The sequence below is a fragment of the Hyaena hyaena genome, unplaced genomic scaffold, assembly GCF_003009895.1.
Source record: "Hyaena hyaena isolate Hyena2069 unplaced genomic scaffold, ASM300989v1 scaffold_16, whole genome shotgun sequence".
Classification (NCBI taxonomy): Eukaryota; Metazoa; Chordata; class Mammalia; order Carnivora; family Hyaenidae; genus Hyaena; species Hyaena hyaena.
The window spans coordinates 4,416,786-4,477,733 of NW_024080650.1; the positions used below are offsets into that span (position 1 = coordinate 4,416,786).

General features: G+C 37.1%; 2 long non-coding RNA genes across 3 annotated transcripts; one reads left to right on the forward strand and one right to left on the reverse strand.

The window, feature by feature from the left end:
* Positions 1-32,571: 32,571 nt before the first annotated feature.
* Positions 32,572-42,313, reverse strand: LOC120226583. 2 transcript variants are annotated; one of them, XR_005527059.1, is made up of 4 exons: positions 42,187-42,313; positions 33,767-33,823; positions 32,835-32,895; positions 32,572-32,706 (listed from the first exon to the last, which is right to left on the reverse strand). It is a non-coding gene; the product is annotated as an uncharacterized LOC120226583 (long non-coding RNA). The 2 variants fall into 2 exon arrangements; XR_005527057.1 differs by having other exon boundaries at positions 32,572-32,895.
* Positions 35,103-58,803, forward strand: LOC120226593. The gene is made up of 3 exons (XR_005527060.1): positions 35,103-35,162; positions 55,321-55,562; positions 58,569-58,803. It is a non-coding gene; the product is annotated as an uncharacterized LOC120226593 (long non-coding RNA).
* The last annotated feature ends 2,145 nt before the right edge of the window (positions 58,804-60,948 follow it).

Genomic DNA, 60,948 nt, shown 5'->3' on the forward strand with positions numbered 1-60,948 from the left:
GGTACTCCCTGTTATTTTTACTCTTGTGTAAATAGTACTTCTAGAGTAAGTACTTGCTTCATGGTCTTCCATTATTTGGTAAAGTTTAATTAAATTAATATGTTTTTGCTTTATTCGAGCCTCTTGTAGAGATTTAACACATTCTTAGAAAAATATAAAGAAGTAAAGTGGGTTCTTATTATAGATTTACTATGTCTTTCTATCTTTATCAATTGTTTTCAGAGATTGGTGAGCCCAGACATGATTAGGCATATTAACAAACCAGTTCCCAACAGCTCTGGCAGATTTCTAACCAACCTTGCGTGGAAAACACCTGGTAAAACATATTTTTATTCAACTTCAGGCAATTTCAAAGCAGCTGAAAGTCACTTAAGTGGAAACCCAACTATGATGCTGCTTTTCAAATCAAAAGAAAGACCTCAGCTCCACAGGATGTGGCGGATTGCCAGGTGTTTAATAATCGAGGGGCAAGTACACTGTTGGGAGCATCTTTACATAATTGACAAACCAAACCCAAAGTACCAAGGTTAACAATTCACTTCTCTTTGACCACAGAGCTAGTATTGTGATATTCCTTTACTGCATATAAATCATTTTCATAGAGCCATTAAAGGCTTGTTTTGAGTTTCTAGAAGACCATCAGCAAGCCTCTGGGTAGCTGAGCAATGTTAGAACACGGCACATAGTGGGTTTAGGGTCACTTTGGAGCCACCAATTTTTTCTTCTTCCTTGCTCTTAAATCTGCCAGATTATTTTGCTGTGAGTGCTGTGTATTTGAATTCTAGGCAGACGATAGTACAGACACGTGGTTTTCTCCACAAGGTCTTTGATGGATTGGATCAAGACATCAAACATCAGCATATCTCCATATGTCACAAAAGCCTTTCACAGAGGGTTTGCAGATTATGTTTTGCCAACCACCTGGGCTGTGAAACAGACACATCAGGCAGAGGATGTCACATGAGCTGACCAGCATTTTCACAAATCATTGGCAGTCAGATGCCAGGGTGCCTAATTTCTCCCTGTGTGTGCACCACAAGGCACACAAGTGATCTGTTATCAGGGGAGTGACAGAATAGGAGTAATTCAAAAATGAATAATACAAACAACAGGAAATCTCTCAAGGAAAGATTAAATTATAAGTTATTTTTTTCTTGTTTATTTATTTTTGAGAGAGATAGAGAAGGGGGGGCAGAGAGAGAGGTTGACACAGAATTCCAAGCAGGCCTCGCACTGTCAGCACAGAGTCTGACATGGGGCTCGAACTCACAAACCACAAGATCATGACCTGAGATGAAATCAAGAGTCGAACACCTAACCGACCTAGCCACCCTGGTGCCTTGATAAGTTGTTTTATAGGTTTTGAAAGATTTAGAAAAGAATTTGTAATGATGTGCCAGTTGCCTTACATAATTTATACACTTTATTTAATTTTTCCAATACATTATGAAAGGATAAGGAAGTGAAATTCTCAGAAAGTGTATAACCTGCCTAAATCTCTACAAAGAGTAAGGTTAAAATATGAGGATTTGAACACAGGTTGTAGTAGCCTCAGAATGTAGGCTATTCCCATTCTAACATCAATCCCTATATTAGTTCTGATCCAAGCTCTAACTAAAGATTCAAATTTGTTCCTTTTTGATGATTTGTTAATTTTTTTAAACTCATGAAACAAGTGAAATTTGTCCTATACAGTTCACATTGTTAATACTTTTCCATCAGAGATGAACCTCTTGGCGCAGGGCCTTTTATTCATAAACTTGCCCATGCTATTCTCTAGATTCTATTTGTCCAAAGCATGGTTGGTCATACTACAATCAAACAGACATTGACTCTGCCTCTTACTGGTTTAGCATGAGGCATCACCCACAAATATCTGTCACACAGAGGGAAAGCCTCACGTACATTTCAGCTAGATGTTATAGGATTAATGTAGAGAGGGAAAAGACCCTCAGCAGAGGGACAGTGAGGGTGGGCATACAGGAATAGAAGATGATGCCATATTTCCAGGACAAAGGCTGCCTGGGGTGAATCATAAAAAAAAGAAAAAAGGTAAGAAATTGTGACATTATCACAGTAATTCATAAAGGTTAAAACACAAGTCTGCGAAAAAGAAGTGTTGAAGATTGCAAAGATTATCTCAGGTCTTCATCCCTCTTGTATCCATACCCTTTGCCATGTACCCTTGCTGGATCTTCCACCTGGGGCTAGGGGGATCTGCTCTACCCCTTGACTTTGGCTCAGTCATGTAACTTGCCTAGGACAATGGGATGTTAGCAGCTGTGACACAAATTGGTGGCTTGCTTTATTATGCCTCTGCCATTAGCAGGATAAAATGCCTTGAGATAGCTTCTTGGAGGACTGAAGACACATGAAGCAGAACCATGTGGCTCCAGATGCCATAAATGCCCAGACAAAACAGCCAAAACAGTCTAGATCAGATGACCACCAGGCAACTCTAGACACATAAGTCCAGCACAGTTCAGTAGGGCCACCCAGTCAACACCCAGATGACTCTAGACATGTGAGCAATAAACTTTTTGTATGACACTGAATTCCTGTTGTTTATTATATAATAATGGAAAATAAGAAATACTAACATAAGAAATGACAGGAAAAAAAAAACAGACAAGTAAGTGATACAAGGGAGTGTTGAGAATGTGTGACAAAATGTACCATGCATACAGGTGGTATAGAATTTTCAAAGAAACCATCTCAAAAGGCAACCCCTCAAATCTCTGTGGGGAATTCAAACAATTCAGGTCCTGAGAAGGAATTCGTCAGCACTCCCTCCACACCATAAAAGCTCTCTCAATCAAATCCTGATGCTCGGTAGACTTTTACTAAGCCTGCAGTATGAGGAACTCATCCCTCTGTGCCCTTCCTTCATTTTGTCCCTTAAGTTATTTCTCTTCATGTCCATTTCATCCTAAGAAAAATGAACACCTTCAAAGGAAAGCATTTTGGTTTTCTCCTCTTTGCATCTCCTGGAGTGTCTAGCATAGATTTTGCAAATGGAAAATAACTATATAACAACTTTCTAAAACAGAAAGAGGAATTGGAGGCAAGTAACAAGGCCATTTATGTAACAATCTCTTACCTATAATTCCCAAATCCCAATTCATTAGCAACTCATTCATGGCAAAAGTTGACCTAAACTGACAGGAGGCTTTTTATAATATATACTCAGTTTCACTGCAGAAATATCAATGTCTGAATATGGAGTACTGACTCAAATCCTACTAATAATATGTGTGTGGCTCATATGTATAAAACACAAAAAATATATGAAATAAATCTGAGCCCAAGGGTTTCAGATACAGTTTTATGGATTGTATTCCAAAATCCAGATGAAATATGGGGAGTAATTGGAGACTGAATTGAAAACACCTCAGTGGGAAGAGAGGAGAGAGAGTACAGAGGACTGCTGAAGTAGATAGAATTAGAGAACTCTTGGTCAATAAATAAATGGAGTCATGAGAAAAGGAAGATTTAAAAAAGAGAAAACATAGTTAGATCCACTTTAGTAAAAGTACTGCAACTGAGGTACCAGAGAATATGGAAGCAAAATTGCATCCCCTATCTGTGAAGAACTAGGGAACCATATTCATTCCGGCTTCATCACCAGATAGCTGAACTTTTCTTGTTTAACTTATTCCCTTTTAATCTCACAAACACTTTTGCATGGAAACATTTTAAATGGTGGTTTCCAAACTTAACAGGGTTTTACAACTATCAGAAGGACTAATTTAATATTCAGATTCCTGATCCCTGTCACAGAAATTCCGAATTTGTAGGTAAGGTATTAAATCAAGTCATCAGTCTTTCATAACAAGCTTTTCAGTGATTCTGATGCAAATGCTCCATATGCCATATTTTTGAGAAACACTGACCTAAAACCGAATCAAGGACTTCTAAATATGCACTGCTACAATAAACTTTTACCAAGCTACAGGTTATCTAATTATTTTCTCTAATCCTGTAAATTTGTTATGTAATTTTTTCCCTACCCAGGAAGCTTCCTTTCTTCTGGGAATAACACTCCTAGGGAATATTTTCTCCCATCTTTTTCAGTTTGGAGTTCTACTAGAGACTTTCAATCATAATGCACCACTTCAAGGCAGAGTTAATTAGCCTGAAGTAGGGCATATGACATCAGGTGGTCCAATCAAGAGTCCTTAACTGGGAATTTTCTATCTGGAAACAAATATGAGGAAGTCTCTCCCTGGTTGCAATGCTTTAATATATGCTCTGAGAGGCTACTCAAGGCCTTGTAGGTGGTGCACAGTAAGAGAAAAGGAAGTTAAGATGCAGTAAAGGAAAGCAGAGGCAGAAGTCTGAGCAGAAGTATTCTAGTACAGTTTGAGCTTCTGGTTCTAGTTGTTCAAGACAACCTTATGTCTCTTTGCTCCTCAAAAGTTATATGAGACCCCATATTCTCCAAATCGTTTTTCCTGTGGCCTAAATGGTTTGGCTGAGTTTTTTGCAACCCAATTTGTTTTACTTCTTAATCTATGTATTCATATTTTATTTTTATTATTTTAGAAAATTCATTCTGAATCAACAACCATATATGTTATTATGTTTCCAATCTTTGTTTTTCTTAATACATTTTTTCTTGGCTTGCTTATTCTTGAAATTGTATATTTTTAAATATAATTTATTGTCAAATTGGCTTACATACAGCATCTTTGAAGTTGCCAGAAGGCAGAACAACTCTACTTCTATTCAATGTAAAATTATTCATTGGTGCAAAGAAAACTAAAAAATATTCTTGTGCAAAGAACAGTCTTAATTACAAATTTTATCATAGATAAATGATTTTTGAAAATTAGTACCAAAGTTCTAGGTACATTACTAAATATTTGCTGCAGTAATAAACTATTAATTTGAGCAGTTTGCAACAGCAAACATCTCCTTCTTGCTAATGGATCAGTAGATTAGCTGCAGTATCGCTGCTCTAAAAGTAAGTCAAGTTTAGAACATATATACCCCTATCTGGAAAAGAAAAACACAAATCTTTCTTAGGCTCTCTGTTGGAGGTGTCATCCTTGCAAACATTTCGTTGGATAATGCAAGTCACATGACGACCAAGCACCAAATTAATATGACAGGCCTGTGTTCTCCACCCACTATGAAACACACAAAGACAGAAGAGAATGGATAACTGTGACCAAATAATATAAGCTACCACACAAGATTTGAAAATAAAAACCTCTCACTTTTTAAATATGTTAGCCAATTAGTCAATTTAATCTTTATCTTTTAATCACACACACACACATATTATAAAATGAAAGACCTCTTGAGCCTCAATAGATGTTATTTGTATATTGTGTACTCATAGAGGCATACACACACATAATCTTATAAAGATTTTAATGAAATTTTGCTTTCAGTTTGACATTGAGGATTTTTCTCAGTTCATCAAATAAAATGCTTTCCTAGCAACTCTCCAGTCTTAAAAACTATATGAAGAAGATCACAGCCATATTTTGTCTTGTTTTTAAATAAGATCACTCACGACTGATTATATCTAGCAAAATATTTGATATGTATAAAATATTTTTAAAATCTAAGAAGTATTGGTTCTTTATTCTATCCAAGTCTTTGTTATAAGGCACATTAATATGATCTTGCTAAAATCATTCACACATTATCTCACAGCTAATTTTTACGTTAACCCTGCCAAAGTCTCTTTGGTTCACAGAAGATCTGTTCACTACCTACTCATTCCTTTTCTTCACCTTTCTCACATATGTCTACTCTGAAAATACATATGGCATAACACTGGAGACAGGTTCTGGATCCAGCTCACCTGACAGCAGCAATAGTTAGCTATTCTCATAACCTCCTTTGCAAAGAGACTATTATCTTAAGACCAAATCAGGTTAGCTTTAATCCCATCGTCATAACAAATTATAACTCTACCCTGATTTCAAGTCAATTACTGTAGTCACAAGTTTTACTTATAAAATTGACTCATACAGAGGTATATGCTTTTAGACATGGTTCTAATTTTAAGAAAGAATAAGAGTTGATAATAATCCTAGGCACCCAATTATCACCAAGCTTGGTGTGGAAAACTCTATATCCCATATAGAGTTTGCAACTTTAAGGAAATAAACATAAATTTTACAACCAACATCCTGACAAATATGGTTTGCTCAAATAAACATATCCTAGTCTTAACTTTAAAACTCAATCATCTTTAGGGGTGCCTGGTGGCTCAGTTGGTTAAATATCCAACTTCAGCTCAGGTCACCATCTCACAGTTCATGAATTTGAGCCCTGTGTCCCGCTCTGTGCTGATAGCTCAGAGCCCCAGCTTGCTTCAGATTCTGTGTCTCCCTGCCCCTCCCCCACTCATGATCTTTCTCATATCCGTGCTTGCGCTCTCTCCCTCCCAAAATAAACACTAAAAAAAGTCAATCATCTTTCAAACTACAATAAAAAATTCTCAACGTTAAGAAAATTGTCATTTTAGCAAATAAACTCAGAAACTCAACTTTATGTTGGCAATATACATAACCAGTACACATCTAATTTTAATGTTATAGTACCAAGAAAATGACTAGTTGCTAAACTTTCTTTAATTCTTCAACATAATGTAACAGGAACTCAAGTTCTTACTTAGATTATTTCAGATTTTCTTATTAAAGTACTGATTGAGGTTCATGGCTTTCCTGCAGTTACATCTGACATTCTAATCAAAACTGAATTAAAGAAATTACTGTTTATATTTTTCACATATTTTATCTTTGATAAACCGGTATCTACAACAAAGGTCCCATGCTTTTGGTAACTATAACATATTTTTACATATTGAATCTTTGGGCAACGTGCTTAAAGAGGTTAAAAGACCAAAAATCATAGAAAAAAGCTAGCAATAAACATAACCTAATCATGGTTTCTAGGAAGAAATGCCTATTGAAGTCTATAAAAGCACTGATTAACCACATTCTAGTATATTCCAGTAAAAAAACAACCATTAGCAACTTCATATTAGGTTTCTTACCTCTTATTGATAGAGATTGCCATTTTTATTTTCATTCTATCATACAATCCACTCACCTACAAATTTCATCTAACAGGTGTTGTCCTAATTGTATGTATACTAAACTATCATGAAAATAATGTTTATTCATTGCCCAAGATTTGGAACCTACTTCTGAATAATTCTCTGTACACTAGAACACATGAATAAATAGTGAATCAGTCATAAACAGAGTTCATTGCATAATACAGTGCTCAGCCAATATCTCCTAGGCTTGGCTGGGAAAATCTAGACTCATACACAGTAAACTGTCTTGTACTAAAACCCATTCTCTTTGGAATCGTGATAACCTACTCTTGGACACAAGATATACTTCGATAAGCATATGTTGAGAGCCTATTTCTAATAATGAGGTGCTACGGTATATATGAGGAAGTCCCTGACATGATGACCATCACAAGCTGTTTAGAGAAAGTAAGGCATAGAATAAGAGAAGACAATATATGATCAAACATTAGGTTGTCTTATTTAAGAAGATATAACATAAAATAAAAGGACTATGTTGGAAATTCTAGTCCTGAAAGCCAATCAATCTTTAGTTCTATGACAACATCATTGGGCTTCAGCTTCCTAAGTTGAAAAATGAGGAAGTTCAGAGAGGTCATCTCACAGATTCCTTCAAGTTCTCCGGTCCACAGAAGGTCAGAAAACAGGGTTATAATTGTGACTGAGAGGAAGTGAAGAATCCCCCAAAAGGAAAAGCAAGCACACGCACACGCGTGCGCGTGCACACACACACACACACACTAGGAGTTAGCAGATGATTTGGCATGAAATGTTTAAAGAGGAAGGAGACAGTTTCAAATGGGCCAAACTTGATGTTTGGCAAAAAGATGTTGCTCCTTTTAATAGCCCCCTGCAGATGCTGTGTAACAACTTGCAGGGATGTCCCAGCTCAACCAATGTGATCATGTAGGCCACATGGAAAGTACACAGGTTTTAAAGCATATGAAAGTTTGGCCTGAATCTCAGCTCAGGATGTTAATGCTGCCTAAATTTGGAAATATCAAGTTCTCAATGTCTTTTTTTATTTAAAAAATTTTCTTTTATTTAAAAAGGAGATAATAATAAATGTTTAATATGGTTTCTTTGAAAATATAATGGGCTGATGCATTTAAAACTCTTAGCATGTCACCTAGGGCATAGAGGTTTTCAGTAAGAATTTTCTAATAATTGTGGTTTGAGTAGCAGTAACAGTCATAGCTGAAATACTTCAGCTGCTTATGAGTATAGATTTTGGCTCCCTCTAGGTCTCTCACATTTAGTATCTCCTGAAAACACAAATTTGAGACAGTGTAAAAAAGTAATTATTGCCTTCTCAATACACAATCACAACCAAAACCCCACTTTTCCTTAGATAAAAATCAGAGTAGTAGAAAGAAAGGATAAAGAAAGTTCTTTTCCTTGATCCTTTGACCACGCATCTATATATATATATATATATATATATATATAGTGACTAAAATTTGTTAAGACACTAGTCCCCAGCCTCCAGATTTGTAGGTATAAATAAAGAATAAGCCTTACAGCATTTTTTAGTGATTTCAAAATTGAGGCTCAGAAAGCCTAAATACATAACCAAAATCGTACAGGTGCATAAAGAAATACATGGAAATACATCTGCATTTATGGATGGGAAGACTTAATACCATTATTATGGTGTCTTTATTCAGGCTTATATAATAGAATACTATAGAAAGGGTGGCTTACACACAACAGAAATTTATTTCTCACAGTTTTGAAGACTGGGAACTAAACTTAAGGCACCATCTCTTTACAGTGAAAGTTTCCTGACCCCTATCCTAAAAGAATGACCCTGAAGAAGTTACCAATCGATTTCGGCCCATGTTCATTTTGTTATAAAGTAAGTAGGTAGAGAAGTCTTCGAACATATATTCATATGCATTCTCTGTCATTTACTTTGTGATCTTATGAACATTTCTAAATATATCTGAATCTTTTCTTAATCTTTAACCATAAGTCTTTCATGGCAAATAATTAAGTGGCTTAATTAAGGAAATAAAAAGTAGACTAACTAGAAAGAAATAAAACTGTTTTTGTTCATAGATGGCATAAGTGTCTATCTAGAAAATCTAAAAAAAATGACACACACAAAAAACCTCGTGGAAGTGATTATAGTAAGACTGCAGGACAAAGTTAACATATACCTTTCTTATATACTAACAATCAACAATTTAATTTGAAATTAAAAATATAATACCATTTATATTTACATATTTTCACCCACAAAAATGAAATACTTAGGTATAAGTCTAAAATCATAAACAATATCTGCATAAGAAAAACTACAAAACTCTGATAAAAGAAATCAAAGAGAAACTAAATAAAAAAGATATTCCATGTTCATGGATAAGATTAAATTTTCAAGATGTCAGTTCTTCCCAACTTGAACTACAGATTCAGTGCAATCCATCAAAATCCCACCAAGTTGTTTTGTGGATACTGACAGACTATAAATCTAAAATTAATATGGAGAGGCAAAAGATCCAGAGTAACCAACATAATACTGAGGAGAACAAAGTCAGAAGACGGAAACTACTCAGCTTCAATAATTACTATGAAACTACAATAATCACAGCAGAGTGGTATTGGTGAAACAATAGACAAATAGACCAAAGGAACAGAACAGAGAGCCCAGAAACAGGTCCACATACATATAGTCAACTGAATCTTTGACAAAAGAGTAAAAGCAATAGAATGTAAAAATAACAACAATAAATGGTAATAAAACTGGACATATACACACACATACAAATAATGAATCTAGTCACACACCTTAAACCTTTATACACACACACACACACACACACACACACACACACACACCTACCTCTCAAAATGGATCACAGACTTTATTGTAAAATGCTAAACTATAAACATCCCAAAAGATATGAGCAATCCTAGATGTCTTTGAGTATGGTGATAACTTTTCAAAAACAACACCAAAAGCATAATTCATGAAAGAATTGATGAACTTCACTTCTATTTTGCAAATGATACTGTCAAGAGAAAAGCCACAGACTGGGGGAAAATACTTGCAAAAGACACATCTGATAAAGGATGGTTATCTAAAAAGGTAAAAAGAACTTTTAAAACTCAATAATAATAAAACTAACAACATTATTTTTTAAATGGGCAAAAACCTATTAGAATAGCCAAAATCCAAATCACTGGAAAAACCAAATGCCAAGGAGGATGTGGAGTGACAGGAGCTTTCCTTCTTTGCTGATGGGAATACAAAATGCTGGTGGGAATACAGCCACTTTGGAAGATAATTTAGCAGTTTCTTACAAAACTAAACATATCTGAACATGTAGTTTAGCATTCAACTCCTTAGTATTTGTCTAAATGATCTGAAAACATATCCACACAAAAGCTTGTACACAGGTGTTTAAAGCAACTTTATTCATAATTTCAAAAATATGAAAACCAAGATGTCTTTCAGTAGGTGAATTGATAGATAAACTGTAGTATACTCAGATATGGAATATTATTCAGTCCTAAGAACAAAAACACCCCCTGAATTATCAAATCATGAAAGACATAGAGGAACCCTAAATATTACTCTGTGCAAGAAGCCAATCTGAAAAGGCTACATAATGTATAATTATGAAAAAGTTAAAACTATGGAGACAGTAAAAGGATTGGCAGGTTGAAGGGATGGAGAGATGAATAAACAGAGCACAGAAGCTTTTTAGGGCAGTGAAACTACCTAGTATGATTCTATAATGGTAGATACAAGTCACCACACATTTGTCAAAACCCACAGAATATGCAATGCTAAGAGTGAACCCTAAAGGAAACCATGGACTTTGGGTGATAATGATGTATCTATGCAGACTCATCAACTATAACAAACATGACTCCTATAGAGGATTTTGATATGGAGAGCTGTGCATATAATATGGGGGCAGGGATATATGGGAAGTCTCTATACCTTCCGCTTAATTTTGCTGTGAATCTAAAACTACTCTAAGAAAATAATGTCTGTCTAAAACAACAACAACCAAAAAACCAGAAAGTTTAGACCAAGATGACTTCCTTTTAGTTAGAAAACAATTCTTCACTTTAAAAAATAATTTTCCACTAGATGAAATGAATGTGGTTGAATGTATACCTTGTCTTTTAGCTGGTTCCTCAAATAGTCAGACCCACCACCCCCAACATCCCCCTTCTCTTTCATTCAAATTTTGGCTCATTGATGCTGAGTGGGAAATGAATTTTACATTAACTGTATTGCTGGATTATGACTTAAAGCCTGAGTTTCCATGAGTTATCATGGACAGGATTAATCTGCTGAACGGAATGATTCAGTTAATCCTAAGTTTTACAGGAAACAATAATTGCAGCCACTTTTTCTTCCTTCTAAATGTTTTGCCAAAACTAACAACAAATCACAAGGATTCTATTGCTTTCTTGGTGAGATACTAGGGAACCTAGGTATCAGTTACCATAATTTCTGAAGTCCTATTTATGTCCATCTTCTAAAATAGAGGTAATAATTACTAACATTTGTTAGGAAATTCATATATACAAGATATATAATATGGTAAATTACATAGTGCAATAATTTCCTAACAACAGTGTGGAATTCATATTGATATTCCCATTTTATAAAAGAAGAAACTGAAAGTCAGATAAGTTATATAATTTTCCCCAGGTCACACTGCCTGATATTTCTGGTTTCTAAGTTCAAAATCCATTCTCCAGGTATGATGCACCAAGAGACGCTCAACATTTCTTCTGTGGATTCCTGTAAGGAATGCACAGCCAGTCTAATTGTGAGGAAATAGCATGCCTGAATCGAGGGCACATTACAAGGTGACTGTGTTGTATTCTCTAGGGATGTTGGGGTCATGGAAGACCAGGCAGGACCAGAAATAGTTCCAGAATAACTATTACCAGAGAGCATGACAGTGTTAGTGAAAACTAACATTGGGAGGGCAATTGACAGGATCTGAAGAGGTCTGAATATTAGATAGTATTACTGTTGCATATATTGATTTCCCAGGTATTGGTAACTATACCATGCTTATATCAGAGAATGTCCTTGCTTTTGGGAAACGCACAGTGAAATGATTAGCAGTAATAGAAAATCATGTCTGCAACTTATTCTCAAACATTTCAGAAAGTAAACATGAATACTAACCCACAGACACACACAGGCCAACACATGAAAAGACCCTGCATCTAACATCCCTGTCTTTGAAGGATCCTAAAACAATGAACAATACCAATTGAGTCTCCAACTTAGAGTCCTTTAAATGTGGCAAATGAAGAACAAAGCCAGGACAATCTTCCTAAAAGCAAGAAAAAAGATCTGTTTTGTGTGTTTCACATTTTCAGTGCCTTCATAGTATAATATTAAAGGCTAAAAAATTCAAATTCAGAACCCTTACCTTTGGGAATATATAGAATATTTTAATTTTAATTGAGTATGGCCTGAAATACGCTACATGATTTTATAAACCTCCACCAGAATCATTTTCATAAAAGATTAGAATAAGAAAATACCAAAGAATTCTAATTTAGACATTTTATTCATAATTGTATTTCCAAATTAACATTTAGAATGAAGTCAAATAAATCCTTAACACTTTACTAACTAATGCTAATAGTGTTATTTGTCATTAAGGCCAATTATCTGAGACAACTAACCTATAGGAACCACTTATTCAAGTAAAGACCATCTTACATATTTACTGCCATATACCCAATACTTCTATTAGAACCTGAGATATATGAGGTTTGATGGAAATGGAGTGAATGGATGGAGGTTGGGACAGGTGAGATCTTGTAAGAGCATTAAAACAGACACAAGGTTTAAATCTTCTGGTCATGAAAAGCCAATGTGCATTCATTACATTCCAGTGCCAGACAATCCTTATTTCCAGCCTTCTGAAGTCATCCTTGGGTAAGTGACATGTGACAATGCATTTCCCCATGTGACTTAATAGGACAAGCATAATTAGATAGAAATAACTTTCTCAAATAGCACCAGTCCCAACACTTGGCTCTACAGCTATCTGGTGACATGACACTCACATGGCACCATGGTTTTATTTGTTGAAACAAGACTGCATTCATTTTGACCCTGAATGAATGGCTTCCATTCCAGATATGAAGGTTGCCCTGACTATATTTTAGGATGGAATAGAAATTCCATTTTACATATTTCTGCTGTTTCTGAAATCCTTTTTTTCAACTAAATGAGTATGGCTAGACTGAGGTCTCATCAATCATCAGTCATCTGGACTTTGCGTGAATGTGTCTGGGCTGCTTGCAAAGTAACCCTGTTAAGAAATCACTCCAGCAGGTTGTTTCTCTATCTTTGTGTAAGTAAGATTTGCCATCACCTGGCATCTCAGATTATAAGTGTTATGTGACTCCCCTGGTGCTGGAAGGAGGTTTGGAAGCAACTGTGTAGATCCTGTTAGTCATATGTTTCTATGGTTATTTATAAATATTATGAAGAATCTTAGTCAATATATGATGATTACAAATTATTCTTTTTTAATTGCCAGGAGCTGTTTTCTTCCAGAGGTCATTTAGAAGGGTTTTCAAATTCAGTTGACTCTGATTAATGTAACTTACCAGACAGAAAATAGTAACAGGGCCAAGATTTGGGTAATTAGGTTAAGAGTCAGACTCCAGCTTACTGTGAAGAGTGAGAAAATGAGTAAGTGTAGAAAGGAGTCCTTGGTTGACTATGTCTTTGAGGAGGTACTTATTTACAAATATTGGAAAAATAACTCTCATGAGAAAACTATCTATGCCTTGTGGATCCAGGGGAAGTCTGTTGACTTTTCCAGATCTGAAGTTACACAAGATAGAATTAGAAAGTTTCTTGTATCCTCACAGACTACACTACCGGCAAAGACCATTATACTTGCTCAGTAGTAACACTGGGCAAAATGCAAACACTAGGATGGGAAGGAAATTAAGCAATGTGTGCTGAGAAATCCAGCTGATGCTTTATGTAGAATATGCAAACCACTGGCCAGACTCAAGTTAGCTCAAGGTTCTCATAACACATCTTGGAGAAACGGTGCTAACTGAATTACTAAGTAACAGAGGAAAAGAAAATCTTAGGAGGCAGGCTTGTTTGTACCATAAACATCAGGCAGTGAAAAATAATTCAGACACAATCAAATCATAGTAGTGAAAGACTCTGATGGCTATTCTGTTAAGCATCTATTTCTGTAAATATCCCTCTTGTTGCTAAATATAACATGTGCAACCACAGTAAGTATTAACAACTTTAATAAGCAGCTCTTATAAATAACTGCAATGACAATGCAACTTTTTAAGTTCACAATTGTTGCTTTTGCACATTGAGTTTGTGATGCATCTCTTAGCTCTTTAACATGTTTTCCAATAGGCATGACACGAGACAGAATTCCTCCTCCTTCTTTCCCTTCCTCCCCCCAATCTTTTTTCTCTCTTATTCTCTCCCCCCACCCATTAGGTTCTCTGACACAGCAAGAAAAACTACTCAAAACACACGATAAAGCAGTAATTAAGTCTGAATTCTCTTTTGTCAGTTAGCCCTTCTTCTGATCCTGTTTATCTATGTATATATCTGTACTTGGTTGCTGAAAAATCTAAGGCTCAAAAAGTGTGTTCCAGTTTCTCTCACTTTAATGTGAAAGAGCCAGGATTTTAATCCATCTTTTAACCTGAGATTAAATCCTGTCCTATCATACCAGAAGTTAAGGATAAAATTATTATTGCAGGGACACAAATAATCATTACATTTAATTTCAAAAATATATTTTTAAATTTAAATTCTAATTATGATCTCTGATTCTGTGTTTGCATATATGGCAGTGTAACCAAAACAAAACTGAATCAACTTAAAAATGCTGTATATCAGTAACTGTATAGGTAATAAACATACATGACAAAAAACAATCAGAGGAAGTACATAAGTGCAGTAAGGTTTGGAAACACCATACTAAGTGTCTACTACTTGTAGTTAAGAGGGAATCAATTTATTTGCAATCAGAAAAAAAAATGAAAGTACCTGAGGAAAAATAATTTCCAAACCTCTCTGCCTCTGTATTACTTTACAGATAAGAATATTGAGGACTGGAGAGTCACTAGATGCTGAAGTTGTACGAATACTTTTGGGCAAAGCTGAATTTAGAACCATGTTCCATATCCCACACAGGGGCTAGTAAAAGGGTTTATATTTGACACACAGAGTTCAGAAGCAAAATAGAGGGCCAAAAATTCCTATGAGAAAATACAGGTGTCATTATTGATCTGGATTTCATTCCAATCAGCAGACACTATGCAAAGGTCTGAAAATAAACTAATGACATTTTTTTTCTTCAGCTAAACTCTCTAAAGGTTATACATCCAACTGAAAATGACTTTCATATATTATTCTCCATCCTGTGATCGTGCCATGTTCAAAAATGTGTTTGGGTTTTCCACTGGTTGAGGCCCAAGACTGCATATCTATCCATGCATTTGGCAAAGACTTATCAGGTGCCTATTAGTAGCCAGGCACCACATACGCACTGAGGATCCCACAAAGAAGCAAAGGTCCTATCTGCTGAGAGCTCAGATACAAGAGGGTGAGACTGGCTATTCACAATTCAGTAAATCAATAAATGCTAATAACTGACTGATACTAATGATAAAAGGAAAATTAACAAGGTATCATAGTACAAAATGAGAGAAAGCTCTACTTTTCAATAGACTGGTCACAGTAAGACCATTTTGATAAAGTGAAATTTCATCTGAAAACTGAAAGACAAACCACAGTGAGATCTTATCCATGGGAAAAACAATATTCCAAGTAGAGGAAAAGTAGAGAAAGGTCTTGTGACCTAAATAAATGGATAAGTTTTAAAACTCAATAAGAAGCCAGATCTCTTGGATATTTCAAAGGAGAGAATAGTAGCTGGAGATGCAGAGTAGAATGAACAAGATCACATAGGCACTTGTAATCCACAGATAAGGACAGTTTTTATTCTAAGAACAACAAATTTAAGTAGACAAGGATCATATTTTTAAAAGATCCCTCTGGCTGTGATGTAGACAATAAATTGCAGGGGCAAGAGCATACAGGAAGAAACCAATCTGGAGGCTACTGCAGAGGTCTGGGTAAAACAGGATAGTGATTTTGATATAATGGGAGTTCTCAAAATGGAAAAAATTTATGGGAAAGGGTATATTTTGGAAAGAAAATGGACAGCATTCACTGATGAACTGGACGTGGGGATCAGGGAAATGGGGGGAGGAATCAAGAATGACTCTCAGGCTTCTGGCTTTGGTAACTGGGTCGATGGTGGTGCCATTTACAGAGATGGAAAAGGCTGAGGAGAGCCAGGTTTAAGGGGTAGATTAAGGGCTCTGTTTTGGCTATATTAATAATAGCTTGAGATGCCTATGAGACATCCAAACAGAAATGTCAGATGGATAATTGGATGTTTGAGTCTCAGGCTTATAGGAACCACGTGGACTGAACATAGAAAGTTGAACATTGTTGCCTATGGACAGGTTTAAGCTCTGGGAGATAATGTATGTATGTCTTCTCCAAACTATCTCCACACACAGAATCTGAAGATAAATGGAAAGCACTAAGAATTTGGATCACTAACCACTCAACTCTGGGTGTTCCCACACACACTTTACCTTCTTGGTTCCTCTCCGCTACAGAGCTGTGTCTTATAAAAATTTCCACTTGTCCTTTCAAGTGGACCAGAAAACAGTCATACGGTCCCTTCCCATTTAGGTGTTTTTAACTACAGTGGAAAAACCCACTGCAAACAACAATAAAAACACTAAGGATGGTTTTCAGTGGATACTGAAAAGTTTTTTTTCTTATTTTAAATGGAGCTAATCATGGGACTCTTTGTTGCTGATTTGTTTCTTGCTGCTTGAAAGAAGGTTCTATTTATCTTTCATCTATAATTCTATCATTCGTGAGAGTGTTTCAAGAGTCTTTTAATGGTGCAATTCATATCAAACCAGAATTCCAGACACTGAGATCTGGAAAAGTCTTCAAAGATTAATCCAACCTTTTCATATTACATAAAACCAAAACGTGACTAACATGGTGACTCTAATATATATTTTATATTATTTAAATTCTATAATTTACCTATAAATACAAATGAATATAATGAATATAAATATAAACATATTCTCACTGCTGAGTAGATTGTTCTTTCCTCTGACTCATTTCACCTGGTAGATTCCTGGACAAGGAACAGCTGCAATTTCACTTCTAATTACACTTTCCCTAAAACTATGAAGAGCTGCCTGCAAATTTACTTACTATCAGTACCAGAATTTTCTGATTGAACTTGGTACCTTCCATAAGTCAATAAGAGGGACAGGACAGGACAAGGGCTTCCAAATCTCACTCTCTTACTAAGGGGTCTTGTGACTCCAGTAAGACAATGCATGAGGTATGTATATAACAGACTTTAAAACCTTATAATGTACTTGGGATCTATAATATCTTCTTCCACATTTTTCTTGTTATTTTAATGATTAAATCCATACATGCTCAGCTAAGAACTTTTAAAAACGCAGAAAAGTATGAAGAACACAAAAATACCTAGTCTCATAAACCTTAGGAAATTATAGTCTATATTTTATTTTTTCCAGACCTTATTCTGTACACATAGATTTGTGTTTTGTGTATCTCTGTATGTATTGTTTACATACATTCAAATACATGTATACAGGGGCGCCTGGGTGGCTTAGTCGGTTAAGCGTCCGGCTTTCGCTTAAGTCATGATCTCGCGGTTCGTGGGTTCGAGCCCCGTGTCAGGCTCTGTGCTGACTGCCAGCTCAGAGCCTGGAGCCTGTTTCAGAGTCTGTGACTCCCTCTCTCTCTGACCCTCCCTTGCTCACACTGTCTCTCTCTCTCTCTCCTAGAAATAAAAACAAACAAATACATGTATACATTTTTCTATAGGTATATATAACATTATATACATATACCACAAAATTACACACAAATATACAAAATATATGTATATAAATATATATACATTTTATATATTACATATATAATATAATATGTATATATATTATGTATAATATATATGTAAACAAATGCATGGCACATTGTAAGTACCAAATAACTGTTTGCTCTGTTGTTATTATAATTAGATGCAGATTGGGTGTCAAAAGAGGTGAGAAGTGCTTTTTGGCCAGAGTTGTAGAATGCATTCACAGAGCACAAGTCAAGGCCAACAGACTTTATGACTTATCACACTTATCACTTTATGACATATCACAACTGTATGCTGGAATCTTAAGTGGATGGCCATAATGACTAGTGTTTATGTCACCAAAAACCCTGAACCATGACCAATAATGACAACAAACCCAACTAGGTTCATATTCCTACTTTGAGAATGGTTGGTAGTATAGAACATGTTTTTCTCACCATGGTTTCAATTCTCATTCTCCAGGCTTTAAAGTAATACAATAATTGACTCTTCTACCAACTACCAACATTCTCCAAATACTCATACTTCTATGAATACTTACTGGTCTAAGTTTTGCATTTTAGAAAAATGCTAGGTGCTATTTCAGACTGAAAGGGGAGTTTATTGGGTAGAGAAGAAGGAACATTAGCCTGTAAGATAAGAAATCTACTTTCTCATGTGATTTTTGGCCTCCAGTTAAACTCCTTTCCTTGATATAAAGCTTGGGTTTTTTTGGTTTTGTTTTTTATAAAAACACAAGACTATTCAATATCACTAAGAAAAGGTCAAAATGGTTATATGTCAATCAGAGAAAGCAAATGAACCTAAGATTAATTTGTAAACCAAACGGGACAAAGGTTAAGGAGTACTAGTTGCCATGATTACATGGTAGCCAAATTTCTCATCTCTACAAGCGCAAAATAGTGAAAGAAGCAGGCTTCAAAGGTTAGACACAAGAAAGCAATCCTTAACAAAGGGGAGGGGGTCACTTAACATAACAATGAACAGCTGAATTTGTGAAACATTATGCAGAGACCTCTCAGAACAGACATGGTTCTCATCATCTGTCTTTGGTTGACCAGGTGGACATGGTCCCACTTTGCACTGGAAGAGATGAATTTGCTAGTTGACCAAGTTTCATCCAGTACTGACTCCATGAAGCTGACACTAGTCCATGGACACTGGAAACACTCAATGATGTTTTGGGAATATGTGCCTCCCAGGAATCACATTTGGGGCCAATAATGTGACAAGTGCCTACCACTGTCCAGACTATAAAGATAAGCTCATGGATGTTGATTGTTTCAATAATACATGTGACCACTAGACATGCTAACATGCTAACATCATCTGGTGGGAATTCTCAAAGTATGAGGTATGGTGTACCCAAACTCCCTGGAAAAACTTCACTATTTAAGCAGCACTTTGTTATATAAAAACTTTGAATATGAGTCTTTATTTCTCTTTGGCTTCCTTTGTTTGAAAGAATATGTGTGTGTTGTGTCATTTTTTAAAAGATGTTGATTTCCAAAAATTTGATATTTCTGGGGAGCCTGGGTGGCTCAGTCAGTTAAGCATAAAACTTCAGCTCAGGTCATGATCTCATGGTTCATGGGTCCAAGCCCCGTGTCAGGCTCTGTGCTGACGGCTAACTCAGAGCCTGGAGCCTGCTTCGGATTCTGTGTCTCCCTCTCTCTCTGACCCTCTCCTGCTCACACAATCTCTCTTTCTCAGAAATAAATAAAAACATTTAAAAAAACACAAAAATTTGATACTTTTGTCCTAATTTTGTATTGATGAAGCTCAAGAAAACTGATTCACTCTTCCCCATGATACCTACTCGATTCATTACTCCATCCACTTAACCAAGATTTATTGACTATTATCAAATGTCGAGTGCTATTCTAAGAATGCAGTGATGAGCAAATAAAGACATTGTATCTGCCCTTAAGATGCTTACTGGGGCAAAGACAACTACCAAATCTATCATACAAATGTGAACCCAGGATACCTGAGTGACTAAGTCAGTTGAGCATCCAACTTCTACTCAGGTCATGATCTCATAGTTTGTGGGTTCAGGCCCCACATCAGACTTTGCACTGATGGTGCAGAGTTGCTTCAGATTCTCTGTCTCCCTCTCTCTCTGCCCCTCACCCGCTCACACTCACTCTCAAAAATAAAAATAAACATTAAAAAACTAGAAAAACAATCTGCATTTAAAAAATTAGAAATTACCACAGTGCTACATATTTCACAGGGGAGAATCTCTGGGAGCCTATAATAGGAGAATTTGACCTCATAAGAGATCAGAAGAATGAAAGGCATTATTTTAACTAGTCAAAGGGAGAGGAAAATTAATTCCAACAAGGGAAACAGTATGTGTCTTTTGACAGGAAGCACAATGCAGGTGAGGAACTGACAAACATCCATGTGGCCGAATCAGAGAAAGTCAACAATACATGGTATGAGTTAAGACAGGAAATATAGGTAGTGACCAATCCTCACAAGGCTGCAGAGGTAACCTAAGGATAGTGAGGGCAAAGAGAACTATACAGGAGTTTTAAGCTAAACAATGTTATCAGATTTGCATTTTGTAAAATATTATTCTGACAAATGACTGGAGATCATAGGGGCAAGGAGCAGCAGGAGAGAGAGAACCAGAGACTACTGCCTGCAAAATATGATGATGACTTGGATACAAAGGCAATGGAGATAGAAAGTGAACAAATACACTGTTGGAAAGTAAAATGAATCAGACCTGTTGATGGTTTGGGTGAGAAGGAGAAAAAAAGGAAAATAACATATATAGGATGATTTTTTTTTTTTTGCTAATTTCCTTTCCCAGCATCTATCTCCCCCTCCTTCCTAACAATAGAACCCTAAATTTATTTGTTGGGTCATGAGCTCCAGATAAGATTTATATCTTTTTGTATTACTTTCAGCTACATTTGGCTATCATATATAGAGCTAAACACTGGCTAATAAAATATAAGTGGAAGTGCTGGGACCTTCTGAGATGTTTTCTTAAAAGAGAGATGTCATGGCCTTACTCTTTTCTTCCTAAACCCTACTGTTGGGAAACCAGATGTAAAACTGTAACCTCAGCAGTCAACTTGGACCATGGAGACAGGGCCAAATGCTGAAGAAAATAAGCACTCACATGCCAGCCAGGCTTGCATACTTCCAGACTTCTTTTTCATGAGAAAATGAAACTTTTTATGTCTAAATCACCTACAACCAAAAGAATGTGACCTGACACACAGCATAATCCACTAAGTTAAAAGGAGTGCCATTTACAAGGAGAGGGAAGGCTAAAGGAAGTCCAGGTGATGGGGAGAAACACCAAGTTACATTGCATGGGATGAGTTTGTGATGCCTCAGAGACAGCCAACTGGGCAAGCAGACATACAAGTCTAGAATTTCTAACATGCCTGGATTAAGTACAGACATTTGAGATTTCTTGGCATAGTGAACACATTTACAATCACACATGAAAATAAAGTGGATCTACAATTTCAATACAACCTATCAAAACCTCAGATGGCTTGGGGTGCCTGGGTGGCTCAGTCAGTTAAGCGACTGACTTTGGCTCAGGTCATGATCTCACGGTTCGTGGGTTCGAGCCTCGCATTGGACTCTGTGCTGACAGCTAGCTCAGAGCCTGGAGCCTGTTTCAGATTCTGTGCCTTCCTCTCTCTCTGACCCTCCCCTGCTCATGCTGTCTCTCTCTCTCTCTCTCTGTCTCTGAAAAAAAAAACAAACAAAAACAAAAAACCACCTCACATGGCTTTTGTGCACAAATTGGAAAGCAGATCCTAAAATTCATATGGAAATGCAAGGAACCCAGCATGCCTAGGTTCTTGAAAGAGATAAAGAAAAATATAAATAAAAATTACTCCAAAGCTACAGTAATCAAGTCAGCATGATACTGGCATAAAATGACATATTCATATTAATCAAGAAAATGGTATTCAGTGTCTAAAAGTAAACCTTTACATTTGTAGTCAATTGATTTTTGATAGGTGTGCCAAGAAAATTCAGTGGGGAAATAAAAATCTTTCAAAAAATGGTGCTAAGACAACAGGACAGCAATATGCAAAATAATGAAATTATGTGCCTACCTCAGATCACGCATGTCGGTCTGTGTCCTCCAGAAGTCCCAGCCAGTGGTTGTGTCTATCCTAAACCCAGACACAGTACCTGGGAACCTGAATGCTAAGTCACATCACATGTCCACGTGCAGATCAACCCCATGCACCTGCCCTCAGGATTCCCTGGCCTGTTGGAAAGGTACTGCCATCACAGATCCATTATCCGGCAGTCAGAGGTTTCTAAACCATGCCTTGAGGAGGATATTTGAGGGGTGGTTACCCTCAGACTCCTAAGGACCTGCTGTTCATATGGGACTCACAGACTGGGCATCATGATAGACAGATGTGTGTCATCCCACATGCCCCTGGTCAGGTGCAGAATGGCCTCTGAGATCCTGGCTTTGGGGAAATTAGCAAGTCTGTTCTGGAGCAGTAGGGCCCCTGGGGGCAGAATGTGTCCCCCCAGAGGTCCCTACTCAGCCCACGAAGGGTTCCAGCTAATGGATCCCAGATTCGAAGTTGGTGGTAGGCACACAAGCAGTTCTCCCTCGGGCATGCAAGACCTCTCTGCCTGTGTGGATGGGGCTGCAACCCCTCACCCTGGTCTAGCAGGCCATCTTCCTGGGGCCAGCAGTTCCCCCACTCGCATTCCTGAGATTTAAGCAAGGAAGGTCATTTGATCCAGACCTCTTTGGCTCAATGCAATAAAGATATTCAGGGCCTCTGTTGAAGTCGGGCCCCCTACCTGTCTCTCATCAGTCTACTCCTCGGTACAGCTCAGGATGGCACGGCTGAGCTCCCATGAGTCTGTTCAGGAGTGAGCCTGAATTTGGCAGTACGTAGTACCCCCCAAAAATCCCAGCTTGCATCTGGCTTATCCCCAAGCGGGAGGGGCCTGAGCCCTGTATGCTGGAAGCCGATGCTGAGTCATGCTGCAGGTGCGTGTGCAGTTTCCTCCCGTGCACCGCCCTGCAGCGTCAGGCTCACCTGGCCAGGTGCTTAGGGCATGCCCTTGCCCACCTGAGGATCATCTACAGGCCCCAAACTGACCAATGATGAGGAATTTTGCATTCATGGGGAAGTGTAAATTGTACTTTATCCATGAAAATCATGTAACTGATAAGAGACTTGTATGCAGATTACAGAAAAACCATTATAACTCAATGATAAAAATATAAAAGATGTAATTAATATTTCTTTAAAAAACATACAAATGGCCAGAAAGCACATGAAAACATCATTAATCATCAGGAAGATGCAAATCCAAACCAAAATGATATACACTTGATAACCTCAGGAATGGCTATAATCAGAAAGAGATTCAATAGTAAGTGTTGGCAGGAATGTAGAGAAATTGGAACCCTCCTACATTGGTGGTGAGAATGTAAAATGATGGAGCAATGTTATTTGAATACAGTCTGGCAGTCTCTCAAAAGATTAAACATAGTTACCGTATGACCCAACAACCCCACTCCTAGGTCTATATCCAAGAGAAGTGAAAAGGTATGTCCACAAAAAACTTGTTCATAAATATTTATGGCAAACTTTATTTATACTAGCCAAAAAGTAGAAACCCAAATGTCCCTCAAATGAAGAATGGATTAATAAAACCTGTTGTATCTGTACAGTGGCATATTATTTGTCAATAAAAAGCAATAAAGTACTGATAACATCCTATATCATGGATGAACATTTGAAAATGTGCAAAGTGGAAGAAACTGACAGATGACCCCACACATACAAAAAGTCCAGAATTTTCAGGGCATGTGTGTTTCTTTGCAAGATGACAAAAATGTTCTAAAATTAGACGGTGCTGATGGTTACACAACTCTGCGAGTATACTAAAAAACACCAAATTATACACTTGAAATGGGTGAATTTTACAATACGTGAATTAAATCTCGATTAAGTGGCTACAAAATCAAAAGGAAGAAGCTGACTTTTTTTTGCCACCCCAGCAATGGCTTTGTCACTCCTAAATGGGCAATTCTGTGCTGCCTCTGCTCGGAAGTTCCACAGTTACACCCACCCTTGCCAGGGGTTGACTCTTTGTATCTGATGCACCTTTTGCCTCGTTCTCAGAGGCCCCAGCTGCCTTTTTCCTTGCCTTTCCCTCTCACCAAACTATGAGCAACTACATAGAAGCCATCTTCTATGTTTTCATCTCAGAATTTCCAGACATTTTGATCCAGATTTCTGTTTGAAATATACTTAGCTTATTGTCAAAAAGAATAATAATAATTTAAAATACCAATATTATTTAAATACACACTATAAAATGTGTATATTGGAATAATCATTTGAATTCAAGTTAATTTCTTCTTTAATTTAAATGCATCTCCTTGTTCTCTTTCTCTCAGATATTTGATGTTTATAAATGAGTCATTAATAAGACGTGCATTATACTAAACTTGTACCGGACTGATCTTTTATGTGATTTCTGGCCTATGCACACCTATATAAGTCCAAGTGTGTGTACAAGTGTGTGTCTGTCTGGCCCAACCCCTCCCAAACTTGAACTACATAAGAATCACACAGGTGGCTTGTTAAAACAGATTGCTGGTCCCCACCCTCAGGAGTTCTGATTCAGTGGTCTCAGGTAAGGCCCGAGATTCTGCATATCTGATTAGCTCCCAGGCAATACTGGTGTTACCATCCACAGGTCACACTTGCCACTCACAGACCAAGTAGCTCAAGCACTATCGTATGTATGTTATATTCAAATATCAGTCAAAGCTTAGGTGTATCACTCAGAGGAGACTTCTTCAGGGCAATTATTCAATAATAAGCTCACATATAGCAGTCTGCCATTTATTAATAAGTGTGTATTACTACTAATATGATGTTTGGCTCCATTTTCTAATTTTTATAATTATAATAAAGAATATTGAAATGGTGACAAATTGTTTGTTGTAAATGTAACAAAATAGTGTCCTAGTAATTCATTTTAGGGCTTCTAGATTAAAGATAATCATTATTAAATTAAATTAAATCATTAAATAAGATTTTAAAAAAATGAACCAATGCTTATACTTATTATTCTAAATGACTGAAATTTTCTTCATTCTGTTCAACTAAAACAAAAAACATAAATACGTTGAATGTTGAAACATTTAATAAGTTGAATGCTATAATTGTCAATAGTAAGAGCCAATAACCAATTCTATGCTTACATTACAACTCTATTATTGGCACTTAAAAATCAATTATCTTTTACTTGAATTTATAAGAAATTCAATAAATTTCTTATAAATTTACTTGAAAAAATAAATTTACTTGAATTTATAAGAAATTATAGTAATAAAATGTTCCTTTTTAATGTATACACAAGACTAAGCAAAACATCAAATGGTGGGGAAATATTACAGGTAAGGAATACTAGGGAGTAAATATTTTCTTTAAGGTAACCTAATCTACCACTGTTCTTAACATGTTTCAATTTTATTCATAAATGATAGTTGATTGAAATCAAGACAAAGAAACATCAGTTATAATAGGGATATTACACAAAATCTAGTAATTAAAATTTTCAACATTATCAGCACACTGAATTAAAATTCCTGCAGATCAAATAAAGATAGCTTTAGACCTAAGAAAATCAGAGATGAAAAAGAGAAAATACAGCAGGATAATATAATCTAGGATAATCTTACCTTGAGTTTTTACCATAATTACATGAGCAAAACCCTTTTTCAGATAGATTCTGATGTTCTAGATAGACATACCTTTTGGGACCCACAGTTCAATTCACTACAGTTGTGAAAGAAGTCTGAGAATTAAACACAATTCGTAGCAACCCAAGTGTCTATCAACTGATGAATGAATAAAGATGTCACACACACACACACACACACACACACACACACACACACACAGGAATATTACTCAGCCATAAAAAGTATGAAATCTTGCCACTTGCAACAACATGGATGAATCTAGAGAGTATAATGCTAAGCAAAATGAGTCAGTCAGAGATAAACAAATGCCATATGATTTCACTCATATGTGGAATTTAAGAAATAAAATAAAGTAAAAGGGAGAGAGAGGGAGAGAAAGAAACCAAAAACAGAATCTTAACTACACAGAACAAACAGAGGGTTACCAGAGGGGAAGTGGGTGGGGGGATGGGTACAATATGTGAAGGGGATTAAGAGTATACTTATCATGATGAGCACTGAGTAATGGATAGATTTGTTGAATCACTATATTGTACACTTGAAATTAATATAACACTGTACATTAACTACATGGAATTAAATATTTTAATAATAAAATAAATTAAAATAAAAATAACTGGCAAACTAGCAGTAATCCATTCCTTAACATTTCACCCATGCATTGCTTCATTCACCTATTTATTTATTTATTTATTTATTTATTTATTTATTTTAAACTTATTTGTTTAAACTCAGGTTAGTTAACATACAGTGTAATATTGGTTTCAGGAGTAGAACCCAGTGATTCATCACTTACAAATAACACCCAGTGCTCATCCCAACAAGTGCCCTCCTTAATGCCTATAACCTATTTAGCTCATCCCCCCACCTACTGCCTCTCAAGCAACCCCCAGTTTGTCCTCTGTATTTAAGAGTCTCTTATAGTTTGCCTCCCTCTCTGTTTTTATCTTAGTTTTCTTTCCGTTCCCATATGTTCACCTGTTGTGTTTCTTAAATTACACATATGATGAAATCATATTTGTCTTTCTCTAATATCAGTTAGCATAATACACTCTAGTTGCATCCACGTTGTTGCAAATGTCAAGATTTCATTTTTTTGACCACCAGGTAGTATTCTATTGTATATATATACCACATCTTCTTTATCCATCCATTAGTCAATGGACATTTGAGCTCTTTCCATACTTTGGCTATTGTGGATAGTGGGGCTCTAAACATTGGGGTGCATATGCCCCTTCAAGATAGCACTCCTGTATCCTTTGGGTAAATACCTAGAAGTGCAGCTAATGGGTCATAGGATAGTTCTATTTTTAATTTTTTGAAGCATTCACCCATTTATTTTGTCCAATAGTTGAATACCTACTACAGGTCAGGTTTTGCGTTGCCCTTGAAAGACAAGAGTGACCAAAACAATTTTAATAAGGCAGTCATGTGCTGGTTTCCACACAGAGCCAGGCCACAGTAGAGTTTTCAGCACTCTGAGACAAAATGAAATAAATTTTTAAAGATTTTGAATTTATTTCATTTAAATAAAGATTTGTTTATTTCTAAAGTATGCTCTAGGCCTACTCTTTTGTAGAGATACTTGTATTCAACAAGCAGGAATAAATGAATGAATAGCAGATGATATCTGTACTTTGTAATATTATTTCTTGGGAAAGTAAAAAAATATGGAAATTCTATTAGATTCTTCAGATTTATTTAGATTAACTGATTCTTTTTAAGCATTAAGTCTGGGAACCACTGCTTCAAAGTGCACTGGCCATGCTTGGTCAATTTCCCTATTATGCAAGAGGAGAATGAGATTCTCAAGAATTTTCAGAAATTGACACTAATTTGATATCACTGGGGCTGGCCTTTCAATTTCACTGTAACCTCTGCCCACATACCAGATTATCAGAGAAAGGAAGAGTTGCCAACCAGCAGCTGCATGAGGTGAAGAAATCTGCAGGGAGGAGAGGTTGCTGGGATGGATGTGGTGACTCTGCCCTGTGGATGTTAATCGGAACCCTGTGGGGATGGGTTGTGGGCAGAATAAGAAAACTTTGTTGCACCATGGACTGTGAGAAATTAGGGCATCAAGTGAAGATGCTTTGGTGCTCAGTTGGATTAGATGTGACATAAACTGTAGAGCAAAGGTTCTCCCCATGTTTGTATAGAACTAAAGATAACTTGCACTCATTCAGATCTCCCTGGGCTATAGCCCCTCCAACATTTCAAGGGCATTTGTGCTCCTAGACTCCACAGAGAGAGATTCTGATAGAAATTGGGATGGGGGTGGGAGTAGAGGCAGATCCTAAATTGATGGGGTCAAGAACACTAACATTGTTTTTTTTATTGATAATTATAATTTTAATATTTATATCCACAGGCTGTTAACAATCATTTTTCTAATATGTGTGAGACAAGCAGGCGAAAGAGAAGATTCATCCTAGAGGAGGAGATTCTTTTTTTAAATTTTTGTAAGTGTTTTATTTATTTTTGAGAGAGAGAGACAGCATGAGCAGGGGAGGGTCAGAGAGAGAGGGAGATACAGAATCTGAAACAGGCTCCAGGCTCTGAGCTAGCTGTCAGCACAGAGCCCCACGTGGGGCTCAAACCCATGAACGGTGAGATCATGACCTGAGCTGAAGTCAGACACTTAACTGACTGAGCCACCCAGATGCCCCAAGGAAGAGATTCTTAATAAGGGCAGCTGAGAAGTAATATTTTCCTTTATAGACATAGTTTAGAGAGGGATGAATTTTAGAAGTAGATTAATGGACAATTGTGGGTTAATACCCTTGAGGTGAAAATAACTTGCTCAACGTTTATTCATTTTCCACAGCTGGTGTGCAAGAAAGGGTTAGTTAACTCAGCAGGACTGGGCTGCTCAAATCCACACACTCCAAAGAAAGGCCAGTCTTCAGGACAAGCTCTTGACTGGATCCTGGGAGATAATCTCTGAACCTTTAGAATATTCTTCTGGAAGGGTGCCTGGGTGGCTCCATTGGTTAAGCATCCGACTTCAGCTCAGGTCATGATCTCACACTTCCTGGGTTCGAGCCCCTCATCAGGGTCTGTGCTGACAGCTCAGAGCCTGTAGCCTGCTTCAGATTCGGTGTTTCCCTCTCACTCTGCTCCTCTCCTGCTCACACTCTGTCTGTCTCTCAAAAATAAATAACCATTAAAAAGATTTTTTAAAAAAGAACATTCTGCTGGATAAGAGTGTTTTTTGCGTGAAACTTGGACTATGCTATGTCAGTTTGATCTCTGGGCATCTAGAGTCCAAGTAGTTGAGGTCAATTACTCGGACACTGTATCCCTATATGACTAACCCACAATAGAACCCAGACTCAGATTTGCTGAGCTTCTTGGGGGAAAAAAATCAATTCAAATGAAGCCACAAAAGAAGGGTGAGTAAAACAATTCTAAGCTGGAAAAATATCAAGGAGAAAAAGTGAAAACTGATTTGAACACCCAGGCAACCTACATGTTGTTATATGTAAAAGGATCAAACACTTAAAGAGGTTCATATTGGCCCAGTTTAAGCTAATTTGGTCATCAAAAATACCCCTACCTACAACACAAACACTTGGAGATGTAAAAATTCCTAAGCATATAATGATAATAACAATGATATAAAATGAAACAGAAGACTACACATACTACTTGATAACTATCTAATACAGTTATAACTATCTAATACACCAATTCCTTACTCTTAAAATGTTACCTAAAGGAAAAGATTAAATAGTCTTTAAAGTTAGTTCTGCCTTATACATTTAGAATTATTTAACCTTCTTATGAGTTGGCCCTCTTTATACTAAAGTTTATTACATACTATACTTCTATAACTATATCATTTTCTTTTTTTATTTCCATGATTAATCTTTTTCCCATCCTTTAATTTGAATCTTTATACATATTTGTTTTAGGTGGATCTTTCATAAATATGACATAGATTTTTTTTCCAATTGGTAAATCTTTGTCTTTTAATAGAACAACTAATCCATTTATGTATTTTTAAATTTAAAAAAGTTTTTTTTTTATTTATTTCTGAGAGACAGAGAGAGGCAGCGTGAGCAGGGGAGGGTCGGAGAGAAGGAGACACAGAAACAGAAACCGGCTCCAGGCTCTGAGCTGGCTGTCAGCACAGAGCCCGATGTGGGGCTCGAACCCACGAACAGTGAGATCATGACCTGAGCCGAAGGCAGATGCCTAACCGACTGAGCCACCCAGGCGCCCCTATGTATTTTTAAATTTTATTGTGAAAATGTCAAACATAAATGAGAGGAAGAGTAGTGTAATGATCCTAATATACACCAAGAAAATCATCAGTTGTTGACATTTTGCCATATTTGTTTCATCTATAGCTATTGTTATTTCCCTAATCATCAAAAAGTGAATACATCAAACTTGTGGCTCTTCATCCCTTATAACCATGAAATTCAGAGGTAACAACAGTTTGTGTATTCTTAAATTTACTCATTTTTGAAGGCCCTTTATAAGTGACAAAATATGAAAGCAAAATTGCTAGGCTTCTTCTCAGATTTTCAAAATTACTAGTTCCTTTTCCTAAGTTCAAGAAAAAGGGAAGGAAGAAAGAAGGGATGAAAGTAAAGTAACAAAGAAACAAAGATTAAAACACTTAAAAAGTGCTATTATTAGAGATAATATGATTCTACATAGAAAATCCAAATACTTTACCTATGTATTGTTCAAATAAGTGAGAGAATTTAAGAATATTGCTGTGTGTATATTAACATACAAAGTCAAATTATATTCTGTTTACAAGCAACAAACATAAAAGGAACTTAAAAGATACCGCTTTTAAAGAAAAATACTCAAACATAAATCTTTTTTTTAAAGTTTTATTTATTTACTTTTGAGAGGGGGAGAGTGAGAGAACCCCAGCAAGCCTGAAGCTGGGCTTGAACTCAGGAACCATGAGATCCTGACCTGAGCCAAAATCAAACTTTAAATTGGAAAAGCAGAACTCTGGTAGTGAAATAAAGTTCTTTATGTCTTTGAAAAGAGAGGAAAAAAAAAAGAGTTGGATGCTGAACCCACTGAGCCACCCACGTGCCCCTAATATATAAATCTAACATAAGATATGCAAAAATTTTAGAGATTCTTGAGTGGCTTTGTTGGTTGAGTTGTCTGACTTCTGCCCAGGTCAGGATCTAATGGTTCACTGTGTGGGAAGTGCGGAGCCCAATTTGTATTCTCTGAGCCTGCATTGGATGTCTCCTCCCTGCTTCTTCCCCTTTCTCTGCCCTTCCCTCTCTCTACCTCTACCTCCTTTTTCTCTCTCCCCCTCCCCCACTCATGTGCTGGTGTGCTCTCCTTCTCTTTCTCTCAAAATAATAATAAAAAAAGAAAAAAAGATATATAAAATTTCTAAAGGAAAAATGATAAAATTTTCATTCATAGACATTAAAGAAGATGTACATAGTAATGGAGATAATATTATGCTCATGGTTTGGAAGATTCAATATTATAAAGCTGATCTACGGATTCAATGCAATTACAATCAAAATCCCAACAATGTATGTATGTGAGTGTGGTGTGTGGGTGTGTATGTGTATATGGGATGACATGCCTATTCTAAAACCGATAAGAAAATTCAAAGTAGCTAAGAAAATCTTGAAAAAGAATAATGCTAGGGAACTTGCCCACAGTCCCCACCCCCACCCCCAAGACTTCTTTAAGGACTTCTCTATAAAGATACTGAAGCTAAAATCATGTGGTATTGGTGAAAAAATAAATAAATAGATTAATGGAATAGGACAAAGAGTCTATGAATCAACATAATTGTTTGAAGAACAATGGAAAGGATCCAGGTAAGAGTGAGTGGGTAAATATTCATGGAAAAAAGGGCTAAATAGCTGAAGTTAACAAGATGGCTCAGAAAAACAGGATACAAACTCTGAGAGGAAAGATAGCACCTAAATAGGAGATGATGTCTTTTGAGAATGAAGGGGAGGAAAGGTTGGACAATGGAGAAGAGTGAGGATGGTGTGAAACCGTCATCATTCAGAGTAAGAGTGAGGTGATGACAAACTGTAACAACATGGCCGAGCATATGTAAGAATTAGTGAGACTCATCACCAGAAATGTGCCACTCATTAAATAGAAAACATGAGTGCGTTGTTTATCTTTCCAAGTGCAAGCACAGAGAAGGTAAATTACACGAGCTCGATAAGAATTAAGGTAGTATCAGGTAATTATGGATAAAAGGAGAGTAAGTAGGTAAGGATGGCAAGGATGTTATGAAATTCCAAACTTTGGAATGTAAGTTGTAAATGGAGAGAAATGAAGAAAAAAATAGATGGATTGCAAGAAAAGATGGATGGAGTCTCTACAAAAGTGTTGTCCAACTTTATCTGGTATTCCTTATCACCTCTCCGCCTAAAGATGTCTTTATGCTTGGTCTGAGGACAGAAGTCAGATTTCCCATCAAGCTTCTCACATTATGCCGTCAACAAATTGATTCTACTAGAATTGTGGTTGGTAAATTGATTGCCTCCCACTGCACTTGATTAAAAAATAAAACAAAATAAGTAAAACAAATGCATAGTCGAAACAGGGCAAAAAGAAACCCAGGACCCATGCTGATGTATATAGCTAATAGAATGTCTCCCTGAAAGGTCTGTTTTAACCAAATATCAAAACCTTGAGCTCTTTTGCACAGCTTGTAAGCAAATGTTAACTTGTGGATTAGATTTACATTTTACTCACAAAGAAAGAGAAATGGTGGGGAGGCCAAGAAGAAGGCATAACAAAGGTTTATTTTGTAGCAATGGAATCACAACTTCCTGGTTAGAGATGAACTTGACTGATGGCTTTTCCGTGGTAGCCTCCCAGTACTTAATCTTAGCCAAATATTAATGTGCTGAATTTATTACATTTGAGCTCTGAAATTGAAAGTGACCATCTGTGGCACATGTGTGTGGTACATAGAACAGTAATATATTGTGGACTAGCCCAACATGAAGCAAAGGATATGGTGATTGTGACATGGCAAACCAATTCACTCACTCACCAAGACCACTAAATGAATCTGATGAACACTGGTGTCATTGCTCTCCACAGATATCTGCTTTCTGAAACAATGCACAATAAACAGGGGATATTTATTAATAATTCCTTCAACATATCGCTATAACAGACTGCAGTATAAATCTGGAAATGCACTTTACTTCACTGAAACAGAGCAATCAACTGAACAAAACTAAATTCTAGAGGAAAAATATCACAAATGTCAAAAGAAGTACAAAGAAAAAGTTTCTTTTTTTTCCTGGAGAGCAAGACTACAGTGAAGGTCAGCATTGCAAACCTTGTTCCACTGGGATTTTTAGGCAGATGTTAGGATTAAATTAGGGAGGTATCTGCATACATTTTGTGACCAAAGGAAAAACAATTCACATTTTCACTAGGAAATAGAATCCATAGGAAATTAACTTTTGCTACAAATCCAAAAGAATAGGATTTACATTACAAGGCAGAAGATGTAAATGTTTACTAAGAAACTCATCTTTTGGTAAATTATATATAGAGCACCCTAAAGAAGGAAAGGGTGCAATTTGTGAAGAAGTGAGAACTACCATAAACAAATGGATATATTTGTTTATTTTAAATGAATTTTTATTCATGCTTTGCATCCAGAGAAAAGAAAACAATTAGGTTAAAATTAATTTTGGGAATACCATGCTATCAGTATTATAGCAAGGACTTGGCTATGGGATTGGGTTGTGCATACATGACTGAGTTTAACTAGTTTGACAGATGAAGTCCATAGCTGGATAAGATATGTTGTGTCAGGATTCTAAAGAATTAGGTAGCCTGGTAGTTGTTTCATAGCCATAAACTCTAGAATGTCCAAACACTGTCCTGTCAGTCATGTGGATCTCCTTGAGAGATTCCTGAGGACACTCTATGGAAGGAAAATTAGTGGAGTAGGAATCAAAGTATTACCTTATTACCAGCTGCTGAAGAACTTTAATATCCTCAGGTTCAGTAAACTTGGCACTTCTGGAATGTTTTGAAAAAAGGGGAGAGGCTCAGAGATCCAGAGTAAAAGAGAGCATTCAATGTCTATGTAGCAGAACAAAGACGAATTTACTCGTTATTTTGCATTATTCAGTACCCTTTCTGTTATTAGTGATAGAAACCCAATTCACACTGAAACAGAGAATATGTTAGGTGACTAGAAATATAAATGGCTAATGAGCCAATGAAAGTATTTTATTCTTATAGAAGAAATTAAAATTAAAACAATGAGCAATAAGATCTTATTGCCTCTAAAACTGAGAAGCTGCTTATAATAGAGAGAATGTTCACTTTTGTGTAATGTGGTATAAAATCTTCAGGAGATCAATTTGCCCTGACAGTGGAAAATTTTAGGAATGTATCTTAACATTTATTCATTCATTAAATAAATATTTTACCAAGTATCTATTATAAGCCCAGTGGTTATGATCAACAAGATAAGATAGACATTACCAAAAATCAGGCATACTAAAAAAGTAAACAGGGGCTCTTGGGTGGCTCAGTTGATTAAGTGTCCGACTTTGGTTCAGGTCATGATCTCTTAAATTTGAGCCTCATGTTGGGCTCTGCTGACAGCTCGAGAACCGGGAGCCTGCTTCAGATTCTGTATCTCCCTCTTTCTCTGCCCCTCCCCTATGCACTCTTTCTCTCTCAAAAATAAATAAACATTAAGAAAAAAATGTTTAAAAAGTAAACAATGTAAATTTGCAATTGTGGCAAGCACTGAAAAAGATTTATATGGAGTTAGAGGTGCCTATAAGGGTAAGCTGACAGTCTCAGAGTTCTAATAAAATTTCCTAACATTCACCTATCTGTAAAGCATTGAGTAAGTAAATGCTTACTAAGTAAAGAAAAGAGGCACCTGGGAAATGTAATCATATGTACAAATAACATAAAGAAGGAAAGGGAATGCAGAATATAAAGGCCAGTGTATCAGTTAGTATAGGCTCTACTATGCGACAGTAACAAATAACCCCAAAGTCTCAGTGATTTAAATCAACAAAGATTTCCTTCTCACTCAAATTTTATAACCAGTGTGAATTGACTTTCCTCCAATTATCTCTGCTTCTTGTTCATCTCACTAGGGAATACATTCTAATAAAACAGCCAGTATCTGGAATGTTAGTTACCAATCACCATGGGAAGAGGAAAAGGCTAAAAGGTCATAATTAGTCACATGGCCTCAACCAATCACAGAGGGGTCCAGGGAGTGCACTCTTGCCAAGTGCAAAGAAGCCAGAAAGCTGGAATACTTCAAGAGCACACTAATCACATGCCCAGTATGGTTGGAGCTGAGAGAGTGAGGAAAATATGAGCCAGAGTAAGAAAACCTATCTTTATCCTATTAGAAGTAGAGAGTCACCAAAGGTTTTCACTCGGAGGAATTTTCCTTAAGAAGAAAGAGCATGTAGTTACATTAAACTTAATCTACAAGCTTATTTACCACAGTAGTGTTCAGTAAAATATTTAAATGAGAGTAAATCCTAAGTATTCAACAGTAAGTTCTTCTCATCCTTATCATGTAATACCATATAACCAATGGAAAGAATGTATTCAGAAAAATGTGACATGAAAATTATGTCTGAAGAGTATGCATACATTAGGGTACAACATGACATCTACCTGTTTTTAAGTACCCTATATTTAGAATATGTGGGTTAAAACTTACATATATATGAAAAAGCAATTCTTACTTCATCTAAACTCATGTTTTTAAATTTTATTGTTTTCCTTATTATATGTGCTTTATTCATGTGCTAATTTTTGCAAAGAAAATACATTCTTTTTCAGTAGAATTTTTTAGCTAACCATGACCTTATTTGCCACTGTTCAAAAATAAAGATCTTCTCTTTTTCCATTGGTGAACATGGCTAGATTTTCTGTTCATCTCTTGTAACATATGTAAAAGTCATGTTTTTGTTGTTTCAATTCATCTGAACACTCTGGAAACTGTGTTTATATTACCACAAGTTCACACACTGTTTCTAGTTAGAGAAGATACAACATTTGTTCCCATTTTTTCAATTACCTCTTGCCACAAGCAGCCTCACGATTTGAGTTCTGGGTTCTGGGCTGACCTGGGGCAATGGAATGGCAAACTTTTTCCGTATCCAAAGTAACCAAATAGACTTCAGGTAGGAATTCTTGAGTCCAGTCAAGCACCCCCATTTCTTGAACAATAATGACCTCATGAGAAACTGTTCTGCATCCACCTTTTTGACATTCTTTTGGCTAGGGTGATAGAATGGTCATAACTGCCAGTAATGGATCAAGAAAAATACAGCATATGTATTACTGACCATAATAAGAGTACATATATCGCTGGCGAATCGGCTGCCTTATTTTACTTTCTTACTCCATTGCTGGACATTTTACAGGAGAAAGTTCTCTGATTTTTCAAGGAAAAAATTGGCACAAGATCTCAAACCATATTTCATCTCTGCTTCAGCTTCCAAAAAAATAAATAATCTATTTGACCAGACTTTATAGACATTGGCCAAATGTTGGCTTGAATGCTGAGCTTATACCTGGATGGGCTGATACATCTGACACAATTGGGTTACCTCAAACTGGGCCATACATGAAAGGCTTGAAAATGTTTAAAATTGGCCAGGGATGGGAACACTCCCCTCGGAAGTGTGTTGGTGAAGCAGTAGATTTGCACTTCTTGCAGGGATTGTTTTGTACCTTTGTTGTAAATGAGTTTGTTTTTATTCTTTAAAGGAAAAAAAAGTTAAAGAATAAGGTAAGAATTTCATTACAATCATTGGAACCCAGCATTTTACTTATCCAAATTACTATTTATGAATTCCCATCCATGGGGCCTATGTGGTCTGCCATTTTGGCTTTTATGACTCTTCACAACATTTTGTATATCAAGAGGCTTCTGTTTGAGCTGATATCTCATGATGAGAAAGAATTTGGGTTTTTTTTCTGTTTTTTCATGGGTGGTTATTTTCACACAGAGGTCTCCTATTTAGGTCTGGTGAATAAAAATTAGATCTGAAATGAAATGAAAGTCAAAATACAGGGTAATTGCTAGATAGAATAGCAGAATATTCTTTTTAAGTAGGCTTCATGCCCAGCATGGAGTCCAACACAGGGCTTGAACTCATGACCCCAAGATCAAGAGTGAACATTTTTCAAATGACATCTTTTTTGAAAATACTGTCTGAATCCTCTTCAAGCAGTACAAAGTAGATCTTTACTTAGTTTTATGACAGTAAAGCAAAGCTAAGGCTTTTGCAAATATTGTCAAAAGGAACCTGACTAATCAATGTGAAAGAAGATAATGAAAGTTTGAGTCAATGAGGAAATTAAAGTTAGAAAAGGCAAGTTTTCAATTTCTATTTCTCTTTTCTTTCATCATAAGAATAGAAAAAATCAGGGGAAACATCAAGAAAAGATCATGATTAGCTCTATCAAATATTTATAGTTGCTTAGAGGCTACTCTGTGAAAATATAGATGCTGTTCTTTGAATGAAAAGAAACAAAACCCAAAATATTATTAGAAACAAATCCCTGGCTAAAATCTCAGAAGGGGAATTTACAATAGGTGGATCTCAGCAATGTGACGAATGTGGGTAGATTTGTCAATGTTTAATAAGTACACTAAGATAAAGTCAGGTTCAGCTCATGGCGGGCGTCAGATACCATTAGAAAGTAGACAGAATGCTAGTTATTCTGGCAGAAACAGAGTAAGGGTTTGTTCCAGCTAAGATATCAGGAGAACCCAAAGTCATATCAAACTCTCATGGGCAAATGAGGACAATAGTAAGCTCCTGGTCCAGGATCTGAAGAGTTAACAAGAATATAATTGAAAGGAACCAACACACACACACACACACACACACACACACACACATACACACACACACACAGAGTCTTAAGTGATTATTTGAACTGAGATTCTATAAGGGCTCCTCCATTCTCATGAGAATAACTCTATATGCCTATATGGCACAATACTCTAAATTTATCTGTCACCAAACACAGTGGTTAAATTCAAATTTTTATTTTCAATAACTGTTTCTACCCAGAGAGACAAGTGTCGAAATCTCAAATTCTGTGATCTTGTTAATTGCATGCCTGTCTTATCATGGTTTTTCTACTGGACTAAGCTAGGTAAACTCTCCTGTTTTATCACATTGTTTTACAGTTTTATTTTCATATTCATATTTATAATATCCAATAAGTTACTTGGGAAAATTTACAATTTTAATTGTGCATTTCTCATAGTATCTATTCTGTGTGTGTGTATAAAATCAAACTAAAAATTCTTTCTTTGATAACGCCAATGAAAAATTTCAAGACAACCCAGCTATCAACACCAAATTTTAGTAAGAAGATACAAAAATCCCCTATTTCTCTTAAAATCTTACTGTATAGCACTAAGTTTCATAAAATCAAAGGCTTCAAGTTGGAAGTTACTTAAGAGCTCGCCTATGATGTTTTTAAATGTCCACAAATTTTGTATACTTTTTCCATCAAAAGTGGGATCTATGTCTTCCTTCCATGCATCTACATAGAATTCTTACTCACTTGCAAAAACTATAATGTAGGAAAAGTGATGTTTCATGACTTCTAAGACAATACAACTTCTATCTTGAACACTAGGACACATAAGATTCATATCCCTGAGACACCATGTAAGAAGCCTAACTATTCTCATGCAACCATGCTGTGAAGTCTAAAACACATAAAGAAGCTACAAATACATGCTCCAGTGGGCAGTCCCAGCTGAGCTCTCAACTAGTTACCAGAAAAACCTGTCAGCCAAGTGAATAAGCCATCTTGGACATCCAACCCAGTAAAGCTTTCATAAGGTTGCAATTGGTACATAACTTCATATGGTTGCAATTGGTATATAATGCAACTGCATGAGAAACCCCAACTGAGAATTGCCCAGACAACCAAGCCCTTCTGATTTCCTGACCCACAAAAGGATGAAGAAAATAAAATTTTTCTTCTGCCTTTTGTGTTTTGGGGTAATTTGTTATGTAGTGATAGATAATTGATATACCATCTGATGCAAAATCTCCACTCTGGGGTGAAACTTTTGGATTAAATAACTCTAGTAAAGGGGACACCCTTCACATGTTAGCCATGTTTGGGATAACTCTAGTCTGTTTCTCATATCAGACCAAAATTGTCATCTCTCTAACTTCAAACTATTATTCTAGATTAACCTTCTAGGTCAGCATAAAACAAATCTTTGGTTTCTTCAACACGGAAGCTTGACACGTAGACAAAAACATTCTGCAAATATCTCCTTGGTCTTTTCTCCTGTAGGAAAACAATGCCCCATTCTTTCAGACTTGCCTCAGAAGATATGATTTTCAGAATTCTGTGTGCCTTCCTTTGAACACACTCCAATTGGAAAAGTCTGTCTTATAATATAATGCAAGAAGTTTGACACTTTATTCTATAAGTCTTCTCACTTGAACAGAATTTGGTGAAGCTGTTATTTTTTATGGTCTCTGTTGTGCTAGACCCAATATTTCATTAATGCAACTGATGATCCTGCTAGCCTATTTTTCTAACAGCCACATCACACTCTTGGCTTATTTTACAGTTGTCATCAAATGGAAGTCCCACAACTTTGCCATCTGTACTGTAGCCAAGCCAGCTCACTCTCATGCAGCTGACTTTCTGACCCTAAACAGAACTTGAAATTTGTTTCTGCTTAATTTCATTTCATTGGTTTTGGACCAGTGTGTCTCTGTCAGTTGACATCACTTTTATGCTCGGGTGTATCACTTATAGTTTCAGTTATGCATCCCACCTCTGCATCTCCATGTCTAAATTCTGTCAAAATTATCTATATAAAGACTGAGCCAACAGGACTAAGAGTATAGCCTAGTCAAATTCCATTATAAAACTATAAAACCATTTGCCAACACATAGCAGGTAAAAGGCACTAAATATCAATAACTTTATCATTCAAAGTACTTCTTAATCATGATGTTCTTGCAAAAGGCATTGTCACATGTAGTAATGTGACTGAAATAATTAAAATGTATTTTATCCATGGAATTTTCTGTTTTCTAGAGATTCTAACAAAATGAGAAATCTTGTGAATTTAGCATGACTTATCTTAAGTGAATGTATGCTAGCTCCTAGAGATTAGATATAGTATTTCCTTTGGGAGATAAACTACAGGCATGGCAATGCATTCTAGAATATTGTATTAAGCTAAAAAAAAAAAAAAAGAAAAGGCAATGATTTCCATAATAAGTTTATAAGTTTATTACCATTTTAAGGACAAAGATATAATGTTCTTAGTTTACCAGCAATCTTGTTCCTTTTTCTTTCTTAAAAATTAGAGTGTACCTATCTTATACTAGCAGCTAATATTTATTAAATAATTGAACTGATTAATAAATGAATGAAAAACACATAAACTGTTACATTCTTTGGTTGTAGTTTCTTCATAGAACATTATGAAGTTATCTCACTCATTTATTGTTCACCTTACATACAGCTCTCTGTCTACCAGTTGCCCATAAGTGCATTACACCATGTCTGCCTTTCCTCAGTACTGTATCCACAGTGCCTAAAATACTGCCCCAAACATAGTACACCCACTTCATGGGAGGATATGAAGTGAAGAACTAGAAAATAATCAGTCAAGGCCTTAGGTCTCAAATTCACTCAGTTACTCACTCAATATTATAATTTTCAGTCTATTCCTCCCAGTTAGAAAAACCTTTTCCTTAGTGAAGATTGATAGGAAATAGGCCTTGAGTTTTCTCTCTGTTACTTGTCAATGTATTTCTGAGAAACACCAAATCTGATCTTATTCCTATGCCAAATATCCTTTCAAAAGTAGGTGTTTTGATTCCCCGCAGAAGCAGTATTCTAAGCAAGCAGTTTATTTTGGAGACAACCCCATGAAACACCAGGAGGGAAGATGGGGAAGTAAGTCAGGCAAAGGTGGGATGAATAGTTTAACTCTTCCATCCGCATAACATTGAAAAATGCATCTTTGCATCTTTGCAATTGAAGCAGTCATTCATATTGACCTCAAGAGCTTAGTGGAGTAATGAATGTTTCAGTGACTTCATAGTTCAAGTGTTTTCCCCACTTTCTCAAACAAAATCATGTACTCTCTTCAGCATTCTTGAAAAGATTGACTTTCCCCAGACATAGCAGCAGGCTGACATAGATTTAAATGGAACATCTGTGTGTATCTGACTTTGACATCTATTATTTCCCTCACTTTGCCTCATGATTTGTAGTAGACATGCTTCTGGAATTTGTGAATTAGAAGAAGAATGTAAATATACACAAATGTGTATCAAGCATTCTATAAAATAATTATAAATAACTTATAATTATAAATAATTATTCATTTCAATTAAACTATAAATAATTTATAGTTCTATAAAATAACTATAGGATATTCAACAGCATAAAAAGATGATAATTAGGGGTTTTCATCAAATAAAAAATAATTTCAAGGAAGTATACATAATATGAACTCATTTTTATAAAAATGTGTGTGCGTAAATATAATATAGAGTGTATAGGTGGTCAGATTTGGGGTTATTTGCTTTCCTTCATTCAATTATGTGCCTGATTTACCTTTTCAAAAACAAAATCACATTTTATTTTGTAGTAATAAACAAGCAAAAAAGTGTGGCAATTGATATAAACAAATATCCAAAATAAGAAAGCAGACAAATTAAAAGATATTATTCATAGGTCCCTATATGACAAAAAATATCCTTAGTTTATTAAAGAACATGTCATCTACCACTGATTACCATAATAAGAAGTTACCATTTTTTCTGTTAAACTATGACTAAATGATCATAAAATGGGACTAGTTCATGTGTATTTTTAAATAAAATTCAGGATACATAATTTAGCCAACCCACAATTTTCCACATAAAACAATGTTTGAAAATTTTGGATACAGAGAGAAAAAAAAAAGGTGCTAAGAATTTCTATTAATTTATTTTATTTCTGGTCCCCTGATTTTGAGTGTTTTCTCTGATTAAATACAAAAAAAGTACAAGTACAAGAAACTAGGTAAACATAATAAATTAGTTTTCTCCAAACTAGTAATTGATATTTATTTGTTTGTTTGTTTATTTGTTTAAGTAGGCTTCACGCCTAGCACAGAGTCCAATGTGGGGCTTGAACTCACAACCTAGAGATCAAGATCTGAACTGAGATCAAGAGTCAGACACTTAACCAATTGAGCCACTCAGGTGTCCCATAGTAATGGATATTTAATAGACATTATCATCATCATACCCATCATCATGCCCCATCACTAATGAACAACATTTCCAGATAATAGACACTATAAATAGAATATGTTCATGACAGATTACCTGGAAATCTTTCTGAACCTACGATGTAGTGTGTAGCCATCCAACAAGATGGAGCAAAAGGAGTAAGATGGCAGTTGGCAGGGCCAGTACCTTTATGGAAAATAGCTTGGCAGTTACCATGCAAACAATTGTGTTTGAAAACATTCCAAAATTCCTCTCAAATTCCAATATAACCTCCTTTATCATTAGAGAGCCTGAAATCAATTGCATCTTGGATATAACAGGTATCCTTTATGACCTCTTTCTTTGTGGTTTGTCATCGTTCACTGCAAGAGAGACAATTTTAGGGGTTAAAGGAGGGGGAAATCATTTTAATTGATATACCATAGGTAAACAGTACCCATTACTGGGTTTTCCACTTATTCTCAATTCACAACTTACAAACTACAGCAGAATATTTCTGTCATCTCCACATTCTTCCCAGAAATTCTATTAACTATTCTGTCAATATTCTAGCAACAATTCAAAATTAAATACATTAGAAATTCAGCTCAGTTACACTAGCCAAGTTTCAAGTGTCCAATAGGCAACTGTAGCCAGTGGCTACCACACTGTACAATGCAGACATGGAACATTTCCATAATTTCAGAAAGTTATATTCAACAATGCTAATCTGCATATCAAATACTGTCTAGCTACATGTTAAGACCTAATGAAAAGCTCAGATTTTAATGACATCACTAGTTTGCCACGAATTTCCATATCTGCCTTACAAAGTAGTCAGTATAATTTAAGGTAGATTGGTATGCAACTTGTTGCTAAAATATTCAGCTCTGTTGCCATGATCTCAAAGTCTTCTATAAGTATGTCCATTCTGGGTAACCAGAGTTTGGATGAGCAAACAAATCATTCCAAATACATAACAAATCATTCCACAATGTAGTAGCCTAAAAAAGCAGAAATCACTCATTCTCTCTGCCCCTAAATTGGGTCAGAGTCTCCAGTGAAGTTGTTGTCAAATGTCACTTGGGCTGCTGTTATCTGAAGGCTCAGTTGACCTGGATGATCCTCCTAATGTGACTTGCTCAAATACCTGGCAAGATGATTCATCTCCATGAGACTTTGTTAGTGTCCTCACAAGGTGGTAGCTGGCTTCTGGTAAAGCTACAGATACAAGATATTGAAGCAAAAGTTGTAATACTTTTTATGACCTACCCTTGTGTATCACACACCATTATTTCTATCATATTCTATTGATTACACAGGTCAGCCCTGAATGATTCAATATGGAAAAGAAGTTCACTAGAGCATGACTATTACGAGCCATCTTAGAGGCTGGCTACCATACTCAGTCAGCACCATTTCTTGCTAGATACAGGGGTTGAGAAGAGCAAGCAGAAAACATTACTAAGAGGAAGTTAATCACACTGCCTCTGGTGCCTGAGCATATTTTGCCTAATCCCAAAAGGAAGCTTCATGTCTCACTCAGCCCTTTATTTTTCCTCAAGTGATCAAGAAGTTGGAACACTCCAGCCTACTAACCTTCCCATAGAGAACATATTTACCACATAAGGGGAGGAAACTTTACAGCCTTAGGCCTTCATTGGTTCTGAATCTTAGTCACAAAATTGAATGATTGTAGATCTTAAAAAAAAAGGGGGGGGACAAAACAAGTCAATTGATACATAGGTCCCACCAGAGATTCTAATGTCACTGATCTAGATGCGACCAAAGAAGTAGATATTTTAAAATCTTCCTAGACGGTTCTTTTTTTTTTTTTTTTTTTTTTTACAAATAGTTTATTGTCAAATTAGTTTCTACATAACACTCAGTGCTCATCCCCAAAGTGCCCTCCTTCATGCCCATCCCCCCCTCCCCCCCACATCCATCAGTCCTCAGTTTTTGTCAGCATTCAAGAGTCTCTCATGGTTTGCCTCTCTCCCTTTCCCCCACCATTTCTGCCCTTCTACTCCCCCTTGGTCCTCCGTCAAGTTCCTCCTAATCCTCCTATACGTGCAAACATATGGTATTTGTCCTTCTCTGCCTGACTTATTTCGCTCAGCATAACACCCTCAAGGTCCATCCATGTTGCTACACATGGCCAGATTTCATTGTTTCTCATTGCCATGTAGTATTCCATGGTATAGATAAACCACATCTTCTTGATCCATTCGTCTGTTGATGGACACTTAGGCTCTTTCCATGTTTTAGCTATTGTGGAGAGTGCTGCTATGAACATTGGGGTACATGTGCTCCTATGCCTCAGCATTTCTGTATCCCTTGGGTAAATTCCTAGCAGTGCTATTGCTGGGTCATAAGGGAGTTCTATTGTTAGTTTCCTGAGGAACCTCCACACTGTTTTCCAGAGGGGCTGTACCAGTTTACATTCCCACCAACAGTGTAGGAGGGTGCCCGTTTCTCCACATCCTCGCCAGCATCTAGAGTTCTCTGATTTGCTCATTTTAGCCACTCTGACTGGCGTGAGGTGGTATCTCAGTGTGGTTTTGATTTGTATTTCCCTGATGAGGAGGGATGCTGAGCATCGTTTCATGTGTCTGTTGGCCATCTGGATGTCCTCTTTGGAGAAGTGTCTGTTCATGTCTTCTGCCCATTTCTTCACTGGGTTGTTTGTTTTTCGGGCGTGTAGTTTGGTGAGTTCCTTATAGATTCTGGATATTAACCCTTTATCTGATATGTCATTTGCAACTATCTTTTCCCATTCCGTTGGTTGCCTATTAATTTTCTGGGTTGTTTCCTTGGCTGTGCAGAAGCTTTTAATCTTGATGAGGTCCCAACAGTTTATTTTTGCTCTTGATTCCCTTGCTTTTGGGGATGTGTCAAGTAAGAAGTTGCTGCGGTGGAGGTCAAGGAGGTTGTTTCCTGCTTTCTCCTCTAGGGTGTTGATAGTTTCCTGTCTCACGTTCAGGTCCTTTATCCATTTTGAGTTGATTTTTGTGCATGGTGTGAGAAAATGATCTAGTTTCATTCTTCTGCATGTTGCTGTCCAGTTCTCCCAACACCATCTGTTAAAAAGGCTGTCTTTTTTCCATTGGATATTCTTTCCTGCTTTGTCAAAGATCAGTTGGCTGTATACTTTTGGGTCCACTTCTGAGTTCTCAATTCTGTTCCATTGGTCTATGTGTCTGTTTTTGTGCCAATACCATACTGTCTTGAGGATGACAGCTTTGTAGTAGAGGCTGAAGTCTGGGATGGTGATACCTCCCGTTTTGGTTTTATTTTTCAGTATTACTTTGGCTATTCGGGGTCTTTTGTGGTTCCATACAAATTTTTGGATAGTTTGTTCTAGTTTTGAGAAGTATGCTGGTGCAATTTTGATTGGAATTGCATTGAATGTGTAGAGTGCTTTAGGTAGTAATGACATCTTAACTATATTTATTCTTCCTATCCATGAGCATGGAATGTTTTTCCATTTCTTTGTGTCTTCTTCAATTTCCTTCATAAGTTTTCTATAGTTTTCATCATACAGATCTCTTGTATCCTTGGTTAGGTTTATTCCGAGGTATTTTATGGTTTTTTGTGCAATTGTGAATGGGATCAGTTTCTTGATTTCTCTTTCTGTTGCTTCATTATTGGTGTATAAAAATGCAACCGATTTCTGTACGTTGATTTTGTACCCTGCAACTTGGCTGAATTCTTGGATCAGTTCTAGTAGGCTTCTGGTGGAGTCTGTCGGGTTTTCTATGTAGAGTATCATGTCATCTGCGAAGAGTGAAAGTTTGACTTCCTCTTTGCCAATTCTGATGCCTTTGATTTCCTTTTGTTGTCTGATGGCTGATGCTAGGACTTCCAGCACTATGTTAAACAACAGTGGTGAGAGTGGACATCCCTGTCGTGTTCCTGATCTCAGGGGGAAAGCTCTCAGTTTTTCCCCGTTGAGGATGATGTTAGCTGAAGGCTTCTCATAGATGGCTTTGATGATGTTTAAGTAGGTTCCTTCTATCCCAACTTTCTCGAGAGTCTTTATTAAGAAGGGATGCTGTATTTTGTCAAATGCTTTTTCTGCATCTATTGACAGGATCATATGGTTTTTATCTTTTCTTTTATTGATATGATGGATCACATTGATTGATTTGCGAATGTTGAACCAGCCCTGTAACCCAGGAATGAATCCCACTTGATCTTGGTGGATGATTCTTTTGATATGCTGCTGGATTCGATTTGCAAGGATCTTGTTGAGAATTTTTGCATCCGTATTCATCAAGGATATTGGCCTATAGTTCTCTTTTTTTGCTGGATCTCTGTCTGGCTTGGGAATCAGAGTGATGCTGGCTTCATAAAATGAGTCCGGGAGTTTTCCTTCGACTTCTATTTTTTGGAATAGCTTGAGAAGAATTGGGATTAATTCTGTTTTAAATGTCTGGTAGAATTCCCCAGGGAAACCATCAGGTCCAGGGCTCTTATTTGTTGGGAGATTTTTGATCACTGATTCGATTTCTTCACTCGTTATGGGTCTGTTCAGGTTTTCTATTTCTTCCCGTGTGAATTTTGGTAGTGAGTGTGTGTTTAGGAATTTGTCCATTTCTTCTAAGTTGTCCAATTTGTTGGCATATAATTTTTCATAGTATTCCCTGATAATTGCTTGTATTTCTGAGGGGTTGGTTGTAATAAGTCCATTTTCATTCATAATTTTGTCTATTTGGGTGCTCTCTCTTTTCTTTTTGATAAGCCTGGCTAGAGGTTTGTCAATTTTGTTTACTTTTTCAAAAAACCAACTCTTGGTTTCATTGATCTGTTCAATTGTTTCTTTGGTCTCTATGTTGTTTATTTCTGCTCTAATTTTTACTATTTCTCTTCTTCTACTGGGTTTAGGGCGTTCTTGTTGCTCTGCCTCTAGCTCCTTTAGGTGAGCTGTTAGATTTTGGACTTGTGCTTTTTCTAATCTCTTGAAATAGGCCTGGAGAGCAATGTACTTTCCTCTTAGGACTGCCTTGGCCGCATCCCATAGATTTTGAATTGTTGTGTTTTCATTTTCATTTGTTTCCATATATTTTTTAATTTCCTCTCTAATTGCCTGATTGGCCCATTCATTCTTTAGAAGGGTGTTCTTTAACCTCCATGTTTTTGGCGGTTTTCCAGACTTCTTCCTGTAATTGATTTCAAGTTTCAAAGCATTGTGATCTGACAGTGTGCATGGTATGATCTCTATTCTTTTATATTTATTGAGGGCTGCTTTATGTCCCAGTATGTGATCTATCTTGGAGAATGTGCCATGCGCACTTGAGAAGAAAGTAAATTCCCTGGCCTCAGGATGTAAAGTTCTAAATATATCCGTCAGATCCATCTGGTCCAATGTGTCTTTCAAGTCCATTATTTCTTTAGTGATTTTCTGTCTGGTTGACCTATCCATTGCTGTAAGCGGAGTATTAAAGTCCCCTGCTATTAGCACATTCTTATCTATAAGCTTGTTTCTGTTTGTGATTAATTGTTTTAGATATTTAGGTGCTCCCATATTCGGTGCGTAGACATTTATGATTGTTAGTTCTTCCTGATGGATGGACCCTGTAATTATTATGTAGTGCCCTTCTTCATCTCTTGTGATTGTCTTTAATTTAAAGTCCAGTTTGTCTGATATAAGTATCGCTACTCCGGCTTTCTTTTGATTTCCTGTAGCATGATATATATTTCTCCATCCCCTTACTTTTAATCTGAAGGTATCTTCCCGTCTAAAATGAGTTTCTTGTAGACAGCATATTGATGGATTTTGTTTTTTAATCCATTCTGCTACCCTATGTCTTTTGATTGGAGCATTCAGCCCATTTACATTCAGTGTTATTATTGAAATATGTGGGTTTAGAGTCTTTGTATCTTTTGTAGGGTTCATGTTTGTGGTGGTGTCTCTGGTATCTTTGTTCCTTGCAACCTTTCCTTCAGAGCATCCCCCTCAGGATTTCTTGTAGGGCTGGCTTCGTGGTGACAAATTCTTTCAATTTCTGTTTATTTGGAAAGGTTTTTATCTCTCCTTCTATTTTGAATGACAGGCTTGCTGGATAGAGGATTCTTGGCTGCATATTTTTACTGTTCATCACATTGAAGATTTCCTGCCATTCCTTTCTAGCCTGCCAAGTTTCAGTAGATAGGTCTGTCACCACTCTGATAGGTTTCCCTTTGTATGTTAGGGCCCTTTTCTCCCTAGCTGCTTTCAAAATTCTCTCTTTGTCCTTGTATTTGGCCATTTTCACTATGATATGTCGTGCAGAAGATCGATTCAGGTTACGTCTGAGGGGAGTCCTCTGAGCCTCTTGTACTTCCACATTTACTTCCTTCCCCAGGTCGGGGAAGTTCTCTGCTATAATTTGTTCCAGGACTCCTTCAGCACCTTTCCCTCTCTCTTCCTCTTCTGGGATTCCTATGATACGGATATTGTTGCGTTTGACCGTATCGCTGAGCTCTCGAATTCTTCTTTCCTGTTCCTGGATCAGTTTGTCTCTTTTTTTGTCAGCTTCTTGTTTTTCTATAATGGTGTCTTCTAAATCACTTATTCTCCTTTCTGCCTCTTCAATCCGTGCATTGGAGGCCTCTAATTTATTATGGATCTCATTTATCGCATTTTTTAATTCTTCATGCCTATTTTTATTTTCCATTCTGTCTGTAGCCATAGTTTCTTTGATGTCCCCTATGTTTTTTTCAAGCCCAGCTATTAATTTTACCATTATTATTCTAAAATCTTGTTCAGTGATGCTGCTGATATCTGTTTTGAGCAGTTCATTAGCTGTCATTTCTTCTTGGAGTTTCTTTGGAGGAGAGGTCTTTCGTTTCGTCATTTTAGTTAGCTTTCCGGCTCTTGTTGGTTTTAAAGACCTATTATTCTCTCTGTTTCTATGAGCACTGCTATATCCAAGAAGGCTCTTTGACTTTCCAGGGCCTACCCTTTCAGAGAGTGTTTTTTGAATGGTATCCCCTGGTCTCTCTTGTTGGGACCTTGGTTATTTTATTTTCCTATTCGTAGTGATATTTGGGACTCTCCACCTTGTGCACTCTAGCTTGTTTCTTGAGGTAGCCCTGGAAAAGAAAACAGACAGACAAACACACAGGGAGCAGGAGCACACAAACGCACAGGCTAATTCAACTAACATGCAAAGCGGGAGGGAAAACGAAAAAGTTAAGAGAAAAGATGGAGGAGGGAGGGCGAATAATAGGGAATATAAAATACATAAAAGGGTCAAAAAGGGGAAAGGAAAAGGAAAAAAGAAGAAAACCGATGGACAAAGAACGGTTTAAAGGATATAACCAGATTTCCCAGCTACAGTTAAATAGCCGTGTGTATGCAGTGCTGGTTGAGGAGCATAGAGAAACAGAGAGAAAGCAGGGCGGGATGAGACACAATTGGAAATAGAATGAACAGGCAGAAGGGATAAGAAGCTTTTTTCAAAGAGGTAAAGGGTAGAATATGGTTGGATAGGTGAGAGAAGGGTGCTGGAATTATCCAGAGAAACTATATAGTCTAATTACTCCTGAGAGAAATAGCTGAAAATGTCAGTAGGTGTAGAATTTACATTTACACAATGGACTCGTGAACGTTTAAGCAAGCTGGCGACCAGAGTTAATCAGGTCAGTGTTCTGGGGAAAAAAGAGAGAAAAGAGAAAAAGACGAAAAAAAGAAAGAGTAAAAAAGAAAAAAAAAAATAAAGAAAAAAAAGGAAAAAAAAAAAAAGGGAAGGGGAAAAAAAAAAAAAAGGGAGGAGAGCACCTCTCAGGCAGGGATGGGCGTGGCGTGATCCAATGCCTCAGGCGGGAGCTCTGCCTCGGCGGTTATGGGGAGGAGAGTGATGGTGCTCCAGTCCCTTCTCGAAGCAAGCGCTGCTCCTCACTCTTTTGGGGGTGTAAACTCCCCGTACCAGGGGCGCAGCCGGAGTTGGTTGCACTCTTCAACCCAGGGCAGTTCCAATCTCCAAATCCCCGTCCGCGCGCCCCGCTGAAGTTGCCTTAGACACAGCTTCCCAGGCAGCCCCCTCAGGCAATTCCAGGCTCCCTGCCGAGCTCTGGGAGCGGAGTCAGAATCGCTGCTTCCTTCTCTGGGTCGGGCTGGCGCTTATGGGTGGGGGCTTGCCCGCAGGGTGTTCTAAGCCGGAGTCCCTAGGCGGTTCTAATGTGCAGAAAAAGTGGAGAACCACAGAGAAAAACCCTTCTGAATGTTCTCTCTCATGACTACCTTTCTTCCTTAATTTCTCCATTTTATTCTCACAACTCTAATTTTTATTTATTTCAATATTCTTTGTTTGATTTTGAGTTTAGATGACAATGTTACATTACTTTCCGATGTATACCATATAGAGATTCAACTTCTCTATACATCATGCTATGCTCACCACATGTATAGCTATCCAGTAAGGGGTTAAAATCCAAAATATGTAAAGAACTTCAACAACTCAACACCAAACTTATTTTTAAACTCCAGGTCCTTGTTTCTCAACTGAATCCCTGAGCAAATTCATCATTTCCCACAGAAGTTGGAGAATTTCTTAGTATCTTCCAGAGCCTACTAACTCCACTAAACTCCAGAGGCTGACCGTTATAGATCCCTAAAGGGTAGAAATCTGCTCTGTTTCCAAGACCAGGGGAGAAAGTAGAATGTGTGAATCCACTTTATTTTTTTAAGTTTATTTATTTATTTATTTATTTATTTATTTATTTATTGAGAGAGAGAGAGAGAGAGAGAGGTGGGGAGGGGCAGAGAGAGAATCTCATGCAGGATCTGCATCATCAGTGCAGAGCCCAGAACAGGGTTGGAACTCAGGAACTGTGAGATCATAACCTGAGTGAAACCAAGAGTCAGATTACTTAACCAATTTAGCCACCAGGCGCCCCAGATCCACTTTAGGCTCTTGAATAAGGAGGGCTGCAATTAACTTCCTCACTAATTATCTAAGATGCAAGCACATCTTGTCAAAGAAAAAAATATTTACCAGAAAAAATACAGTCAAATCTAATATGGGAAAACAATTTCTGGTGAACACAACTGTCACTCTGCTCCTTGAGAAAATAAATAAATAAATAACCTCAGCACAGTGGTGTGGAGCCATATCTAACCCTTCAAGATGTGATATATGGAACAACAGCTACCCCAGTGATCGAGAAGGACTCCTATTTTTGCCATCTGGTCTGGTGCTAGCATTCCACCCTGACGCTTTTAGACCCTCTGTTTCTCCTCCTATAGGAAGAGAGGGATGTCTCATTTTTGCACATCATCAAACAGAGAAACTCCATGTATTTTCCTCCATAGACATCTACAGGGGAAAAAAAGCTCTATATATCAGCCATTCTCAAAATTAAGCACACATATGAATTACCTGGGGATCTTCTTAAAATGCAATTGTGAATCTGTGAAAACTGAGATTCTTCATTTCTAATCAGCTGCTAGGAGATGTGGATGTTGGCCACACTTTGAGTATCAAAGATCTAGATATTCTAGAAAAAATTTTAAAATGACTACAAAGCACTTTCATCTCTCTTTGATCTCATGCTTGTCTGCAGGACTGACGTAGTCTTCTCCTGCCCCCCCTTTTTTATTGACAGTCTATAATGTTCAGAGAATTCCATTATTCTTACACTTTGAATTTCTTCTGCTTTTATTATGGAACATAATCCCCTGAATATCTTTAAATTACAAGGTTACAAAACCTCCATGAAAGAAAGACTGATAGGAAACAAATTTGTATCATAATAACATTTATTCTGTTTCTAATGAGCATTACTATATTCACTGATGCAATTAGCCACACCAACCCAAACTCCTTTCTCTTACTCTTTGAGAAGGGAAAAAAAATCCTACAAAACATAATTAAATCTAATTACCACCCAGACTAAATATGGCGCAAATACATGTTCTCTTAGAATTGTTATAAAACACACAGGATGTAATACTTAGAATGCCAATATGATTCATGCCCGGTGGTATTGTGGTTACATGTTAGTCGGGAGTACACTGAGCTGGGCTTCTTTACTTTATTCTCTTAACCAATCTATTATTCAGGTCTTCAGGACACAGGGAAAAAACATGTTCCTTTGAAACATCTTAATTTTGGAAGAAAAAAATACCTATATGTAGTCAAATTATCTTTAATCACTTACAGGAATTTTCCTCATTGTCTTACTATTTCTTTGAAGTGCACTTTGACACTATGAACCCTTGGTCATTCCAATGTGCTATTTTCAATGACAAAGCCAATGAAAAGATCTTCACCTTCTATTAAAGAATTCCAGGTCAAGACAAAAACTACTAACATAATTTGAATATTTAGTTCCCTGGGTTAATAACAAGACAATGAATAAGATCATGGCTTTCTTTTTCTTTGATAGAGAAAAAGTCCACCATATAAAGAATGAATAGGGGCACCCGGGTGGCTCAGCCAGTTGAACGTCTGACTCTTGATTTCAGGTCTGGTCATGATCTCACAGTCCATGGGACTGAGCCCCATGTCAGGCTCTGTGCTGACAGGATGGAGCCTGCTTGGGATTCTCTTTCTCTCCCTTTGCCCTTTCTCTGCTTGTGTCCTTTCTCTCTCAAAAATAAGTAAATAAACATTAAAAAAAAGAAAGAATAAAATATTGAAAACAATTCAAAAGACATATAATGTGTCTTTGTAATCCAGCTACTCACTACAATCAAGTCAAACTTTAAGAAATTCTACTTTTGGGACTTTTGGGGCACCTGGATGGCTCAATCGGTTGGGCGACTGACTTCAGCTCAGGTCACGATCTCATGGTCTGTGGGTTTGAACCCCGTGTCTGTGCTGACAGCTCAGAGCCTGGAGCTTGCTTCAGATTCTGTGTCTTCTTCTCTCTCTTCTCCTTCCCCTCCTTGTGTTCTATCAAAAATAAACATTACAAATTTAAAAAATAAAGAAATTCAACTTTTATTACAAAACAATTTTAACTTTATAAAAGACACCAACCAAATATGACTCAGTGTCTAACGAACTCTTTTGTTCTCAAAACTGTGTTGTTAGCATTATTCCAACCTGTTTCCAATTAATATTTCTTTGATTGACTCACATTTGGGCACAAAAAGAAAATGTACCCCAAAATTTCTATAAAAGTAGTTTTGTGCACTCTGCATCATTCAGGAAGGAAAAAAAGACTGTTCCTTGCCTCCCAGGTATCAACCAGTCTAATCACATATTTCCAAACTCTGCCCAAGTCAGAATAAATAAATGTATGAAAAGATATTGCAACTTGGAAGCCCAATATTTGTAATAGCTGACTCCTTCATAGGAGTCACCCTTACCACAATCTTTACCTTGGAAATCACATCTGAAGTAGCTGGATCAATCTCTCCAAGCAGCATATGTTGAAATTTTTGTCTAACACCATGGTAACCATAGCAATGTTTATTTCATTACTAACTTTTATAATGAACATAAAGAACTTTGGACATAAACGTTTGGCAGCAATAATGAAATTGCCTAACTCTAGTGGCTTTTGTTCCATTGGCTCCTGGGAGACCATACTGAAATATAAAGATCAAGTAACTATGTTCTCAATTAGACTCCATAATTAAACTGTGGTTTGATTGAGTGATTTCCATTTGCCTAGTTTGGAAGATGTGGATTCCTGTCCTGTTTCATCACTGGCCAATTATTTGAATTTGAATAAGACAATCAATCTGTTAGTTATTTTACATATTAAAATAAGAAATAGTTCATCTAGAAAACTCTGAAGTGACTTTCATAATAAAATATAAATTATTAGTCTAGTTTTATTTTTAAGGTGATAGAAAAAAATTCACTTGAATGTTGAAGCTTTTTGGAGAATTTCAGCCATAACTTTGACTCACTAATTAAGCTTGGGCTGTCCATCCCAGACAAAGGAATATACAACAGCTTACAAAAGTGGCATATACTTAGGCAGCAAATATTCACTGAGAGGCTGCTAGAGGCCAAGTGCTACATAAAACTGATTAGTTTTAGAGCCTCATTGAGAACCAGCTATGGGACAAGTAGGTGGTAGTCCTTCCTATAACTGGAAATATAATTAAACAGTGAGGCCCACAGGTAGTGATCAAAACAGAGATATGCCAAGTCCTCTTAAAGAGGCAGAACAGCCCTCCATCTAAGCCCAGATAGTAACCAGATGGATGGTGTTTATATGTTTGAAAAAGAAATGTGTCTGGTGGAAACAGCATTGGTCTGCCTTACAAATTAAGAGATACAACCTTGAGAACCCATCTCTAGGACCAATCACATCTACAAGCTCTCCTTAAGAGAGGTCCTCAAGAATAGAAGAGAAAAAACTACTAAGCTAAATTGTAATCAGCATTTAGTTCTTCCAACTAATTCTTCCCACTAAACTGCCTTCTGATTCCAATTTGACTTCCCACATATCTGTCACTGCTAGGCAGGAAAAATTGGTCCCACTCCAGAATGACGGTAATGTTTTTCTGATTGGGATTGATGGCCCTTGAGGCACAGATAAATCTCATTTTCTGAGCTTTTCAAAATTTTGAAGGTAGCAGGGAGGTGCCTATCATGCATTCCTTAGGCTAAAGACAGACTCTCCCAAGGAGTATCACACATCACAACAGGGCTTCTTTCCCCTGAAACGTCAATACATTTATTCTTTCTTTCTGTCCACATTTTTATTCTCCTTCTTCTCCTCCAATAAACATAATGAGCTGCCATGGGTCTGAATTTTAAGAATGGTTGGGATTAGGAAGGTTTAGAAGAGGGAATTTCAAAGATAGGAGTGATTAAATTGGGTTGGGGAATTAAGTAGACCAGTATAGCCAATTTAAAGAGGAATAGTGATGCCAGGTGAGATGAAACCAGAAACTTAAGCCAGATCTAGATCAGGAAGATTTCCAAAGAGTATTAAGGCATTTGGTCCTGAATAATTGACTATGAGAGTTTTTAGGGTTTCTTGAAAGGTAGTGACAGATCACTTTGAATATTAGGAAGATTATGCATAGATACATAATCATACATGAAGAAACCACACTGTAGACTATATTTACCACAGAAGTATATAGTTCAATACTTCTAACTTCAAAGAGGTCACACATTTCTCTTTGGTACCTGGAAGTAACACACTTGGAAAGAAATGACTAATGTTTACTCATGTTTACTCACAAAGAGACACTGGAAGGGGAAAGGGAGGGATGTGGGCCTATGAGTAATGGAAGGAGGAAAGAAAAGAAAGAATGGTGATCTCTCTAATTCATCTAGTACCTTTCCTCAGGGGTAGAGTTTGCCTTCCGAAATGACCAGTAAGTCAACACTGGCAGCAACTCAGCCACGAGAGCAATATCCAGGAAGCTAACAGAACCACAGAGGACTTGAAACACATGTGTCTGGGTTCCAGTGTTATTCCCAAGAAATATCTACAGCCTTCCTCCAACACCTCCCTGGATGAGGGATGGAAACTAGGTGACACATGGCAAGAAGGGACAAATGGACACTCCAGCTGAATTGTAACAATGGGTAAGGACTTTTCTGCTATCACAGAATCTGAGAGAGGCTTACTAATCATTCCAGATTCCAAAAGTAGCTTTTTCTATAGGAGGGTACAACAGCATCAGAACTGTAGCTCCAAGAGAAAGGTGTCTGTGTGAGTGTAAGAGAAAGGAAATGTGTGTGTCCAAACACATGTGTGTGTGTTTTCAAAGCAGAGCGTGAACACAAAATCACACAGCCTTCTGGTGTTATGGGTTCCCCTGAGTTGAATGTCTCAGTGATGCAGTTTGGCACTGGAGCCTTCATCTGAGCTGAGATTCCCTCCCTCTTCTTTTGCTTCAGCTCAGTGTTTTGCTTGAATCTGAGTCATAAGCTCCTTAAGCTGGCAGGAAGCGGATAGTCGGGCTGGCAGCTCCAACTCCCCCAAACAGAGGGAGTGTCTTGGCTGACACCAAAGCAACCTTTTCCATCCCCAGACCCAGTAACAGAACCAATGAACATCAGCAGAACAGAAGGCTGGGCTACACACAGAGAGTGGGAGAACAGAGAAACCATCCGGGAGAAATCCATTAGTTCAAGCCATGGTTTAAGAAAAAAAAAAAATGAAGGCTTTATGGAATTACCTCAGCCACTCACCAGGGTCTTCCAATATTTTGTGCTTATCTCCCAAAACTGGCCGATAAACACTCTAAACTCACTCTGCTCAGACCCCACATGTCTTCTGTCTCCATCAAGCTTCTGACTGACTCCTCTCCCTAGTAATCTCCATCCTTCCCTGCATTTCTCCTAAAACAGCTACTCTAACAGTTAAGTTCACACTCACACTTGGCCCTTACTTGTGGGTAAAGCAGTAAGTTATCTGAAGGAATCAAGAAAAGACGACATTCCTGCCCAACTCCATCAAATTCCCTCTTTCTTTTGTTAGAAGTCCAAATGTAACCAGGGAGGGAGGAAACATTGAGACAACATCAACCATTGACACCCTGGATCCAATCAGTTGTCAAATTAGCTCCAGCAGGTATCAAGGGCATGAGCAAGGAGGGAACCAGATTCAGGGGAGGCAGAAAAGCTGGGAAGAAAAGTTTGGAGTAAGAAAGTTGTCCAATGATTACTACAATGTGGGTGACCCTGTATGCTGTAGTTCAGGAGAAGGGAGGGTGGAGGTCTGAACACCTGGATGGAGACAATCTGCCAAAAGAGCAACAGGGTGTTGAAAAGTAATGGCAGAATGTTGGAAACAACCCTTACCTCCTTCATAGTTTTTCCTTCAGTTAACCTGGTTACTTAAGCTAAGCACTGGGCCTTGGCAGGTTTTCTGCATGCAGACCCCAACAGAAGAAGTCTGTCTTGCACCATACAGTTTCCACATTTCATACGCCCCTCTCCCAACTCCCTCTGTCTCCTTCACAACCTGCCACCATCATTTGTCTTTCTCTGGCTCTTATCCACCTCATCTTCAGCCTCCTCGAACTCCACTTCTGACATGTGGCAAGTCTCCCAGGCCCAGGGCCCCTGGCCTGTTTTCTACCCGATGTTCCTCTGTTTCTTCCTGTCTGCACCACTGCCTGATGCCTTCTGATTGCTCAAACCAGAGCTCAGCTGTCAATCAAGTGCTTGACCTCCAGAAGGCATTCTTGGCCATTCAATTTAAGGAAAGTAAAAATAAAACAGAACCAAAAAAAAAAAATTCCCTAAAATATTTGAAATAGGTTCTGTTTGGAAAGTTAAAACTAGTGAATGCTGAGTGTGTAAAATAACATCTCCCACTGTCTTAGAGAGAACTTTGCAAAGCAGCTATATTTCCTATATTAGAAATATATGCAATTTTGTTATGAATTGAGCTCTTTCTTTTCACAGACACTAGCTCTTTGTTTATTTCAGATATGAGCAGCTACACAGCTGCTCCCCAGTTCAATATTTGCAGCATATTAGTTATGAGAGATAACATTGAATTATTAATATAAATAATGTGTTAATACTGCCCCACCTGTATATGTAAGAGGTCTTGGAAAATAGTCTCCATACCTAGTTGAAAATGACTTTCAAGACCAAGTTTGCATAGAGGATAAGAAGGCATACTCATAACTACCAAGCTCGAGTAAGTTCATTTTTCCCTTTCCTTGGTTCAGATGAGATGTGTCCTTCAGTCTTCTCTGTGTCCATCCTGAACACTTGAGTGCCAAGCTTCTTGCACACGGATCCATGGTAGAGTAACTCAACAAAACCAAAATTCTCATGGCTCACTATTTGAGCATTAAAGACGTCTTTGGTGAAGGAATATAAAGTAGTAGAAACAATCAACTGTGGAACTTACTAAGAAAGGCTGGTAGGATGTGGAAGACACTGCAGGGAAAATCAATTAAATCAAAAAGTTGAGGAAAGACCAACCAATCTGATGAAATGTACCTACAGAAGAAATAGATAAATGAGAATCCCCTGAGACTCCAAATTCCTATCATAATTCTCTCATGGTCTCTTGCAACAGGATTAAATGTTTTCTGAAGTCCCATAACATCAGAACTATAATACAGTCCCAATTAAACAGTGAGAACTAAATATTTTCTAAAGTCCTATAATATACTATATCTCCCTGACTTCAAGCTCAGAAAACAGTCAAATAAACACAGTTTGTGAAACAATAAGAACTCTCAATGTAGCCTAAATTATTTATTTCAAAGGTAGAATTATATAATTGGCTTTCTTAAGCAAGTCATGCATTGGTTAGCATCCAATCTAGCAAGTAAAGAGATGCTCCCCCTAAAGTCTTTATTTATATTCTTTAACTCCTTGAAGGGAGGACAGAGAGTCTCCAGTAATAAACTTGAAGAAAAATAAATAAATTTTCTGCTCTCATCCACTGACTTCAGCATGGAAGCCACTCTTAAGGCAGTTTCTTCAAAATAGCAAGGCCATATTATCGTCTAAACCTCCTGTCCTCCAAATGTTTACTCCTACCTCTCCATTTCCCCCCTTCATCCTGTTATCAATGACCATTGATTGTCTGTCTTTTACTAATCTTTTTCCCCCTTTCAGCTTTCAGGTCCTGTTCATCTACAGTCCCCCATCACAAATACCAGAAGAACTGGTCAGACCCTCCTTGGCAGGCAGAACTGAAGGTGCTAAGAGACCTCTTCAGCGTGGAGGGGTTGACAGAGACAGAATATGCATAGAGGAATGGCTCTTACCATGACAGACATGGCATATGAATTCTCTTCAGTAGAAATGACATGAAGAAATATGCAGCACATACCAAAAGTTTGCCAGAATGAAGTGCTAAATTTTGTTGAATTACTGTGAAGTACTGCACTAAAGCAGATAGAACAGCATTTGATAAAAATTAATTGACTGGAGCTCTATGTATCAGTGTGCATGATTCTCACGCGTATGTTCCTTTCTCCTCCAGTACTCTGACCTTTTAACACCTCTGTCCCCCCAGACTTTCAGCTTGACCTCCTTTACTCACATTATCCACAGTTCTTCCTGGATACTCCCTCCATGAATTGCAGCCTGGAGATCCAAAAGCAGTGAACTGGGACAGTCACATGGTTCACCATACTTGTTCTCTCTCTCTCAGGTATGATTGTTCTGCGGGGATCAATCTCAAACCTGAGGACTAATGTCTTCTTTTTTTAAAACTTTTTAATGCTTATTCATTTTTGAGACACAGAAAGAGATAGAACACGAGCAGGGGAGGGGCAGAGAGAGGGAGACACAGAATCTGAAACAGGCTCCAGGCTCTGAGCTGTCAGCACAGAGCCCAACGCAGAGCTTGAACCCACAAGCTGTGAGATCATGACCTGAGGTGAAGTCAGACGCTTAACCGACTGAGCCACCCAGGTGCCCCTCTGAAGACTAATGTCTTAAAAATTCTTTTTAAAAAAATATTTGGTCTGAATTTTTTTGGATATTTGGTCTGATTTTTGGTTATTTCAGGTAAGCAGATAAATGCATTTCCTTTTAATGCCCTGTTAGCCAGAAGGGGAATTACCATCAGCTATAGATTTAAAACAAACTCGGGCTGTACCTGGTGAATTAAATTGCTAAAAATCCACAGCTTCAGACTCATAACGCACCTCTGCCCCCAAAACCAGATCTCAAAAAAGAACTGATATACCTCATTATGCTTCATACATTTAAAACACCGTTATAACCTCTCCCAGGGTATATTAGTTTCCTAAGGCTTCTGTAACAAAGTACCATAAATGTGGTTCCTTAGAAGAACATAAATTTATTCTCTCATAGTTCTGAAGGCTAGAAGTTCAAAATCAAGTTGTCAATTTGTAATTATCTTGGGAGTAAAATGGAGTCACATTTTATTCTAACCCACAGTACCTAGCTTTGTACTTATCTCCTAAAATAAGTTCTATAGTGTTTACATAAAGTTTAATTTAATTGCAATGGTGAAGAGAATTTTCTATGAAGGTAATTTCAGGCACCAGTTTTAAACATAGGGATTCCTCAAAATAGTGCCAGGTATGTAACTCTAATATGCTTATAAGTGACACCTGGCTCCAGAACAAACAGTATTTTTTTCCACTGTATAGAAGTTACTGGAATGCCAAATGGGAGAGATTTCACTATTTTATATGCCACAGAGAAATACAAAACAGTCTAAATAAAATTCTCCACTAATGCTAACATAGCATCAATTATAAAATGCATCCCTGATTTCATAGATAATTACAATGTGTAAGACACTTGTCTTAGATTCAAATACATAACTGTGGATGTATGTTTTGTATGTAAATAAATGTAAACATAGCTATATGCAATAACTATTTCATGGGGTTGCTGTCCTGCAAGCTACCATTTAACCTGTCCAGAAAATGTCCCAGGTTTCCTACACTATGACATTTGCCTCTTCTACTAACCCCTCTAGCTCCACACATCTAGCCACACTGAAGCTCACTGGCCCACTCCAACTTTGCTAATCATATTTGAAATTTAAAACAGAAATACCAGAGGCTGGGAAATTTTGTAGCCAAGTCACATCAACAGCAATAGTCTGACTTATGGTGCTGGGATGTCTAACTTTCCCTTAGCCTACCCTTTCCAAAGACTTAGGGATTTAATCCTGCTTCAATTCCGCAAAATACCCCAGCAACCTTCCAGTAAATTCTTTTTTGTGGCTTAAGTCAGCTGGAGTTTATTTTTGTGGCCTGAAACCAAAAGAACCTTAACTAATGCAGTGTACTAAGAACAGTTTTTGGAAAGATACACAAGAAATTAACACTAATTACCTCTGAGAATGAATGGGATGTAGGTCCTGAAGGTACAGAGAACTTCCATCAGCACATTACAACACACTGTACAATTAAATGTTGTGTTGTCATAAATTGCTTTAGTTGAATTTAGGATGTTCTGTTTTACACCATGAGCATGTATTACTTGGATATTATACTTTTTACAGTTG